This window comes from Sminthopsis crassicaudata, chromosome 6 (genome assembly GCF_048593235.1).
Source record: "Sminthopsis crassicaudata isolate SCR6 chromosome 6, ASM4859323v1, whole genome shotgun sequence".
NCBI lineage: Eukaryota > Metazoa > Chordata > Mammalia > Dasyuromorphia > Dasyuridae > Sminthopsis > Sminthopsis crassicaudata.
This window is the reverse complement of record NC_133622.1, coordinates 232,092,677-232,164,765: the sequence shown is the minus strand read 5'-3', so window position 1 is coordinate 232,164,765 and position 72,089 is coordinate 232,092,677. Positions and strand designations below refer to the sequence as shown.

General features: G+C 38.9%; 2 protein-coding genes across 5 annotated transcripts in view; both read right to left on the bottom strand.

The window, feature by feature from the left end:
- Window positions 1–9,093, bottom strand: part of TTC17 (tetratricopeptide repeat domain 17) — a 105,275-nt gene extending 96,182 nt beyond the window's left edge. Inside the window, exon 1 of one of the 2 annotated variants that reach the window (XM_074276630.1) lies at window positions 8,887–9,093. In XM_074276630.1, coding sequence (XP_074132731.1) covers window positions 8,887–9,063 — 177 coding nt within the window. In that variant the 5' untranslated portion in view covers window positions 9,064–9,093. The remainder of the gene's footprint in view (window positions 1–8,886) is intronic. The other variant, XM_074276628.1, reaches the window with a different exon arrangement.
- An 11,060-nt stretch (window positions 9,094–20,153) lies between these two features.
- Window positions 20,154–49,618, bottom strand: API5 (apoptosis inhibitor 5). Of its 3 annotated transcripts, none has more exons than XM_074276627.1 (14): window positions 49,356–49,618; window positions 40,524–40,685; window positions 38,705–38,798; window positions 36,876–36,941; window positions 35,876–36,027; window positions 34,957–35,163; window positions 32,448–32,552; window positions 29,868–29,957; window positions 28,651–28,832; window positions 27,082–27,175; window positions 25,737–25,793; window positions 23,523–23,599; window positions 22,542–22,678; window positions 20,154–21,038 (listed from the first exon to the last, which is right to left on the bottom strand). In XM_074276627.1, the coding sequence occupies exons 1-14, from the start codon at window positions 49,422–49,424 to the stop codon at window positions 21,016–21,018; spliced, it is 1,515 nt and encodes a 504-aa protein (XP_074132728.1). In that variant the 5' UTR covers window positions 49,425–49,618; the 3' UTR covers window positions 20,154–21,015. The 3 variants fall into 3 exon arrangements, 2 of the variants coding, with proteins under 2 accessions (XP_074132728.1, XP_074132727.1); XM_074276626.1 differs by having other exon boundaries at window positions 20,154–21,043; window positions 49,356–49,604; XR_012483707.1 differs by lacking the exon at window positions 25,737–25,793 and having other exon boundaries at window positions 23,523–23,643; window positions 27,058–27,175; window positions 49,356–49,604.
- Window positions 49,619–72,089: the final 22,471 nt, after the last annotated feature.

Here is a 72,089-nt window from a genome sequence, read left to right as displayed (position 1 = left end):
CAAATCGATGTTTTCCCTTATCATAGATGCACTGATTGTTAAAATGATCTATTTTATCTTTTTTGATCACTTCTATCTTTTCTTTAGTTAAGAATTTTCCCTTCAATCACAAGCAAGAGGTACCAGAATAAGATGGATGGCTTCTATGGTTTTGTTCTTTTCCAAATAATTTATATTCTTGGGTTCCTCAGATGGGTCATCAAATTCAATTGTTTTGGATTCTTCCTTATGTATCTGTTTTATTAATCTATTTTTCTATTTTTAAAAAAAATCAGTACAGAATAACGGTAATGACTTCTGCATGACAATATAACTTGAGGTTCAAGAGGTGCTATTTCCACTTTGTTTTTCATTACTTTCCTTGAAAAGCTAGATCTTTTGTCCCTCTATTAAACAAATTTTCTAATTATGTACTACTTTTAAGGTTACACATTTCTTTTATATAAGAAACCTTCTATCTTGAATGGATTAAAAAATATTTAAATACGTGTATTTCTACTCTAAGTTCCAACCTAATGATTTCTTACTTTATATTTTCAAGGTCACTGGAAAATACCAGTTAACATAAAACTTTACAAGTATATTAATCAATATTTTTTATAAGATTGGTCACTGTTTAAGCAAAACTGATGAATGCTCAGACATGCAAGGTCTGAGGCAACATTTAATCCTAGATCACCAAGCTCTCTATTCACTATGCTATGTCACCTCTTAAGTATATTTACTAAATTGAGAAGTAAATTAACAAATTTACCACCACAACAACAAAAAAGGAAGATTTTTTTTTCTCTCATAAATTTTGGTTACATTTTCTAAATATACTCTACTGGATTGAGATTTAGCCTTTAAAATTATACAAAAAATAGAACTGTTGTAAAAATGGTGGATGACTCAATTTTATCAAGAAATTCTGGCTGGAATGGGTGAATATTTGCTTATAGCACTAAGAAATTTAAAGGCTGGATCAGCACTTAAAAGTGGCTACTTAACTTTGGTCTGTACCTTAAGCCACAGTAGACAATACTCAGCTTCCAATTTATCCTTCTGAAAATAGGCAAAATCAATATAGTTTCTCCAAGGAGAAAGTTTTTGACATATAACTGAAAAATGATTCAGGGATCAGCTATTATTACTAAGTTGATTGAACGAAACTTTTGAAGAGAGGAAACTTCATCATAGTAGGAATATGATGCTAAAATCCCTGTTCATAATTGAAACCCCATGCCTTTAAAAGGATAAAATCAAGCTCACTATTTAGGGAATTCATTTGCTGACTAGTAATGGATGTCATCATTTTAAACAGAAACAATGGGAAAGCACCACTTATTCATCGAAGAATGAAAAAGTTTCTATGTAACCACACACTACTATAGTCTTTATTAAATCTTAGCATATGTGAAATGAGGATTAATAAGAGGAAGCAATGATTATTTTTAATCTGAAAGCGACAAGAACAATTTGCCTTTCCTACTAACAACACTATGATCTATTTAATTATACATTTGATATGGTTGATACAATGTAGAATCTTACTTGGATAAAGTAAGAAAGGATACTGTTTACTGGGATAACAAATGAACTTCTTCCTGCCATCTCAAACCAATCACTCTAGAAATCTTGCTTTCCTTTCCCTCTAAATATTCTGGTGGAAATGACTTGCAGTCATGACCTGTATTGAACTACCTCTGGAACCTAAGGCAAACTCCCAGTGCCTGAACCACTAGCCAAGAAGCCCTAATTGGAATTCTAAGTACTTCGGATTGGAATTGTACCCATCAGATTGGAGTCTAGCTGAAGGCTAATACCTCCCAGTGTTAATTTATTACAAAGGAAATCAGTATGTGTGTGTATACATACATACATACATACACACACACATTTTTTTCTATTTTGACATTGTAACTAATACACACTGTATTTTACTGAGTTCCAGGTTAGCAAGAAGCCAACTAGCATTAGAGGTTAGATCAGAAAGGCATTTTAAAGGCAGCACCCCTTATATATAGATGAGGAAGCTGTGGGGCAGTAAAGTTAAGTGACTTGACCAGGATCACACAACTAGAAAGTGACTAAAGTGGGATTTGGACTAAGCTTTTTCTAATTGGAAGCCTAGTGTTCTATTTACTATGCCACGCCGCCTCTAAAAGGTAACTTCCTTGAAATGGAGATGACACAATTCTTTTTCTCTCTATTTCAACAAGAGGCAGGTTACAAACATTAATGAAATGACTACTGTGAACTGGAAGGATCTATAGAAAGAATCAAGTGGTAGGGTCAATGCGTGATAAGGCATATCACTTCTATCTTTTCTTTAGTTAAGAATTTTCCCTTCAATCACAAGCAAGAGGTACCAGAATAAGATGGATGGTTTCTATGGTTTTGTTCTTTTCCAAATAATTTACATTCTTGGGTTCCTCAGATATTAGGTCATCAAATTCAATTGTTTTGGATTCTTCCTTATGTATCTGTTTTATTAATCTATTTTTCTATTTTTTAAATTAATACAGAATTGCGTTGACTTCTGCATGACAATATAACTTGAGATTGAGGAGGTGCTATTTCCACTTTGTTTTTCATTACTTTCCTTGAAAATCTTAAGTGATAGTAAAACTAACTTGTTCCTGAAGCTCACTCAAAGAAAGAAAGATGGCTTCACTGGAGCTCAAGGTAAGATGCTTTCTCTGGAGCACATGGTAAGAAAGGTGACTTTTTAACCTCAAGATGGGATAATTTCCCTGGAGCTTTAGGTGAGAAATCATTTACAAACCAGACATAAGGAAGTATTGTCAAATTCAAGGAGTATGAGAGGGATCTGTCAACTCAACAGAAATATTCGAGTGAATATGCCTAACAGTAGTTTTTAGAGCAACTGGCCTGTGCACTGAGTTTATGTAAAAGCTTTCAGGTCATCTCTTATTACAGTATACAGTAAATGTTCCATCTTGGAGTTAAACAGCAGATCTAAAGTCTAGGGAAGAGATGGGGTTAGAGATTCCTTCCTTCCTTCCACACACACATACACACACAGATATTGAGTATTGTACATATACACACACACACAGAAGGCATAAGCTGGGTGTGTGTGTGTATCTGTGAATCATCTACAAAGAATTGATCTACAAAGAATTCAAAGAGAATACAGTAAGAGAATAAAAGAGGAATCAGGGTGGAACCCTGGATGGATAGAGCTGAAGCAGTCTGGCTATCAAAATGGTTCAGATAAGAGATACTGAGAGCCTAAACTAGGAAGGATGGTTGCCGCATGAGTGAAAAACATTACCACAGTAAAGAATTATGCATTCAGCCCCTGATTTGGCCTCCCTGCTTCCAGGCTCTCTTGCTATTTCATCCTCCAGCCAAAGGGACTCTCCTAAAACACAAGTTTGACCACATCATACCTATCCTCAATAAAATCTGGAAGCTTCCCATAGGCTCAGGATTATACCCAAACTCAGTTGCCTGGAGTGGCACTGAAAGCAAGTCTCCATTTACCCCTCCTTTCTTCCCCCTCCCTGCTGGCTGCTTCTCACACCCAACATTCCAGCTCCCTCCCCATCTCAACCTCTTGGAATCTCCAGTTTCCTTCAAAATCCAACCCAAGTAATCTTCTATAGAAAGCTTTTCCTGACTACCTTCTCCACATCCTGCTCTGGATTCTTTACATACTCTCGTACTCTACACACACACACACACACACACACACACACACACACACACACACACACAGTCTTCCCATTAAATTCCTTTAAATTTAGTTCATTTAAACACATTAGGAAAATTTCCAAATTTTCATTGTGGCATATAAATGAAAATATTTGAAGAAAATAGACTGGATAATGGTTATTTTGTTATCCATAAGAAGCCACCAAAAAAGTGGGTAGTGTTTCTAACAGCTAGTGAATCATCACTAAGCCCTCTCAACTTCTCTGTAAATCATTGGCAAAGGCAGGTCTTAAAAAGACAACACACAAGCCAGATTATGATACTTTGTACATGTTCCTGTAGTTTCCCTTTAAGAATATAAACTCCTTGGGGGCAGGGTCTGATTTTTTTTTTTTTTCCTTTTCTATTCCAAAGTTTAGTACAAAGGAAATGCTTAAGAAATACTTACAGACTGATCTGAGATAAAATCAAGATAGTTAACCAGACTGTAAAATGTAAATTATTGTTATTATTACTATTATAAAGATCTCAAAGGCAGAGACTTCTTAATAAATTGTACAGCAAATAGCAAAAATTGTTAACTGTAATTTTATATAGTTGATTTTCCCAATTAAAACCAAATCATTTGCAGAGAGACCCAGATTTGCCTACTGAATTATAAAATCCTATAGATTTGGTTTATTTACTAAATCTAAATCATGAAGCTCTTATTTTAGTTACTCTATTGAATGATAGGAAAACCTCAGTTTTTCTCCTTCAGGTTCTATTCACTGTCTTCTGTCTACTCCCAATTACTCTGTCTATATTTCAACATTCATTTATATAAGTGGAGCTCAGATTTAGATCTGGACGGGACCTTGGTATTGATGCTGTTGTTCAGTGGAATCCAACTCTGTTCATCACCCCATATGAGTTTTGGCAAAGACACTGGTTTGCTATTTCCTTCTCCAGATCATTTTACAGATGAAGAACTGAGGCAAGCAGTTAAGTGACTTACCCAGAGTCACACAGCTAGTAGAAGTCAAATTTGAACTCAGAGAAATGAATCTTCCTGACTCCAAAGCCAGCAAGGTGTGCCCAAGGTGCTCATACTAGAATAAGGTAGGTGTTTAACAGATCTTTTCTGATTCAGATATACATACTTACAATTTTAAGTTTCAATGGCCTAAAACTACTAAGATTTTTGGGACAGCCTGTATATGTATTTTAAACTATCTTAAACATTGCAAAGAGTCAAATAAGAAATAATGATCAAGATGGAAAAGCACTTGTGCTAGAAGAAACAAAAAAAAGTAAATTTGGAGGAGCTAGCAGGAGTGACTGCAGAAAAAGGTTTTTCATTACAGAAGAATTTCAGTGGAAAACAGTTAACAGATTATCCTCCATTTGAATTTCCCACTGACTATACAAAAGGAATGTACAATAATGAGCTTGTCAGAGGCAAAGAATTCCTATTAATAAAAATGGAAGTCCCATTAGAAAGAGGTTGAGTCTCAAAAGTTTATCTGTCAGGGGGAAGTGAAACCCATTTCTCCAGAACAAGTTATCAAGTGACATAAGGGGTTGTTGGAGTCCTAGTATATCCCTACAAAGCCAATGAAATAATACATGTTTATAGAGTAAAAAAAGAAAACCAGGCAGATTTTAAAAATTAAGCTCGAAAGTAAAGGACTGCAGTTTTTGCTCATACTCAGGTTTAGCTTCTTATAATTTGATGATCACAGATCTAGAGCTGGAAGGGGTCCTGAAGCCAGCAAGTCCAATTCTCTCATTTTCACAAATAAGAGAAATGAGGCAGAGAGAGAGGCATCCAAAGCAGGATGTGGAATCAGATTTTTCTAGTACTATTGTATGCACTTTGCCACCCGGCTGCCAGTCAATATCATAAATTAGCTAATAGAGAAATGCCTATATTTGCTGTGCTAGGATAAAAACTGACTAGCAAATGCTCTTCTTCTGGGGAGGAGAGTGGGAATTGATTACCTCATTGAATGTCTTCATCATTGAGATTATGGCAGACTAGCTTGTTTAAATCAAGGCTTCTGGCAATCCGGTTTTTTAAAATGATGAGCACTTTAAAAATATATTATAAAAATGGTGACCTACTGCACATTTAAGACATTTAAAATATGAGTATGATGATTTCAAATGTTACTATTTACCTCATTTCCTAAAGACACAGAATATAAGCAGTTATTTCAGGCCTTTTGGTATTATTTAGACTAATTATTTTAAAAGCAAATTCAAATTTCTGCTGTCTAGTATTTTCAAAAACAAACAACTAGAGGCAGATTTGACTACCTAAGGTAGGAATATATTTCATATAAGAACCTATTTAAAAATCGAAATAAGAAATTTATTTTTTTTCTTAAAAACTTTTAAGTAGAGGGAGCTCTAAGGTGCAGCGGTTAGAACACTGGCAATGGAATCAGAAGGAGCTGAATTCAAATCTAATCTCAGACACTTGATACATATAACTGTGTGACCTTGGACAGGTCATTTGGCCCCTCCCAAACTTGAAAGTTCTAGTTTATAACACCTCCTTCACTGAAACTCAGCATGTACCCCACTTCCAATAATCACTAAAGAATAATACCAATATGTTAAGGCTGCTTATTGTAGGCAATCCAAAAATTCAATAGGATCTATAAATGTGGGGGTTTACAGAGACACAACTCTCCTGTGTAACAACTTTCTGAGGCTATTAACACATTTCCAGTGGACAGATTTGGAGAGATGACAGAAAAATTGGGTTTAACTTCTGCTGTGACTGAGCAAGCCACTTGGTTTCAATGAACTTTTTTTAATCTTTAAATTGAAGGGGTTAGCTTCCTTTTTAGCTCCAAAATTCTATGGTGTTTAGACCAGGAATTGATATTGTAAGAGCAATCCTAAAATCAACAGAAAGCCAAGGTGACACAGCCAGAATATAGCAAGGGGACTGGAATAAACCTTCCTCAGAGAGCCCTCACTGAGATGTCTCATGGAGCCAAGAACATGGTCCACCCAAATGTGGTCAATCTAAGAATCTGGCTGCAGCCAGAGACAAGGGATTCCTTGAAGGCAAGACCTGTTTTATGATGTTTTCTCTGTCCATCTATTACCCACCAGACACTTAATACATATTGCTTGAATTTAGCTGAACTGACAGAATGGTGGATGGGAGCAAGGGCCAACAGGGGCCCGAACTGTTTAGTGTCAGGGCCAGGTCACAGCTCCAAGTCCTTGCCTCCACACTGATCTTTTCCCAGCTGAAGCGTATTTACGGTTACATTGTAAACCATTGTATCTGTGTAAAACGTTGTGCCTCCTACAGGAATGCAACAGTGTAATTGTACAGCGCAGGCCTTCCTCCCAAAAGAACTGGAGCTTGATTGCGTCCCCAAAGTCCTGTTGGGAAGGAGTTTGCTTTTTCTCCCAGACACTACTCTGGTCCCCACATTTCATGGGCTGTTGGGAGAAGATCAAGAAAGTCCCCCAGACTGGTCACAGTGGGCAAGGAAAGGGGAAATGCTCTTCTGCCATTGATTAAAAAAAAAAAAAAAGACATATAGGAAAGCATTGTAAATGAAGGCAGGCTCACCCTTTCCTATCCCAAGGATCAGTGGACAGTTTGCATCTTTCTGACAGACACCTTTGTCAGCTCCGCGGCAGGACATGGTCATGAGAGGAACTCCAAGTCACTGAGTATAAACAGCGGCAGCCAAGAGCTAACGGAGAGCTCCCCAAATCACAGAGAGTGTGACAATTCCCTGTCTCATTTCGGCCGGCCTCAGGGAAAACCAAGACCAGGAAACAAGGACGGGGTGGAGCACCAGCTGCAGCCGGCTCTCCCGTTAAATTTCAGGAACCACCAAGAGTGGTTTGTAAAGACTGCTTCCTCAAGTCTTTCACGAGCTTTATCTTTTTAAGTCTTATGTCAGGGGGGCCACTCACAGGAAACAGGGGAACTTTTCCCATCGGAACTGAAGAGATAAGTGTGAAGAAACAATGTGCACACCTTTTCAGCAGTTAGACTGGGGACGCAGACCGTTCTCATCCTAAACCCATCAGTTCAGTCACTCAGATACAATCTGACACCCAACCCAGCTCCAAGTGATTCAATGCTCAGAAGCCGGGATTCATCCCGAGATCCCGACGCAGAGCGATAATTATAAAGCCTCCTTAGGTCTAACGGGGCACATTCACCCTTGCGGAGCGTTTCCTGGATATTTCGTTATCCCATTTTACAGCTCGAGTAGTTCAGAATAATCTGAGAGCAGAACACTAAGTCAAAGTATTAGGTAACTCCTGGGGATCATTCGGTAAGCCAGCCACAGGGAACAAGTTCTGTCTCCAGGAATGCCCGTTTTTATTTCTTGAATGACTTTTGAATCAAGAAAATACATGACGGATAATGAAGAGAGCCAGGAGACCAGGCAGGGCCCCCTTAGGGACTGACTACCGTTACTCAGTCCAATTCTCTCGGATCTATCCACATGCAAGGCGAGGGGGCCGGCAATGGGCCCCTTCCTCAGCAGACTCTGGGTAAGGGGAAGGAAGAGACGGGGACTCCGGTGAGGTAAGTGCCCGTCCAGAGCAGTGGGCACCTTAGCTCTCGGGAGCCTGAGACGTTGGGTCGGGACGGGCACACACAGGCAGAAGTGGTCCGGGAAGGACGCCCAGCCCTCACACCCACCGCGGGGGTTCTCGAGCCTGGCACGGAGTAAGACCCGGTTAGTGGATGATTTGCAGCCGCGGCGCTGGCACCTAGGACGGGATGAGTAAGTGCTCGGGCTGAATGAATGGGCGCCAAGGATGCTCGGCCGCGCCGCCGGCCGCTCCGGGGGCCGGGGGTCTTGGGTTTGAATCCTGTCCTGCCCACCCCAGTCAGACTCTCCTCTTTCCCGGCAGGGCTGGCTCGCCACAGGGGGCCGCCGCCGCCGGCTTTCTAGAGGAGGGAGCCGAGGAAGCCCCGGCACCCCGGGCCTGGGAGCATCTCCGAGCCCGCCCGCCGCTCCTTTACACCTTAGGAAACTGAGGCCCGGCCCACGAGGCGCGGCGGACTCGGCGGAGGCTGGGGGCGCACGCGCATGTGGACGGGCTCGCGGCCCTACGCCAGCGGAGAAAGGGAGGGAAGGAGGGAGGAAAGGAGGGGAGGAGGGAGCTTAGCGGGGAGCCCGGGTCCAGGGGCGCCGGGGTCGGAGCCCGGGGTCCCCCATGAGGGGCCGCCGCCGCCGCTACCTGCTGCTGGATCTTGCCGTCCTCCGTCACGATCCAGTGCGTAGTGGCCGAGGCGCCGCGAGCCGCGACGCCCAGAAAGACGGAGAGGCCGAGGAGCCAGCGGGGCCCCGGGGCAGGCCGCAGCCCCGAGCGGCCGCGGACCCCTGCCGCCACTGCCGCCGCTGCCTCCGCCGCCATTTTTCCCCCCCAGCTCCGCCGCTCGCGCCGGAAGCGGAAGTACGGCCCCGCGGCCCGCCATGTTGATAAGGGAGGCGGTGGCGAAGGCGGGGCCTGCGGGGCGATGCTAGGGGCGGGCGCTGAGGCGGGAGTTCCGACCCTACTCCAACTAGAGATCCCGGGTCCTCGGGACGGCCCGGGACTCCCCTCCCTGCCTCCCTCCCTCTCCGCCCCTCCACCTCTGAAGGTGCCAGGAAACCGTAAGCCTTTCCTCCCCTCAGGAGCGGCTCAGTGGGGCGGGGCTTCCCAGAGAGGGGAGGAGGGGCCGGGCACCTGACCACCTGCTCCAGCGCGCATCCCCTCTCCCCATAGGATTTCATTTATGCATGCATGCATGCGTGCATTCACTCAGTCTTCCTTCTTTCACTCACTCACTCATTAATTCTGCTTTCAGGCATTCATTCCTTCATCCAGGCACTCATTCATTCATTCACACATTCATTCATCCGTCTATGTCTTGTCACTGAACGCAGGCATTTCTGGGAGGTGAGTGAGGCAGGTGACCTTGCCCAGCCCTCCCTCACTTCGATTCACTTTTGTGCTCTGGCATCACCTCGTTGTCTCTGCCCTCTTGGAGAACAAAGGACAAAACAACAATATCGTTGCCCCCTGTATTCATCCATGTACTCATTGATTCACTCATTTACTCTTTTTTCAGGCTCTCATTCATTAATTCCTTCATTCATCCATCTGCCTTGCCATGGGACCCAGGTGGCTTCAGGGGAGAGAGTGAGGCACGTGACCTTACTCAGCCTTCGCTCACTTCGATTCACTTTTGTGTCCCGGCCCTCTTTGTGAACAAAGGAGAAACAATCTCTATGAATGGTGGGAGCTGGACTCGGCTGGAACTCACCAGTTGGACCACATGGCTTCTCTTGCTGTTCCCTCTCCTCGGTCCATGTTGGGTTTCACACCCTCACCTCTGGATGCTCTGCTCAAAGGAATGTCAGTTTTGGTTCGTGGAGCCTTACAAGATCCCTTGGGCTTTGTGGATTTCATTTCTTAAGGACCCTGCTTTAAGCTCAAAGCACTTGGGTCCTTCCAAATTGACCAACCATTGGTCCCAAGCCCAGCCCCACTTGGCCACTGTTTGGGCCCTAATGGACTCAGAGTAAATGTCAGTAGCAATTATTTCTATTTGGGCCTGAAATCTCTTCTCCTCCCAGGTTGATTTTTTTGTTTGTTTGTTTTTCCCTCTATTAAGTAAAAGAGGCTATTCTCTAGTTCTGGTTTACACAGTCTTAATCCCAAAATGGGTGGGGCTCAGTCAAATTGAGCCCTGAAGACCTTATCTTCAGAAAGCCAAGGTCTTCCCCCTGCATCCAGGGCCATCTCCAGTCCTCAAGCAGGATTGTAACTTTATACAGCCCTCTCTCTTGCATATCATGGCATCACTTCCCAGACCTGTGCTCTATGTCCTTCCCTGATTTGTCCTCTAACAAAGGACAAACATGGACATCCAGGCATTCATTCATTTATCTACTCATTTGCTTGCTCATTAATTCTTCATTCATGCATTCATTTATTCTTCATTCACTTTTTTATTCATTCTTCATCCATTTTCTTTATTGACCCATTCATCATACATCATTCACTTCCTCATTGTATACATTCATTTATACATGAACCCATTCAATCATCATCCAAACTCATTCGTTCTTCATTTATTCACCTGGCAATTCACTTGTTCATCCAGGCATTCTTTCATTTATACATTTATTCATTCACTCGTTCATATTGCATTCATTACCTCATTCATTCTTCATATTTTTTCCACATTACAGATTGCCCTGGTGGATATACATCAGCTAATCAACAAGAATTTATTAAGGAAATGGTGGGAAGAGTTCCAAGGCTTTTAATGCCTTGTGCCTAGGTTTCAGGGGATCTGTGAATTTAGGTGGAAAAAAAAATTCAAGCATTAAGCACTTACTTTGTACTAGGCAGGCAGGAGAGACTGTATAGGGTAAGTAGAGAGAGCTGAGGTTCTCAACCCAGCTGGTTAAATGTCAAAGGATCTGTGAATTTGGGCGAGGGAAAACATAATTTCAAATCCTGTCTCAGATATTTCATAGTTGTGTAAACCTGGGCAAATCTTCAATCTCAGTTTCTTCATCTGTAAAATGAGGGGGTTGAGCTTAATGGCCTTATTGATCCTCTATAATTAGAATTGCTCCTACCCAGACAACAGAATAATACCTTCCCCTTTTCCCTTCCCCCCTTTTTACTTAACCATTTAACTTTACTTCTCCCATCTCAACATCACCTCTCAATCATAATTGTGGGCTTGTCTAGCTCCTCCAACAATATAAATTAGTTGATGTTGGAAAATAATCAAAATGATTGATAATTCAAATCATGGTAAAACTGTGTGAATTGCGAAAATGTGTTTGTGATAAGCCAGTCAATAAGCATTAAGTGTCTTAATAAAAACGCTTTTGTTTATTATAAATAATTTATATTTCAAGATCATCCTGTGTTAGGCACTATGTTAAGCACTGGGGATACAAAGATGGGAAAAGGACAGTCTCACACCCTCTTCAGCTACAATCTAATAGAAAAGACAACAGGCAAACAAATATATACCCCAAAAAAGCTATGTACAGGATAAATAGAAATGTCAACAGAAAGAAAAGCATTAGAATTAAGAGAGATTGGGAAAGACATCCTGTAGAAGATGGGATTTTAGCTAGAACTTGAATGTAGAGAAATTAATTAGGAGGCAGAGATGAGGAAAATCATCCTAGGCATATAGAATTGACAGTGAAAACGCCCAGAAAATAAGAAAATGGATACATTTTGGTACAATGTTGCATGTGATTTGAAATGCCAGTATTGTACATCATTTTTGCAGCCAAATATTTAAGTGATTTATCACTCCTGAGTGTCCACAGTTGTTTTTGTATGGCGAGGCTCTCCTCTGGTGAGATCCCATCTTGATTTTGTTCAGTTCTAGTTGCCACATTTTAGGAATAGCTATGGAGCAGCCAGGGTGGTGAGGGCAAGGGATGATGAGGGCAAAGATGATGAAAATATTCAAGATAATGCCATATGGGAACTGTCTGATGGAGCTGGGTGTAAATTCTCTTCTCTAAATTATAATCGTTCTCTGAGAGCAGGTTTCTTGGGGAGCTTCTGGAGGCAGTCTTCCTTTCAGTTCAATGTAATCACCCTGAATGCAACCAGGAGTTTAAAGTCCAGATCCTTTATTTTCTCTTTTCAAGTCTTGAATCTTTTCCTGGGGCCTGGTTAGTTTTCTAAGAGGCCTCTCTCCTTGGTTCCGAGAGCTCTCTCCAAATGTCTCCAGCCAGCACAAAGGTGGAAGTTGGAATGAAACTGACTCCGCCTCCAAGAGTGGGCTTCTGGATCTCCCAGAAGTCCAAGAGTGGGCTTGTCCTTGAGAGCTTCTTGCTTATATTTTTGCCTGACTTGTGAATTTCCTCCTTATATATGCTCTCTAAAGGTGTGAACTCTAATAAGTACTAAGCACATAATCACTTAGCACCTTGTTTCAAGTTCTGGCCCATAACATCTCCCGTTTTCTTTTGATTTACAACGTAAGGTGGTCATGACCTCCCTGACTTCTCAAGGAGGTGAGAACCCCAATAAAGAAGGATGACACCTTCCCTGACTGCTCAAAAGAGAAATGAAAACACCATAAAAAGGAGGTGATCATGCCCTCCCTGACTTCTCAGGAAGGGAGATGAAAAAAGAAATGGGAAATCAAATCAGATCAGTGGGTCTGAAGGGACTCACTCTTAAAACAGGTATACATAAATCCATCAATATGGGAGGTATTACACATAATTACGTAAGCACATAGCAATATCACACAGGCTAAAAATGATATAACAAATAACATGAATCAACATGAGGAATTACACATGTCCATAAGTCCTAGACATAGTCCAAAAGGAATCCATTGTCCACTAGTTCAGGAATCCAATAATTCCTACAAGTTTTCAAATCCTGCCACAGTCTCATCTTGTGTTGGGGAATACAATGATTCCTACAAGTTTTCAAGTCCTGCAACAATCTCATCTTCTGTTAGGGAATCTTATGATTCCTGATGGTTTTCAAGTCCTGCAACAGTCTTGATCAATAATTTTTCATTTCAAAGAATCCAATGATTCTTGAGGGTTTTGAAGTCCTACAATAGTCTTATCATGTCTCAGAGAATCCAATCATTCCTGAGGGTTCTGAAGTCCAACAACAATCTTATCATGTGTCAGAGAATCTAATGATTCCTGAGGGTTTTGAAATCCAACAATCTTTTCATGTCTCAGGGATTCCAATGATTCCTGAGGATTTTGAAGTCCAATAATTCTTACTGTTCATGAGTCAAATGCCATAACTGCCATGCTCCTTCCGTGGTGGACACAGTCAGCAATGGAACCACCCAATGTTTCTTGGGTCTTCTCCTTTGTTTCAAAGGTCTGCTCTGTCTGTCTCTGATGGACAAGGCACATATGGCTCATTGGTGCCCATCTGACTCCTTTTCAATCTGTAGAGATACAAGCAAACCCTCTCCCCCAAGCAGTTAATCTATCTGGTCCCTTCCATTCACTACATTCTAGGTCTCTCCACATCACCTGGTGATTATCTAAAGATAGTAGAGCTGCTGGCACTGGACACTGCCCTTCTCCTGTCTGCCAGAGCCAGTGCATCTTTGTCAAGAATCAAGAAGTTAATAAAGAGCGAGATTTATAAGTTCTCTAGGGTTACCTGTGCCCCCCCCCTTTCATTTGTTTTTGGAGAAGCGTCTTAATGTCTTTCTCTCCTCTCTACTATTGCCTGTCCTTGAGGATTAAAAGGTATGCTAGTGGTATGTAAAATATTATACTGTGCATTAAAAGTGTGCAAAATACTTAGAAGTATATGCAGGTCCACTGTCTGTTTTTATTGCTTGTGGCACACCCATAATTGCAAATGCTTGTGTAAGGAATTCAGTGACCACTTTTCTCTTTTGCTGCTGGTATTGCAAAAATGAATCCTGAAAAAGTGTCTACCACAACATGGATAAAAGACAAGACGACCAAAAGATTTAGATCGGATGAGATTTAGGATACAAAAAAGTGGTTTTCAGGACTGTCAAATGGCAGAATGATTAGATTTCTGCTTGGTTCAAAATAACCCAAGTAGCAACAGGTTAATGGCAGCTTAAGGATTGAAATTAAGGAAAAGCTTTTAAATATTTTTAAATTTAATTTTTAAAAATCTAATATTAATTTTTAAAATTTTCCCCAATTACATATCTAAAAATATTTGTTTTCCCAAATTTTGAGTTCCATATTCTGTCAGCCAGTTTGACATGGGTTATACATGTGTAGTTATGTAAAACACGTTTTCTTCTAAGTCACACTGTGAAAGAAAACAAACAAAAAAATAAAGAAAAAGTATTTTCAGTCGCTATTCCAGCTCCATAATTTTCTCTGAAAATGGACAGCACCTTTAATTATAAATCCTGCAGAAGTGTCTTGGGTCATTGTATTGCTGGGAATAGCTAAGTTAATCACAGAAGATCATTTATACAATCATGCTGTTACTATGTACAAATTTACTGGTTCTGCTCATTTCACTTTGTATCCATTAATGGAAATGTAGGAAAAGCTTCTTTTGACTATTGCAAAGTAGATCATACCTCCCTGGAATTCCTCAGAGAGTGAATAACCAGACTCTTGTTTCATATGTTGTAGAGGGGATTCTTGGAGAACTGTGTGTTGAACTAGATGAGACCTGTTATCCCTTTGAGCTTTGTGATTCTGTGACCCAGGTTCAAATACTGTCTGAGATTTATTACTTGTGTGACTCTGGCTTATTGTCATCTCTGAAATAGAAGTCTGGACCTAATGACCTCCAAGGCTCCTTCTAATCCCAAATATTTGATATAAAGCTAGGGATTAGATAATAGGAAAAATAGAATTTCAGAATTACATCCTTCTCTACCAGGGCCAGCTTTACCTTAAAGTCCAAAGGATTAATAGCTTGAGTCAAAAAACCCCTTTGAAAGAGAGCCCTTTATTGGAGCAATGAACAACAGCTTTCCTGATGGAAGATTCTATAGTGGTGGGAGTGCCAGGGGAACTTTGATGGTGACATAAGCCTGAAAGAGAAAAGTATTTCCTCAAGTCGAGGAAAAGTAGAGACCAACAAATTTGTCTAAAATGTTTTTCTCTTTTTGAATCAGACTTGTGATTTCATTAGTAAAGATCTATGAACATTAAACAGAGACATATCACTTCTACATAATTAGTTTCTTTGTAATCTATGTATTTATGATACAAACAAAAAATCTTGGTTAACGTGAACTCTCAGTATAAAAATTTCCTTTACCTTAACGTGAACTCTCAGTATAAAAATTTCCTTTACCTTATCTCCTCTACACCTCAGAATCTTAGAATTTCTAGGGGGCCAGTTAGTCACGATTTGCCCAAATGTTCTAGACTTACTTGAAAGCTAGCTCTCCATCTACTCCACTTTGCTTATCCAGCTTAGCAGTCTGCTTATCCTGGTTTCATCAAGGAACATTTTGTGGAATACCACGGAAAGGTGACTTATTTCTGTTTAATGACCCTGTATGGACTGATCTACGAATTTATACCTGCTCTTTAAAAATTTTTGAGTATTTTTGCCTTGCTTGGGAAAATGACTTCCATATTTACTAAATACTGTTTTAGTTTCTTTAAACTACCTCCTTGAAACTATGATGGGTACATTTTTGCATTGGGGGCTTCTTGAATACTTAACTATATGCAAAACAATGTGTTTCCATTGATGTGAAGTTCTAGTCAGGCCTGTCTAGTGGGACTCTGGCCCACGATGTCCCTTAAGTTCAAGGCTAAATACCTGCTTCACTTTCTCCTGAAGTTGTAAGGGTTATTATTGAAGCATACATTCTTGGTATATGACCAGTACATCATCTTTGTTGATCATCTGTCTCTTTGTGGTCTCTAATTTAATAGGACTCCTTTCACCTTTTAATCCAAACAATATTATTCTTTTTTTGGATCACACCTTTTTAGTTAGCTGTTTTTTAATCCAAACAATATTACTTTTTTTTTGGATCACACCTTTTTAGTTAGCTGTTCTACTCTATGCTTTGACTAGCATTGTACCTCAAAGGTGCTGCAATCAGAACTGTATGTCATATTCCAAGATCTGATTAAAGTTTGTTCCCAATGTCCTTTTTGAAAGTTCTGTGTTAAACTCTTCAAAATTACTGCCTAGAATTAAAAGCAACCTAAGCAAATAGGAATTCAAAATTCAGTGTAGAAATATACTAAAGATGGGCCAGCATCCGGTTATATAATGCTCACTGCTGATGTTCAAATGCACATCCATCACTTTAGGGAGTAACAATTTCTTCGTAATGTTTCCTGAATCTTCCCTGTCATTAAAAAACATATATATCTTATGGCAAAAATATAACATTCATAGGAAAATAAAGGTAATTGGAGTCAGGATGATTCATTAGCTAGGGAGATAAAGGAAGACTGGGTTGATCCCTAAATTGAACCTTGAAAAAAGACTAGGATTTTCAGCAATGGGAATAAGAATATAATACATTTCACTTGAAGCTCCTTCCCCATCTTGGCCAGGTTTGGGAATAATGTGGATGCAATTTGGATTTTTCCAAATCTTCCCTAAAGGAAGGTTTCCTTTCAGCTGTTTTATAGGTACACTTCTTATATACACTTTTATCTGTACCTTCTCCCACACTAGAATGGAAGCGCCAAGAAGGCAAGGGCTACCTTTTCTTCTTTGTATATCCTGTACTTAAAACAATGGGTGCATTTTATGCCAAGTTCCTCCTTGGTCCTGCCACCATATATATCTAAAAATTCTCCTTCATCTCTCCCCATACATCACTAAACCAATGACCAAAGATGTCTGTAACCTTTTATTTGTTTTTATGCTTACCAATACAATGGCATAGTATTACTCCAGATAGACTTAGTTTTGAGAAGTAACTGTTGTTCTAACTGTGTTGGCCGGCATATCGGATTCCCCTTTTGATGGCTTGACTCTTCGCCTACCATTGCCGAGTTTCTCAGGCCATCTGCCTACTGATGTCCAGCAAAAATGGTTTTTGTCTTGAACACAAGGATTCTTTCTCACAAAGCATCTTCTGATAACATGTGTCAACTTTGCCAATTGTTAAGACACTCTTACCATTGCCAGAAGTTAGCTTTAGCAAGAAAGCTTGTTTCTTCCTATCTAGAGCAAAGGAAAAAAGGCTAGATGTTTTTGTCTTTGCATCCCATGCATAGAGAAATCTCTGACATAGGAGACATCTCGCTTCCTATGGAGAAGTTCCTAATTTGCTTAAAGGTATACACAAAATGGGTTGTCCTCCCATTCCCTGAACCTTTTTCTGAAATCCTTTTGTTACTTCAGGCCTACTGAATACCATAGCTTAACATGCTTTTCAAAATTACTGTTCCCTTTGAAAACCCATGGATTCCCACTTCCATGACTTGCCATTCTTGGTCTTTGACCTGAAGTGCCCTTCCTTATTGCAACTCAAATACTACCTCAGATGTTAACTTTGTGAATGAAGTGCTTCAAGATCTTACTTTAATTCTCCACTCATTTCTCATGACTGCATTACTTGGACTATCTACATCATGGCCATGGGGAAGCCTCATCATCCTGGAAGGTATCAGCCTTGATAGTCACACCTTATCAGTACCTTCTTCCCTGAAATGCCTCTGATTAGAGGATGGAATACCTCCTAAAACCTACATGTAAGGATCAATTCATTTCCCACTTGGCTGTACTTCTTTCGACTACTCCATCATCAAACTTGCCCCTCTCTTCACCCCCAGCTTCATTTGGTATTAGTTTCTCCTTTGAGGGAGGGATTTTGTATTTGTAAGCCCCCAGAACTTAGCATAGTGCTTGGCACAACATAGGTGTTTAATAAATATTTATTAAGGGATTCCAGGCAGCAGTGAACTCTTTTCCTTTTACTCTTGTATTTTGTCTTGAGGGTATTTCTGTATGGCTTGCCTCCCTTCTTAGATTACAGATATAAATTTGCAGATTTTAAGCTGAGTAAAATCTTGGAGTGATCCTCTTTTTCACTCCCCAAATCTTACAAATCGTAAAGTTAAGACCTAGAAAGCTTGTGTCAGATTAAGGAGCAGCTCCATGTGTTCAAATGGATTTCAAATTCAATACTCTTCACTATATTCTAAAAAGAACTAAGATCCCACCCCAAGGGGCAAAATAACTTGCCCAAAGCCACATAGGTAAAACAAAGGGGGGGGGGGGAAAGGGGGAGAAGAAACAGCCCATAGAAACTTAAGTGTTCGTTTTTATAGTACTTGACCCTATTTGTGTGTGCAGGTAATCCTAGGTTCTCCTTCGAAGAAGATCCTATCAGACAAATTCTGACAGGTCATAATCCAAAAGGCTACAAACTACAAACAAGACCAAGGAGAATTCTGGGAAGGCAGTCCCCACTCAACAGCTAAGCCTCTTGGGCTGAGGATGCTGGCTTCCTGGTTTGTGAGTGATACTTCTGGTCTATAAGTGACTGGAGGATTCAGACATAGGCCTCTTCTACCTTCCTAAATTATTTTTTCATTGATCATTTTAGGAAAAATAATTATTACTGATTAAGACAATGCAATTATATTTAGTTTACCCAAATCAGATTTCCACACTGCACTGAGAAGAGGGATGGAATCTGAAACTGACATAAATTACAAAAGAGACACAAACAAAATTACAAAACGAATTTATTCCAAAAGCATAAGGAACATTTACATTTGAACAAGGTGATAAACAGGTGTCTTTATAAAGGGGAAAATAATCACGCATGTGATGTTTTCATTCTCAACTTTGGAGCAAAAATAACCCTCCTATAGTATACACTATTGCCTCTGGAAGGACTAAAGGGTAGGGAAACAGCAGTGGAGTAAAAGAATAGAGAGGAAGATAGTAGTTAAATCAACATCAAACTTCAGTGAGCAAAATTACTTATGCTCACGTCTAAGGATCTAAACATGTACTCCAAATCAAAAGAGGAAAATAAGAATTAAAAATGTCCAAATTTACAAAGATGTAGTCCCAATACAGTTTCTACATTCAAAATGGCCTTTAGGCCACCTGCTGGTCTGAAGTCTAAAAGCCAGACTAGCTGGTTACATCTTTCTCAATGGTAAATATTTATTCCTATGTTTGTCCAGATTCCAAGTGAGTTTAGGTTCAATTCAGAAGCTTATGGAATGTTTGAATATTATTGCCACCACTTCAAACTGGTCAATTACCTCTGCTCACTTGTTATCATTATTCTAGCCTTTAAAAAATACCCCCCCATAAGAATGTGCAGTAGAACCAACAAGGGGGCTTCCTTTTTTTTCCCAATGCAGTGATAACTACTAAAGCACAACAATGAACATTAATGAAGACACCTGCATTGGAATCACAAACTATTCCCCACAAAGACATGAAAATACCTGGAAAATATCATCCAAGCATTTGATTTTGGGGTGAAAACTAGGGGAAGGAAAGACTAACTGTTGAACAAACAAAAAAAAAATTAAAAAAAATATATATATAATATATGAAAAAACCTATGCTCTTAAAAATACCTATTACAATTACAATTGAAAACTCCTCATACTCGTGTCTGGTGATGTCATCTAAGATTTGCTTCATTCACTTATAAGTTATTCTATGTTTAATTTGAATTTTGATTAACCTGAGAAGTTAAAAATTCCAAAAGTGATAAAACAAAACTAAGAGAACATCTTTTCCTTATTATCCACTCTTGAAATATTTTTTCCAGGGAAGCTCTGGTCAACAGAATCCTAGGTTATACCACCCACACTGTAAAGGATGCTACTCAAGTCAGATTTAGTATTTGGTTATATTTTTCCAAAACAGCTCTCCAAAATATGGTTTGTTTTTGTATATATAGTTTTTATTTTTAAATAACAATAATGTTAAGTGCAAGCTGACTCACAACCCCTCACTGTTGGGGAGAAAACTTGACCAACTTACTCCAAAAGAGGACAATCACTGCAGCACAGACTACCCAATCCTGGAGTGTTTCTATTCTTTATTGATTTGTTTTGTATAGTAAAGTTTCACAGCATATATATATGTGTACACACATATTTTTATACTGAACATTAAAATCCCATATTCCAAATAAGTTTGCATCACAACACATGGAGAAGAGTTATGTAAGCAGTGTAAAAGCAACTTACTTTGCCCCATTAATGTCACTCCCAGATATTAACTAAATGTCTGCATTTAAGAAAAAGCTGGTAAAATATTTTCCATTTATTACAAGGAAAGTGGTAGAGCTGCATCAGTGCATGGCAGCTCAATTAAAAAGAAATAAAAGCAAAAAGAATGTGAACATTGACAATTACACTCTTCTCCATATATTGGGTAGGAGGAGGATGGAGGGGAGAGGAAAACCAGTAACATCATAACTGACGTGAGCTTTCATGAATATTTCTTTCTATTCGTTATCAGACTCTTACATTATATTACATGGTTTTAGCACAAACAGCTCTCTGGTTAATATATAAACTGTCAAGATTTTTTTTTTTAAGAGAAACCATAGACAATGTGGTTTCCAAGTTTGAATAAACCCTGAAGACACTGCAAAAAATGCGAATTTGCTGACAAAAGCATCCAAAAATACAGCTGTTAATTTCTCCTTGGACACGTCTGTATTCCGTTAGAAAAGTAGATCAGACATACAAAGGTACAAAGAACACATTGAAGTCTTTACCTGAAGGCAGCAGTCTTTAAAGGGCTATTCCCAGCAACCCAATGAATGGTAGTTTAAGAGTGTTTTTAAGCTTGTGACAGCGCTGAAGAATGTGATGTATTCAGTAGAGTCTTCCCCGACTACGATTTCCTCGTCCTCCCCAACCTCGGCCACCTCTACTTCCCCTGAAGCCCCCTCTCTGCTCTACGAAAAATCGAACAGTGAATTAGCTCTCGTTCAGGAATTTATAGTACAGCAAAACAGGGAAGAAACATTGGGTTCTGAGTGCAGAACTGGATGGTAGATCCTATTGGAATAGTGTATTCCTTGTGTAGAATAGCTGTAGCATGCACTCTGATGCACAAGACTGACCTTATTTTTATTCCTATATAATAATAAAGTTGTAATACACACGATGCCACCTGATTTATGCACAATTGATTGGCCTAACACAATAGGTAATTAGAAATTGAAATACTCTTGGTACTATAAAATTACTTGTATAATGAATGGGCATCAAAAAACCATTATCCTTTCAGAAAAGATAGAGTGGCACATCTTTTAACAGTTTCATGACAGCAAATTAGTAAGAATAGGATTCAATATACACAAAGATCCCCAAGGTAAGAGCAAGAAAATCAGTTGGGAAAAATAAGGGTATACTAAGATGTTATCTATTCACATATATTTTATTAAGAATTGCTTTGAGTGGGAACAAGTGACCTAAAGATATTAGGAAAATGTTCAAACCTCAATGAAAAACTAATTTACAACCTGATACTACTGCAATCTCTTAAATGGAAAATGCTTTAAAGAAAGCCTCACATTCTTGCATTTCAGAGAGGTAGTGGTGTACTGAATAATGGGCTTTGAGTCAGAAAGAACTGGGTTCAAATTCTTTTTCTTATACCTTACTGGTTGAGAGACTAAGGGAAATTTAAGTTTCCAATATTCCTGGTAAATCTCAAATTACAAAAAAATTGCTGATCCAGATCTGTGTTTAAGAATTCTGATAGGGAGGAAGGGAGGGGTGATTCCCTATCTGGATGAAATAATTATTATCCCCTCCTCCTTTCCAATCATGAAATTCAAAAACTGCAAAGGTAACCCACAATAAAACAAAGCTAACTTTGGGTCAGAGAGGAACAAAAATCAAATAACTTAGCTACCTGACTCTTCTAGAAATACCTTAAGGGGAAAATGAAAAGAATCCTGCTCCAAAAAAAAAAAAAATACCAGCTACCCTAGGTCAAATCAGTTCATATAAATTCCACTTAAAAATGCTCACTCCCCAAGAATCCTAGGGAATGGTTGTTAATAATAAACACTCTACTCCCCAGGTGAAAAGGAATATACTACCTTGTATATTGCCAATTCCCCTATACAGTATATTAATGTAGATTCTCTCAATGCCTGAATGACTCCTTGATTTTAAAGTTAGTGCCTCTGGTAACTGCACTTTTATGTGGCAAGTGTCACCAAAAAATCCATAAACCTGGCATAATGAAGTGGTAACTTCCTGAACTATATTTTAGAATATCAAATACTATCCCAACAGGTAGGAAGTTGCCTGTTACAACCGAGGAGTCACTCAGGCACTGAGGGAATCTGGGTCACGATATCTAAATATAACACTTGATTTTAAGAGCTATGTTCTCAGCCTAATTCCACGTGTTACTTGTACCCAAACGCCAACGCTCACCATAATTAAAGTTGCCCAGATTGCTGCTGTATTTTCCACTAGGAGGATTATAAATTTGTCTAGCATCCCGTTTTGGTCCTGCTGCAGCTTTTTTGGGTGGTGAACCTGAAGTTGTATCTTCATTTGTCCTCTTTTGACTAGAAGAAAAGTATTTAAAACAAAAAAGAATAAAAAGGTATGAAAGTTATATTCTTTTGCCTATAATCCTGTGATACCTCTGTGTAGAGTCAAGAAGTCAGCATCAAAAATGACAGACCTATGACAAGACAGGTCCTACTGCTTCCTTTGGAATCTTTTAGCCAATGCATGTTAAGGTACACACAGCACAATGATACTACTTCTTAATTAGGGAATATAATTATCAGCTGCCTCATGGGATTGTTTTGCAAGAAAAATGTGATGAAACGCCTTGTGAAAGATATAGATATATTAGTAATATTAATGAATGGAGAAGAAATAAGAATAAGCCTGTATAGAGTTCCTAGACTCTGTGCCAGGCGCTCTGATCAGGGCTTTATAAATCTGATCTCATTTGATCCTCACAACCACCTTTGGAGATGTCTATTATTATCCTCATTTTAAGATGAGGAAACTGAGGCAAATGGAGTTACGTTATTTGCTAAGGGTCACACAGTTAGTGGCTGGATTTTAATTCAGGTCTTACTGATTCCAGGTCTAATACTCTATTCATCATGCCATTTAGCTGCCTCCAATATAACTGTGCAATATTCCTTCAAGGACATGTACTGATCTGGAAAATGAGTTAAATTATTTCATAATGTAACAGACCAGCCAGGAAAACCTCCTTAAGTCAAAGAAATGTAATTCTGAATAATAAATATTAAGAATTAATTCTACAGAAATTTGGATTATGAATACAATTTAATTAGATATTTTAAACTTATTTTTAAGAATATTTAAGCATCCTAATCACAAGTTCAGAAAGAGTTTTAACAACGTCATCCCAAAGAATTTCCTTACCCCATCTCAGCTTTCTGAACAGGTTTCCAAGACAATGTCACTGTGCTCTTGTAAGAAGGAGGAATGTGAAAGAGATCCTGAAAAGATAAAATGGATGGACAATCTCTTTAGGGAAAGTCAACTTCCAAAATCAAAACCTTCCAAGGAACACAAAGAATTCAGAAATCACCATTTCCCCATGTTTCTTTCTTAAATAGTAACAACAGCATTAACTGACAATTTTACACAGAGTTTAAGTTTATAAGAGGCTTCCTAGAGAGTTAAGGAGAATGACTATTCATTATCTCTTTAAAAAGGGAGAATTCTACATGAGGATATTAAACCATGAAAATCTGTTGAGCTGAGCAAACTGAAATATGGACTCAAAACCAAAGCATTCAAGAGAAAAGTCATATTAAGCCAGCAAGCTAGAAGGGTCCTCACAAGCCTCTCATATTACAGAGATGGAAATGGGTTCAGAGGGAAAAAATGTTTGAGGGAAGATTTGAACCTACATCTTCATGCATCCAAGCCAGACCACCTGGCCTTTCAGAAACTAGACAGTTTTCTCTAAGTTGTGTCTCACAATCACATGGGACTCATGGCTAAAAGCATAAGGAATGGTTTCTAGCTTGTCCCTTAGGCTTCAGAGCCACAAGCAGCCCCAGACCTTCACACACATATGCTACTCTCGTAAACTTGACAGCTCTTGACAAGCACAAGCAGAGATGAGACCAAGAACACATTGGGGCCCAAGGAGAATCCTGCCTGGCTCTTCCGAGGATGATACTTCGAGGTACCAAAGCTAATTATTGACAAAGATTTACTGAAGCCTTTTTCTTCCCTGTCTCTTACTTTCTGAATATTCCCATCTCCAACAGATTGTAAGGCCCTTGGGCAGAGACTGCCTTTGCCTGTTACATCCTTACCACTTAACAAGAGTGCCTGACACATAGTAGGTACTGCAGATATTTACTAATTGATTCTCCCCCCTTATTCAGGGCCCTTCATTGTAACAAAGGGTGAAAAAAAACCAACACACCAAAATAGAGCATTAGAAAAACCCACCAACACAGTGATTCTGTCTTCCAGCACATGCAACGAGACGATTTCATCTCTTCAGGAAGCACGTGCCTGGGGTACATCAAAGGGTCCCTCCCTATATGTCCAAGGTGGATGATGGTACATGAGATCATACTGCCTGGTCAACGTTGTTTTTAATATGTCATTTAACAAAATTTACTGCTAAAAGGCACAGGAGGTCCCCTGATAGGTACCAATTTTATATTGTAATTTTTGCTGAATTAAAGATTAGATGCTAAAACTTTTTTTGGGTGTGCGTGTAAATCTAAAAACAAGACGAGTCATTTTATTGCTAGTGGAAACATATTACACCAGTCATATGATAAAATATAACTGGCATACACTAACTCGTAATTCAGTTAAAAAGAAATTATTAGGCTCTTTTCTCATTTTCTTGTATTGTGGTATGGGTTCATACAGGGTTTTCTTCTACTGAACTAGAAATATGAGCATTGAGGGCTGCCTAGAGAGGAGAGCCCTTCCCTGTAAAAGACAAAGTCCTGCTTGATGGACAACTGAAGTCTTTTACCCATTCTGAAAAAAACAATTAGGAAAGAAAAGTTCATTGTGGTTCAGAATAACAAAGCTGGTCAATAGCTAATAATCAAGGCCTATCCCAACATAAGGGAATGAAGGAAAAGTGGTGAATACAAGACAAACATCCTGTACTCTCTGGTTAGCAAGATTGGCAATAAATATGGTGACAGGCTTCAGAAATGGAAAATTCAGATTTGAGGCCTCCTATTTCCTATTTGACCAAGGTCAAGCCTTTGAACCTGAACTGAATCTCTTCTGTCGTATCTGTAAAATGGGAACAATTATACCCTAAGTAACTGATTTAAAAAATTTGACTACTGAGACTTTGTCCCAGACAGGCAGATTATTCCCTATAAATGACACAAGCCTTTGGTCTCACATAGAATGAGGCTCCATAAAATAAGAATATTATTTTTACATTCACTTAGGTGATGGTTTCTGTGAAGAAAGTGCTTTGTATATTGTAGATATGACATACATAATGTTTTTATGGAACTGTTTTTTCCCCCCCTGTTATTCAAAATGGCATCTAACTTTGGCAGGTATCAACAAAAATTTGGACAACAGACACTCTTTACCTTAACATTCAACAGAAAGAAAAGGGGGAAGAATTACCTTGATTAAAACATTGATGTTGTTCGTTATTTTCAAAGCAACAACTTTAATTTTGTTCTGTAAAAGGAAAACAATGTAAAGAACAATTCTAAAAGATGCCTTCATATATTTAGTTAATAAACAAAATACTAATAATCATATCCATATTTCATAATGATCATTATAATGAGGGTTCTCTAGTTTAAATCTGTGGAGGATTACTTATATTCCTTGGCACTCACTGTAGTCAGTTCTGCCCCACTGAACTTTCATGCAGCATCAGAGATTGGGATTCTTTTTGTTAACTTGACTAACTTGATCAAAAAAGCGTGATGTACAATTTAGATCTAAATTAAGTAGAACAAGTTCATAGGCTCTTAAGAATTAGCAAAAATAAGTGTTTATTACAAAAAAACAAATAACCTCTTCCCCCCAAAAGAGTCTTTTGCCCTATGGCTATGGCAATGAAGTAGTACTGCGTAAAATAAGAGTGCAGAACACAAGTGGCTACAACCACAATCTAATTGAAGAGTCTGCTTTAACAGATTTATCTGATGTGGATTAACAGTGTAATCTCTTTCACATAAAATTTAAACAATAATAAGTACTTATTATGTGCATGGCAAGCAAACAAACAAACAAACAGAACCCAACCAGTCCCCTTTAATGAAAGGAGGCGACAATGTGCCTAACTTTGGATGAGGTGTGGTCCTGGAACAGGTAGCAGCATAAAGACTTTTTCAGTAGGCCCATTTTTAATACTACTTATTCAATTTATTTGAAATTCTAATATATATTATTTTATATAAGTAACTTAACATGTGATTATCAATTTTCAGAGAAACTTAAATATGAGCATATTTTCAAAACAATCACAAAAATATCACTTTATCATAGCATTTATGTACCTTACTATTATTATTCTTCCAAACTAATATTCATGTTGAACAAGATCAGAATAATGATGTAATTAATGTCAGCTTTAATAGTTATATAACAAAATTATCAGCCAACCTAGTATCTCAACAAAATATCCTACTCATTAGAAGTGTCAAAGAGACTATCTGGAAGATATTGCATGAATGACTATTAATTACCTTCTATGCTATTCTGTACATAAGAATGTTATATTTAAACATGAGTTTGTATGAGTATGTTTAAACATACATATGTTTAATTTCATGATATTCTAACAATCTTCTAGCACCATTTCTTGGGATAAGACAAAATGATAGTCTATCTGAAAAAACGTCAATAAAGAACTATAAACACACACACACACTCAGGTATGATCTAAGCTGTATTTTAAGATAGGGTTATAAACACTAGCAACTTCCTTTACAGGAAGGTACCTAGCCATTCTTACCTCTTCTGTTTTTAAGGCTTCACCTGTTTTCCCCTGGAGAGCCAAACGAAGTTGTCTAATATAAACCTGTAAACCTCGGGCAAAGTACTGCAGCCTAATACAAAAAGGTGGTTGTTAATTCTTGAACTTTTGTGGCATCTTACAAAATTTATAAAGCAACAAAATCAGAACAGATAATTTGTACCCATTTGAGTAGTGTGACTGATAATACAACCAAAACCTTTAATTTAGTGCTGGGTCCTAAAGGTAAGTTTCCTTCCCTTGTTACAAAGGGCAAAGTAGTCCAATTCATGAAAGATGTCAAACTAGAAGGCTGAAGTGTGGCCCCAAACAGATTGAAATACAAAAAGGAAATGATTAACAGAGTAAAATTAAAAACCCAATACAGCACATAGTATTAACTTGTGGTTATGAGTTTGATGCCTCTTAAACAGAATAAAGAAAAAAAGGTTTGTAAAGTGGTGGTATGATGCCTTAAATGATTTAAGATGACTTGATGAAATCTGTGTAGATTCCTCAAATACTGCCCTGTTCAAAAGGATTCTACTCTAGTTTGAAGGCCATGCTGCTGTGAAGCAGTGATAAGAACTCATTTATGTTCATTCAGTTAACCCTTGGCTTTTAGAAACAAATGTAAGTATCATTTTCACCCTTTTAAGAAGAAATTTCAATAAACTCTGCTGGAGCAGAAATGCTAAGTCAAAGAATCATAAGATTCTCCAAAGTTAGAAGGAATCCCAAAGATCATTTTGTTTAATCAGGGACAAGGCAATGGTTTTGTAATCTCATTGGAAGAGAGAACTCCTCCATCGTTGCAAGTCTACACCTTTTCTGCAACTTTTAGGCTTTAGAGAGCTGTTTGGGGCCTTGAGCAAATTTAGTGCCTTGCTCAGTTACACAGCCAATGTGTCAAAGGCAGCATTTGAATTCAGGCCCTTTCTGAGTTTAGACAGCATTATTTGATAAACTCCTAAGACTTTCAATTCTTAATATAAATGCAAATAACCCAAAGGTTACCAGGCCAGGAAAGAGGGCAGCAAAACTGATACACTCCTAGTTCCTGACCCTCAGACTTCCTTTAATGCCAAGTCCAACTGCATTTGATTTCTGGCCTGCCTTATCCGCACTATCGTTAGGTAACCTGTAATCCACTCAAACTTTCCTGTCTTTCCCCAAAACACTGCTTTTCTCCAATATAATTATACTACTGCCTAGGGCACATCTCTCTAGCTTGTCCCCATTGGTGTTTCATTGATATCTAGGTAAGCTAGCCTGACCACATCCCCCACTACCCCATTCTCCATCTCAAAGCCTTTTGCCCTGCCCTGCTCTGGAAGTTCTGTTACTTTCTTGAGTCTGTCCAGCTTCTTTTTGGTGCTCACTTTCCCTAGCCCAGCAGGCTCATTGGACTATGCTTAGTGATTCTCCCAGCTTTTGTTCTGGAAACCAGAATAGCAATTAACTGGTCTTGCCATGAAGAATAGGGATCTTCTCTCTTCTCAGAGATTAAGTAAAGCATAATTTTCTTCCTGACCAAGGAGTAGATCCTTTCAGTTCTTTAAATGTCACCTGATTTTGAAGTCTTTCAGTTTTTCTGCATTTAGCTTGGCTGTCAAGAAATCTGGAAGCTTTCGGCCCAGTTGGTGAAAACTGTACAACAAACATTCTACGTAGCTGAACTGTAACTTAGGCTCTTCATTGCCAGCATTCTCCCCATTTTCTGCTTCTTCTGGAGGGAGCGGCATGTATTCCTGATAAACAAGAGTGAGAAGATGGGAATTTTCACATGGTACTGTCTGCTCTTCTTATACTTTTAATAGGAAATACATGGATGAGAAATGTGTAATAAGTACTGTTTGTGAAAAAAATGATCAAGAATGTAAAATCCTGTGTAGTAAGGTTCTTCCAATTAACAAGTCAGCAGCCAATCTCCTTACAGACTGACAATGGCCATATAGCTTTAGGTATTTTCTGCTCTAAAAGGTCCGTCCTTTTCAAGTGACTATTCACAGGTACAAAATTTCTTAATTCATAATTCTGGGATCTATTCAATTTTATGGCTCTCAGGTCAGGTATGCAACTATCATTAAACAAATGTATCACATTATTCTGCTGAAAACAGTTAACACTTCAAGGAAGTCTTTTATGCATAGGAGACAGATCTTTTATGGGAGATTTATAGGAAGAATACCACGAGCTAAGAAAATCCTGATGGGGCACATCACATCAGAAGAGGAAGGACCCTCCATAATTAAGGTTACTGTTCTGTGGAAGTATCAAAAAAGAAGTAAATATGAATCAAGAATTTCTTTTCTGGTTGCTAATTATACTTGGTACAGTGCCAGTGATATCCAAACTGGCATTATCACAATAAGGCAAGGCGGCCCTGAGGGCTCACACTACCAATTTCAAGTCCATAACATTCCCAGAAGGATCTGAATTACTTTTTGAAGCCAATCAATAAACATTATGATAATACTTTCAATAAGAATGAGAATGTGATACCATTCTTGTAAGCCAGTTATAGGAAAAAAATGGCAATGGCATACCATGGGAATTTTAAAAACCTGCATGTATGTGTATATAAAATCAAACAATTTTAAATATCCTAAAAGGAAAGCAAACTGATAAAAAAAAATTTTTGATATTATTGAAAATTGCAGCTTAGGAATAAAGGATTAGCAACTGGCAAATCCTTTGTTTAAACTCCATTCAGTTAGTTTTGAAAACTGATACTAAAACATCAATTTTAGTTGTATATTAGAAGAGTGAAAAAGAATTCTTACCAACAATTTATCAAATAGTTTCTTTAAATTTGTTTCTAATTTCTCCATGTCACCACAAAACGAACTCATTTCTGCAAGTAGTTTCAAAACCTGTTGTTAAAACAAACATTTCACTGTTAGATAAGAATTTAAATACTTGGTTATAATCCACATTCACTAATTTTAAAAATATTATAAATAATATTATCAACAGAACTAATTACACTTGCTTTGCAACTCTGAATTTAAACAAATGGCAAAGTATAACTTCTGGTATATCTTGTCATATTGCTTTATTAAAAAAACTTATTAGTTTGCAATTCTATCTGCAACTAAAAATGTTTCTCTAAAATTCTCCAAACTGAATTTTCTTTATTTTCTAGGACGACTTCCCCTCACCCAATATACATATCCAATTTGTTCATGTCACCGAGTCCTCTCTCTCCTCCCAACCCTTTTAAGTCTTTGTTACAAGTGATAGCTCTCTGGTGAGGGTAAACATATATTCAGAAAAGATGATATAAAACAAAGATGGAAAATGGACTTATGATTTAATCATAGAGGAAATTCCCAGATGAGGCAACTCTCCCAAATGATTACTGCTTTGTAATATGCTTAAAGTCAGAGGGTATAAAACCATATCATGCACTGTTAAATACTATAAATTTCATTATAATTTGGCTTATTTTTTACAAAACAAAAAAGCCCCAAACTCATAACATTTAAATTCATATTATATTAAATATGTAAACCAATTCATAAATATTTTGTCTGGAACATAATAGACAATAAATCTTGTTAACTAAATAGCATAATTTTTATTATAGTAACATAATTCATTCATGATTATTGAATCTTCTTCCAATTCTTCAGGTTTTTAAAAATTTCTGTCTTTAAAGTTTCATTTCTGGTCTTAGACTGGTCACAAATATTTTTAGATAGATTAACATTGTCATTTTAAAAGCTGTTGTTGCTGAACATAATGAGTTAGGAAAAGGATACAGATGGCACAATAGCCAGATGATAGTAGGTTGGTTTGTTTGTTTTTAACTCCCTCTTATTCCTTAAGAAAAATAAAATAAAATTCATTGTGATAAAGTAGAACTCTTTAGGAAGGAGGGAAAGAATTTAAGGAAAATCAAAACCATTTTGAAAAGGTAGTCCATGAAAGTAAGGTATATTTAAGTCTTTAGCTTTAACTAATGACTTTATAGTTAAGTGTAAATGAGCGAATTTACCTAAGTATGTAATGGGACAGGTATTTGTTAATATTATCAATTTAATTATATTCTTTTAACTTGCCTCCAGTCTGTTCTCAGGATTCTATCTCTACAACTATTCATGAGACCAGGACCTTTGCGTCACATGCAGCAAAACTGTGCATTGGATAAAATAAGATGCTAGTTTTTTAATCCTGAAGAATTCACATATCAATTTTGCTGGAATTAATACTTTCAATACTTGAAAACTTTTCATCAGCAAGAGCACCTTCTGTACCTAATATGAGTTGTAGTAGCCACCAAATTCATCAGCTAGGGGACAACCTTTTGGTCTCTAACACACAGTTGTTAAGAAACGCCTGTTTGTTGAAAAGTTTTCTGGATTTTCCCACCCATTGCTGAAACAGTACCTGTAGCACGATTATGAGAGTACAACAGTACTTGTAATTGAAAAATTACTTGTATCACATTTCTAAAAGAAAAATATTTTCCTATCTTGTAGCTAAGATATAGTAATGCAAAAGCTGTGAACAAAGACAGTGTCCAATAAAAACAATGAAAAATAATTTGACAAGCTGATTTTAGAAAGGCCGGGAAAAATCTACAACAAACTGATAACTGAGCAAAACGAGCATAATCAAGAATACATTATACACAATAACAGCAAGACTACGTGATGCTCAATTAAAGACTTGATTCTTTTCAGTGGATCAGTGATCCAAAGCAATACCAATACCATCTGCAGCCAGAAAAAGAACTATGGAAACTGAATGTAAATCAATACATGCTATGTTCACTCCTTTTTTTCTCTCTCTCTTCCTCACGGTTTTTCTCTTTTGTTCTGATTTTTCTCTCTCAACATGATTTATAAAACAATGTGTATTAAAAATTAAAAAAGAAAGAAAGAAAAGTCTGCTTAACACAGTGAGAGGTGTAAACACACTCAGCTCCCACAGCCAGTGTTGTGTTAAAGGTAAGTCTAGAACCCAGACTCTGGTTCTGAAGTCAGCTCTCTACTTATTGAGCCTTACTACTACCTCTCTTAATAATCTAATATGATGGACAGTTATTGTAGTTACCATAACAAAACCTGGAGTGATTTATTATGCATTGCACATTATTACAGAATTAAGTCAGAGGCAGTGCTTTTTCACTAGTAGATGCTAACTGCCTGATAATGTTGTGTGAAGGTTTTCTATATACTAAATTATAGTTCTTTATGACCTAGGAATCTTCTGATTAATTAGGATGTTTAAATCATTCTGGTAAGCATCAGGAACTATATTCTTATATAAATGTAATTATAAATGATAATTTAAAATTTAGAGCCACTAATAAAATGATAATTTATTTCATTATTAAGGAGAGAAATGTAACTTACCTCTAACTGTATATCAAGGCCTTCCACCGGAGTTGTCAAGGAGCTGAGATTTGGCAGAACATGTTCACAGAAATAAGTCACAAACCTCGTGGAATGAACATTTTTCTGTAAAAAATGAAAGATAATTTTAGTTATTTAGTACCAGCACAATTCTGATTTAAACCATGATTTAAAGGAAAAAAAGTAGAAATACAACAGAATATATGTTTGATGATGTAACAATGACAATAAGCAGCCTTACTTACTGCCTACTTACTATGGGCTAGGGTTGGTGCTAAGTGCTTTATAAATGTGTCTCATCCTCACAACAACCCTGGAATGCAGATCCTAATATCATCCACATATTATAGCTGAGGAAACGGAAGTATACAAAGATCAAGTCACTTGTCCAACCAAGGTCATGTGGCAAAAAATTTCTGAACTGAATCTGAACTCAGTTGCTCCCGACTCCCGACCCAGAGGAGTTCTAACTGCTGTGCCACCTAGTGGCCTCAACACTTCATTTATGTTCATTTTCACAAACACATCCCTTCTGAGACAATCTCCTGTATACATGAGAGCTATGTAAGAAGCAGAGGAAGAAAGACATATTTAGACACAACATGTTTCCCATTCTTTCAGATGAGTTTTGGGGGACAGTCTACAGAGATATATGAGGATAAAAAATAACCAAACTGGACTTGGGCTTGGTCTGGGATGAAGAGGTGGCTTGAGCTTCCAAAGGTATATCCTGTGTAAGTTAAGCCCTACATTAAACTGCTACTTGTTAAACCAACAGCTGAATGATTTGGTCATTTTACTTCATACTTTGAGCAGAGCTGTACTTTTGTTCAGATGAACTCTATCTGCCTAGACTTCTTGGTGTTCTTAGGGGAGATCATCTTATGCTGCATCTTGTGTTTTCAGAGGCTTGAAAATTAAATATTTCCTATGTGTCCTGGCTCTAGGAAAGAGGGATTACAAAACAAAGTAGACGAGAAAGATTCAAAGCGGTTTATATTTATTATTGTTCATACTCCATAATAGGCCAAAGGCCACAAGATCATAAGGTTTTAAACTGGAATGGATCAGATGTGTCATTTAAGGCGTCCACCTTTCCATTTCACAGACAAAGAATCAAATCTAAAAAGGTAGATGCACAGGCAAGGAGGAGGAAGTCTCCAAAAGAGATCACAAAAACACAGAATCTTAAGACGTGGAAGGGACAGCAGAGACCATCTAGTCTACAGCAGAACAAAGAACGTTCTCTGTATTATGGGGTCTCTAGGTTTGACTGCCAAAGAAAGAGAATCCATTATTAGCCAAGGCAGCCCATTCCACTATGGGATAGCCTAAATTGTTTTGTTCAGCCTTTTCACTGCCTTGAGACACTGATCAGCTTAGCAACAACATCCTTTCTGAAATGGGGCACCCAAAACTGACCCTGAATCTAGATGGAATCTGATTAGGGCAGAGTAGAGGCTCTTTATTCTTAGTGGAGTTTCATCTCTGAATACAAGACTATATTCATTTCTTGGCCACCATATTATAATGTCAATTAATCAAGGATTTACTGGGTTTACTATAATCTACAGATTCCACGGATTTTCTCTATCTACAATAATGCTTTTTCCCTTTCCAATGAGATTCAATGCTCTGTCTCTACAATATTGTACCTGAGAAGCTGATTTTTGAACCCATGTGTAAGACTTTTTATTTCATTCCTCTGAACTTAACTCTTACTAAAGTTTGGCCCAATACTCTGGCCTGCCCACATCTTTTTTGTTTCTGATTAGGTCTGTGTCATCTGCAGAGTAGATAAGCAGACCAATGTCTTTCTGCCATCTCAAGTTCAGCCAGAGGTTTTTTCCATCTGTGTCCTTCTGAAAGCTGTCCTTTATATCTGGCAAGTACTTTCCTTACTCGATTTTTAACTATCTCCAAGCCCCAGGTTTTAAAACCGCTTTACCTTTTCTTAATTCCCAGTGCTCTATTTTCAGAACCAACCATTTAGCACACTTATCGTGAGGCTCTTCCAATCTCTCAGTGCCAGCACCCTTTCCCACTGTTGATTAGCTCCTATCTATATAAGAACATCACTTCATGATGTCCCCAGTGCCAGGCCCATGGTGGGTGCTGAAGAGTTACTGGACTGGACTCAAACTTCCTGCTATTCACAAAGGAGAGAAGCACAGCCTTTAGGAGAGAGGTGAGTTTTCAGAGTGCCTTTGGTCCAGCCTTTGATAGCATAAACTTCCACTTCTTCAATCCTCTTGACAAGTGAAGATTCAGCCCAGACATGAAGCTCCTAATGACCGAAGATTTCCTGCCCTTCATGAAGCCCAGAGACATTGGGGATTGCGTAGTTTAGGAAATCTCCCTGGATAACTGAGATAAAGTGTACTTCCCTAGAATGCCTGACTTTGGGTCCTCCTTCTGCACTCCAGGACCCAAATTCTTCTACATGCATTTCTGTCCATCTCTGGGTATCACAACTTATTTAAGAAAAAAACCTACAAAAAAGACTTACAGAGAAGAGTGGGACTGCCTGCCTGGTGCACTGTAAAAGTCTGTCCACACAGTCTGGATCAGCTGGGTTGAAAGTCTGCTCCAAATCGGCTTGTTCAGCCACTAACTCCACGAGCTGCTGTCTTCCACTGACTGTCTGTAAGCTTTTTAACCCAGAGAGGATCTTCATGAAGAGAACAAATTCCTCACCTGTCACATCTTCAAGGACCTTTAAGAAACAAATTCAGAACAGCTGCTAAATTTGTTACCAATATCACCTGCCACTGAAAACCCATAGAAGTCCTTTTGGTAGGAGCATGCAATCCCAGCGGGTAAATCTCAGCCCACAGTCAGCTTCCCAGGGCAAGCTCATCAGGCCACAGTAGCCCCTGCCTCACCTGATGGTGATTTTGATGGATTCTCTTGGAGAGAACATTATTCTCCTTTATGGGGCACTACTTCAATGAAATGGAAAACAAAAGGAGAATTCTGATACCAAACAAGACACAAATTCACACATTCTAGGGAAATCGATGGAGTTCAGCAAAGCCAAAGTCAAGTCATTCTGGGAGGTGGCCTCCAAAACCTAAATAATCACAGAATGTTCTTCAAATGCATATAGGCATGTGCTTTCAAATGCAGTCTCTGTGCCAGCATCACTTGATGCTGTTTTTCAGTGTGAAAAGGGTATCTCAGGAATTGGCTGCTGTAAAAAATGAAAGGGATCCTTTGAAGAGAAAATACTCTCAATGTGTCTTAAGAATAACATTCTTAAATGTTCCATTAGAGTATCATCCAATTAAAAAAAAAAAAAATCATCACCGAAATGAGACAGGACATTGACACCCTTTGTGAAGGCTGAAAATTTCATCCCCATCCCTTTGAAAGAATTTGAGTCCTTACAAGTTCATAGGTTACAGCCATAAAGGATTGGCACTCACTTTTTTAGACTCTGTTAATATGAGTTCTTCTACTTCCTTTGTTAATACTTCATCTGGCAAAGTCTTCAGTTTTGTGGAAAGGAATTTGATTGCTCGTTCTCGGACAATGTCTTCCCCTTGAAGAATCTGGCTGAACAAGCCTCCCAAAGTCCCTGAAAACACACACAAAAGGAGAAACAAAGCAACACCAATAATGTTCTAATGTCTGCGATTAAATCAGAGCTAAATGCAATGGAATTCAAAATATCTGCTCCCCAAATAAATGGGTGCCAACTACCCCTAATCCCCAGAGCTATCAATAAAGCCTAGCTCAAAATGAGCTCTGGGATGGGAAAGAAGAACCTCTCTTGTGGATGGTAAAAATAGGAGAATGGTCTTGATGATTTTCAGGTATTCCCTATACTACATGTAAACCAATTTTTTTTTCTAAAAATTTTTAGAAAAAAATGATTTATATGTTATATGTGTTTCTTAAAAGTGGATAAAGTTTCATGACAAACCATTAATAAAATTACAACGAAAATTTTCAATTCTTATCATCTCTTATAATCATTTCTAATGATTTTATCAGGATATAAAACTCAACTATATAACTAAATAGTTTTAAAAAATAAATAACAGGGGGCAGCTAGGTGATGCAGTAGATAGAACATCAGCCCTGAAGTCAGGAGTACCTGAGTTTAAATCTCATCTCAGACATTTAACACTTCTGTAGCTGTGTGACCCTGGGCAAGCTACTTAGCAAAAACCAAACCAAACCAAACCAAACCACCACCACCACCACCAACAACAAAAACCCACCCACACAAGAATAAATTAAAAAAAGGTAGAATTTCCATAAACTTCGAGATAAAATTTTGTTCTGAAGAACAATACTAAATTCTAGATTATGCTCTTAGTTCATATAGGGATTTTTAAGGATCAAACATTAAACATATGCCTCCCCCCCTCTATTAAAAAAAAAAAGAAGGTAATTTTCAACAGAATTTTTATCTATTACCTTTAGCATCCATCTTAAATATACTCAGCAGGGCATTGTTCACCAGGTTAAATTCTGCAGAATCATCTAGAGAAAAAGTGGCACAAAGCAAAATAAATAAATAAAAGATGAAAACCAAGCAAAAGAAAGAACTATAAAGAGAAAATCTATTTCGTTTCTGGATTTTTCAGTAAGCACAATTTAGGAAAGTCTGAATTTATTGTTTCTATGCAGATGTCTTTTGAGACTCTTTACATACCCAGACTCTGCCTTCCTCCTGAGCTACAATCCTTCATTACAACGGGATGTCCCAAATGTATATCAAACTTGTATTCCAAAATGTATCTCCGAGACCCATTCCTTCCCTCCTCCAAACTTCCCAATTAAGTTTAAGGTATCATCTTCTAATCACCCAAGGTTGCAATCTGGGAGTCAGTGGCTCTTCTTCCTCCTCCACCCGCTCAATTCAATTAGGTGCCAAATCCTTTCCCATTCTACTTCTAAAACCTATTCCTCTCAGTAATTTTTTCTCTATTCACAGGACTACCTGCTTATTCAAGGTCTCATTCTTTTTCTCAGACTACTGCCTTTGGTCTTTCCTTCCTCTCAAATGTCTTGCCTCCCCACACTAGTCCCCATACAGCTGTCAAAGTGATAATCCTTAAAGGCAGACCTTACTTATGTTATTTCCTTACTCAATAAACTGCAATGGCTAACAGCCCTCCCTCCCCAATCAAATATGAAATTCTTTTAGTCTGTTAAAAGTCCCTCCTATGCCCCCAAGCCCCTGAGGTGACCTGGTGCCAATTTATCTGTCCAGTCTCATTATATACATTGTTTGCTGTCCAAACTTATTAGCTGATGCAGTTAGAATAAGTATTGGACTAGCTATAAACACTTCCAAATTATTCAGACTGGTCTTGTTCCTCATCTCCAACCCTCCATCTCATGCCTGACTTTGAACAGGCTGTTCCTAGCTCTGGAACCTACTCCCTCTTATGCTCCAACTTTTTGAAGCTCGGCTCAAATTATCCCATTGTACATGAAAGCTGTTCCTGATCCTCCAACCATTTGTGTCTCCACCTCCAGATCATTCTCTACTTTGTACATATTCATTTATGTGCATGTTGTCTTCCTCAATAGAGTGAGGGTTCCTCGAGGGTGGGACTATTTCATTTCTAGTCTGTGTCTCAGGTGCCCAGGAAAGCTCCTGACATAAAGCCAGTACTTAATAAATGCTTGTCAACGGCTATGGGAACAAAGGAAGAGTACTAAATATTCTTAATTTGGACTTTGTATAGTTCAAATCAAAGTGTCCCCACAAGAAACAAATATCTATCTGCTCCCTAAATAACTGGGTGCCAACTACTTCTAATCTCCAAAACTGCCAATAAAGCTTAACTCAAAATGAGCTCTGGAAGAAGAATCTGTCTTGTGGAGCAATTGTGTAAGCAATGTCATAACTGGGCTTCCTCAAAGAACAAAACTATCAGTTGTCTGGGATTTTTAAAGGAACAAATGCAACCAGCTAGGTTGGGCCACCAAGCCTGCGTCTAGAATGAACAAAGGACTTTGTGTCTAACATTGGTAGGGCTTTGGTAATGAATGTTTAATGAATGGTTCTCCAAGAGGGAAAAACATGCACATGAACCACTTTTAAGTTTAATCTGATTAAAATTTTTTCTATCGCTTCCTTAAAGTTTAAAGAATAAACCTTGATTTGTATCATTTGCTAGTTTCCAAACTATAAATGTTTTACACTAAAATCTTCCAGTCTTATTAGTCACAGATATTGCCTTTCTGAAGGCAGACATATAAAGGTAAAAAAAAAAAACAAGCAGATATCCCACCTGTCTGCAAGAGCTGAGTCAGAATGTCAGCCACTCGAGGAAGATTTTCTCCGGTAGCAAATTGGGGCAGTTCTTTAATCGCTTGTCTCCTGATCTTTTGTTAATGAAGGAAAAAAATAACACAAATTCATCAGTTCAAAATTTAATCTTATGAAAAAGGAAATAATTCATTCTAAATATTTTTATTATTATACAAAGATCTTATTTAATCTGGCACAACACAACAGGCAAACAACTGAACAAGAGAGAAAATAGACTTCAATGTTTCAAGCCTCAGAGGTATTCATATTCCTAGCTTCTGCTGCTAAGTGGTCACTGAAAAGCTCTCAAAAAAAGTAACTCAACAAGGCAAGGGGAAAGGGATATGACATGACAACAGCTGCTGACTTCTCTGAATTAACTCCTATTTAGTGACCCTAAGGGCTGGAAGATTATATGAACAATTAATTCGAAATGACTCAACAAGACAAAAGACAAACAAAAACAACCAAACCCAAACTCCTTTAGGTCTAAATCTAAGCTGTATATACTGCGGATGACTCATCAGTTTCATTTGGAGTCTGAGAAACTGATTATTTCCATACGAATCTGTGCAAGGTAAGGCATGTAATTTGTTCTAAGAATTACAAGTTCATAAAAAACACTTCTCCTTTATCTTGACTATTTGTAAGATTAGTAGGTATTTCAAAGACCTATGGTTCAATAAGTGTGACCACTTTTGACTACTGTGAAAAACTGAGACACTTCCTAAAGCAGCCTTTATGAGGTGATGTGGCTAAAAAAGTACTTACTTGGTCAGCCTTCTTGTAAGAAACCTCAATAAGGTAAACTGAGCTGGCCTTCCACAGAAACTAAGACCATTTTTAATGGACCTGCATCCAAAGCCTTTTTAATCTTGAAGGACCTGCCTAAATCCAATGGCAAAGATTTTCAAAGCCAAAGGTCAAATACAGATTCTAATGACCAGAGAATGCAAATGCAGACAATTTTTTTCCTCCTACAAAGCCTTGGGAGGATTTATTAGATTTAAATTTTGACACAAGCCTAATAACCACTTACCTAAAGTCCTCATATAAGAGGACCTTCTAATAAGGAGCATTTTCAGAAAGTTGTCAATAGAGCTGTCAGGCCCAACAAGGGGGTTAAGTTTTTAAGTACAAGTTTAGTGCACTATATTCCTGTCACCTCCAGATCAGATTAGCTAAATTAGGGTACACGAGCCAGGGTAGCCACAGGGAGCTGAATTTATCTGCCATATTAACTTTAATCCTACTTACAAAAGGACTGTGATCTTCATGGGCAGAAGGAAAAACCAGACTGATGAAACCATGGATTTTAAGAATCCATTCAAGTCGAAGAACCAACTCAAGTAGACACACAACATGTGACAATTCTTACGGCAAAACATGTTGCTACCTAATTTTAAGACAACACACCAGTTTTACAGCAATGAGCAGACATACAAAACTCCCAACATCCTACATGTTGTGCATTTATCTATCCAGAGCAGCAGCCTGCTACCATGGGTCAAGCACTGACTAAATAGTTAGAAGACCTTGGATCACAAGTCAGATTTGTTCCTCATTAGTCATGTGCTCACAGGTAATTTCTTAACATCTCTGAATCCTAATTTCCTCATCTATAAAGAAGGGAAAATAATGATATTGAATCACCTACCTCAGAGGGTTCTTTAAGTAAAGCGCTTTGAAACTTAATTTCCCATGTCCATTAAAGTGGCCAACTACAGAAAATCTGTTTGGAGAATATTTTTAAAATGCAATGTTTAGGTTTTCTAAAAAGTTTCTAATAAAATACTCACTGACACATCTTCATCTTCACAGAGATCGAGCTGTGCATTAATAGCAGAATCAGCCAATTCTGGGAAATGCTTGAAGAATTTCGGAATAAACTGTGCTGCTAATCTTTTTTCCTTGGTGCCTCCTTTTACGCCATCTAAGATCACCTGATAGGCATCCTTGTGCTAGGGAAAAAAAAAAAATAGAGAAAAGTGCATTTTCCGATTAGGAGTTGACAAGTATAGAAGAACTGTATCAAGATTGATTGACCTTTTACAATATAGGAATTTTAAAGTGTGAAAAATAGGACTATTCTCTGAATTTTTCCATTAAATGAGCACAATCCACAGGAAACCATGAATTATACCCACTTTAAGTGTTCTTAACTGAAGTTGAAAAAAATAAAATTAATTTATTAACTAGGAGTAGAAACTTTTCCAATTATTTTAAGCAAGATCATCCCAATTATCTCAAGTTGTGTCATGAAATTCACACCTGCAAATGCATAAAAATCAAAATGGATTATGAATGAGGTCATTTTGAAATCAAGCAACTTCAAGGATCTTCAGAAGACTTACTACCACTGGGAACAAGCTTTCCTTTTCTCCAGGCCTGGGGACTTGTGATGCATATGAATCATCTAAGCAAATGTAAGACTATTGGTTGGGGACACCTCTCTTACTTTTCTGAAACAGCTAAACTGACTACTACTTACAAAGTTTGGACAAGATTGGTGTCAATAATTCTATTTCTTCCAAAGAAAAGCTACGAGTACCACTTTTTACCATGTTCCCTGCCACTGTCATCTGTCCTTCATATATAGCCTTAAGGCCCTTGACATCCTTCTTGCCACTTGTACCCTTCTTCCACTTGCCCTGCAACTGATTTCCCTTTTATGTATTAATCTGTGTACTCCTTGCGATCAGGGCCTGTTTTGCATCTATCCTCAGAGTTTGATGTAGTAAGCTGTTGATAAATGCTTTTTCAGTAATTCACTCATTTCAGAATATGGGGGGAAAAACCCGCAGTAACAACCAAAAAACACCCAAGAATCAAATGGTTATATGATACAGTCAATGAATTAACTTAACTATAATATAACATCCCACAAAACTGAGCTCAAATTCATTTCCCTTTAATTTTCCTCCTCGAAAGAAACCCTTGAATCTTACTGCACAGTCTAACCAGTGTTTGATTAAGAATACTTTCCACACTATTCTTGACATGTAGCTGTAAGCCCCTGCTTAAGTTTTTCCTCAGTGGTCAAACCCTAATGTAGAGAACTTATTAATTCCACATGTTGCTCATTTTATTTTTGAATAGCTCTAATTTTTAAAAGTCTTCTCAATTTAAAAAAAATTATTTGTGGTTTATTATGGCAAAACCTGAGATAACTTCCTTTATTAAACTGCCTCATCCAAATGTTCAAGAACCTGAAAGACATTTCTGGATCTTGACTTGGTAATCAAATATGAGGGGTGTCATTGCTTGCTTTGTGTCACCTAAGGTGCCATTTAAAATAGCACAAGGAAATGGGAAAAGGGCTGTATTTGAAATCTGACAAGCCAGGTTCAAGGTCACTTAAAGTTTCTAGTTTTTAGGTTCTTTATCTGTAAAAAACAAAACGAGAACAACATAGCTTTGGTTCATCACAACACAAAATTCTAAGAAACAAATTATCTGCAAATTTGATCACATCATTTTTATATTTATCAATGTTAAACAGCATAAGACTAAGGATAAATTTGTGGGAAACACCACTGGAGATCCTCCAAGTTGATCTGGAACAACTAATGACTCCACTTTGCTCTGGGCATTCAACTAGTTTCAAACTCACAAAACTATACTATCAACTAGTCCAAACTGCTCCATCTTTCCTGAAAGAATGACGTGTGAGATCTTGTCAAATGTTTTACCAAATTCCAGACAAATTCTCTCTATAGTACTGCCAAGACCTATAGTCAGGTAATTATGTCAAAAAAGGAAATGAAGATAGCCTGCTATGAAATGTTGGTGATAAAGTTTGCTGGCTCTTTGTCACCATGCTTCTTTTTCTAGATATTCAATAATTATGCCTTAGATAATATGCCCTGAAATGGTCAAATTGAAAGTCAAATCTGCAGACTCTATTCTCTTTCTTGAAAACTGGGATCTTTTCTCTCATCCTGTGATACCTCTACAATTCTCTACAGTTTTTCAAAGATCAATGACAATGGCTCGGCAATTTTATCTGTCATTTTTTTCAGGGTCCTAGAAGGTAATTACTTTGTTTTTGCTGAGGCAAATGGGGTTAAGTGACTTGCCCAGGGTCACACAGCTAGAAGTGTTAGGTGTCTAAGACCAGATTTGAACTCAGGTCTTCCTAACTTCAGGGCTGATGCTCTATCCACTGCGCTACCTAGCTGCCCTCTAGAATGTAATTCATTAGGGCATGGTGACCTGAACTCCAGCCATTTATATCCTGTACTTTGCAGTTCCACCATCACACTTCTTGGCAGAGAAAGGAAAAGGGAAGAAGACTAGACTAGTTTAAATTCTGTCTTTTTCCCCATTGTTTCATCCTTCCTCCCTAAGAAGTGATCCCATCTTGTCTTTGACTTTCCCAATTGGCTTGAAAACTTTTTATTTCTGGAATTTTTCTGCCAATTTTAAATTTTCCATGTAGAAAAGGAAATCTCACAATCTTCTGTGATGAACTATCAAACTGTGTAACAATCATTATTATTCCTAAGTTTTTTTTTAGGTCTAACCCAAATCCTCTGCACAAAATTTTATTTAAAACATGAAAATCTGAAAATAGCCCAACTGTAGTAAGAGAAAGCAAATATAAACCAACCAAAATTCCAGTTAATAACAAAATGAAGCAGCATTTAACAACAGATTGAGATCTCAGATCATCTGCAGGCTGTTTCTGGAAGGTAAGGGATCTATAAATAATTTCAATGAGCCAAGAGATTAAGTTATTTTGACATCTAATAGTGCGTTACTTCTTTATAAAGAGATTGGAACAAAAGTTCTATTACATCTGAATATAAGGGTAAATTATGAAGATAAACAGAAAATAAAAGTTTAAAATGTCACTAATGAATTTTCTACAGCAGGCAAGACAGTTGTCTTCTTAAATAATCCAGGATATTTGTCAGTCTCTTTCTCTGTACAATTCTCACGTAAAGGTGTATGTACTGTTGATACTGGTATAAATAACCTTTTCATCCAGCTTCTTGTTGAACCAATCCAACCAAATGGTGTTACTGTACTTTCATCTACAGATCTCAAAGGTCTTTAGAGGCGATTTTTCGCAATACCTCCACAAGGTAGATATTATCTGTGCTTGACAAAGCAGGAAGCACACCCAAAGGGATGCTTTCTGAGAACTTCCAAGGAAATCAGTGGCAAAGGAACGATAATAGAAGGAATACACTTACAACCAGGGCACTGCACTGCTTTTTGTTTTATTCAAATTAATTAAGTGCCTCTTTCAGAAACTGCAAATCAGTTTTAGCATTTGAGCAATTAATTATATTTATGCTCTTTCTCCTTGCGAATCAACTGAACAAATGAGCGAATGACCAAAGAAAATCCTTAGGGTATCAGACAAAATGTCTCATCCACAAACTGATTCAGGTCTCTTAGCCTACCCCAATAGAAAGGATACTCCTAGATATCCAGCAATGAAACTACACTGTTCCAGTGATTTCCAAAATGCAACCAGTTTTTAAAAGTGGCTTGCAAATCGTCAGGTATTAGGATGAACAGACTGAATTTAAGGACCAGGAAGAAGCATGATTCCACCCAATGATTTACTTGGATAACACACTAAAATAAACATAAAATAATCCACGTGCTGCTCCCTTACACTGAAAGAAAAATTTACTTTGTAATTCACACACAAGTTATTTTTTAAATAAATTATTCAGGAGTTGAATGCCTTAGAATTTTTGACTCAATTTTACCAAAAAACAAAAACAAAAAACTTACAAAAAAGGTGATCAATGAATAATAATTACTTCATTTCCAAGCTCTTTTATTCTCTAGAACAAGTGCTACTATCCAAGGTTCCCTTTACTCTTCTCACCTATTTATCCTCTCCCCTCTTTACCAACAAACCCTCCTTACATAGTGATTTCAATAATGATTCAATAATGATTTCAATACCTTCTTACCCCCCCCTTTGAAAAAAAAAAATCTGGTGGTATTTGGGGGAATCTCTATTCATTTCCATTAAATTATTTTCCCATGTATTCCCTGATAGAAAATGTTTTATGTTTTAAAATTATAACTGAAAACAAAAACAAACAACAAAAAAAACACCCTTCATATCTTCATACTCAATACCTACAATAATTTTCTCTTTTTGTTCTTTTAATTATAAATTTTGTTCATACAAATTCTATTCATACAAATGTCTAGAATCATTAAAAAAATAAAGAAGATTCAATAGGGACGGAGGGACATTTAGAATGGCATCCATATGGCAGAATCCACTTTTCATAATTTAGACAGCTAACACAGATGGGTCATTCTCAACAGCCACATCTTCTTTCCCTCTTGAGAGAAGCCTTGACTCAGCTGCCAGCTTTGGAACCCCCAGAAGGATGACCACCTGCCTACTTTTCTGCTCTCAGGATGCTCTTTCCCTTGGACAGAGAAGGTCATATACTTACAAGTGGGAAAGCTGCCTACAGTGTGTGAATCATACAATGTACAAATTCTTTGGGGAGGCGACTCCCAGGGATCCCCTCCAACCATCTTCCTCTAACTGTCCTCTTCAGATTCAGATTGGGGGCAAAAAGTAATTTATAAAATTTTCAATGAAATTCATTATAGATCTGGAAACAAAGATGCAGAAAAAGTTATAAGGTTGAAAATGTCTTAAAAAACTTGGTCTGGAATTTGGGGCAAGTTTGATTTTAAGAACAAGGAAAATATTCAAAGATATGAATGGAAAAATGGGGAAGGAACAAGGCAGTTTGCCTGGAGCAAAGATTACATCAAGAGAAGATGTAGATGTCCATTTGAGAAAGGTTTTGAAACCCAGGCTGAGAACTCTACTTAGAAGGTGAGAAAATATGAAGTGGAGCAGAGACATCTTCAGATATGTGCACATAAAATGGGCCAGACTAGGGAGAAAGTAGAAGAGAAAACTTTTCATTTCAGAAGGCTAACACAAGAGAGTACAGGCAGAGAATCCTGAAGGCTTGGGCCTGTTCTAGGAAAAGAATGGAGAAGAGATTGTGGAGAGCACAAAAGTAGGAATTAACAATTGGCTAAGAAAGGTTAAAAAAAGGAAGAATGAAGAATAACCCCAAAATTTCAAACACTGGGAATAGGGTGAATGATTTTACCAAATGCAAAACAAACTTGGTTCCAGACTCAATTTATGTATAAGGAAAATAAAACCTAAAAGGATAAGGACCTGGCTCTGCTCATGCCCCTTTCACATTGCTTCAAGAAGAGTCTGGACCGCCAGGAAGGCCCTCATGAGAAGGGGCAAAGGGCAAGAAAGGTGATTGATGGACACCAGACTTGTAAGTGTCAGGGGTGGGGGGGGACCCAGAAGGATCGAAATGAACTAGAAGGGTCTTGAAGCTGTGGGAGGAGGAGAGGTCATTCTTGATGAGAAGAGAGAAAAAGGCTGTTCCACTGTCAAGAGACAGTCACTGACAACATCTGAGGGAAGAATCTCAGTCATGATGAGAACAAAAGTTGGTATGTAAAAGTCTGAAGAGAAAGAAGAGGTGAAAAAAAGGCGATGATCCCTAGAAGACCAGGTTTTCAGGAAATGTGTGGGTGAGGAGAAGATGGATAGCGAGAGCAAAGGTAAAGGGAACCTTGCCAGTACTGCAGGCAGATTGATCAAAGAGTTTCCAGAGGAGGAACGATGGATAGAATCAAAAGCAGAGTTATTTTCCTCCTTTGGTCAAAAAACTTCCTACAGTTTCAGGATAATGAAATGAAACTCTACAATCACTTCTTCTGTGTGTCCACCTATAATTCCATGAGAATTATTAGAAAAAACTCTATGGTTAAATCTCAGTATCATGCTCTAATATATACTTTCTTAAAATTCAGTTGTGACAGGATCTCTCAGTAACCTGAAACTGTGACTTTATATTTGGAACACCAGGATGGGAATAAGGATACTGAGCATAAAACATTTCCTTATTCAGGATTGAATAATTATATGTGGGAGCTATATTGGACACTATATAAAATAATTTATAGTTTTATAGGTAACGATGCTATAAGAATAGTGATCATTAGTGAATTCACAAGAAATTAATCCTAGGTTAGCTTTTCTTTGCACCTCACATACTTTGAGCTCTTCTTCTTCTGGGTGGTCTGTATTCAAGGTAAAATAAACCTTTTTTTCAGCTGAAGCAAAATCCCAAGAAAATAAAATCTCAGCGTGCAGCATTTCCTCATTAAATCTGCATGGTACCCCTCCATTCACACAAACAATCCAGGGCTGAGTTCCAGTTTCACAGAAGTGAGCTGGACAGGGTCTAAGAGGCCATCAAGTGCAACCCCTTCACTTTAAGGATGGGGAAACTGATGCTGAAAGAAGTTGCCAGTCACACTGCTAGTAACTGTTCAAAAGAGGCTTTGAACTCATCTTCTTGACTCCAACACTATTCCTCCAACTCTCTTGAGTTGTTTCTTCCTGTTATTGAAAGACATCTTAGAAATTCTGTCTCATTGTAAACAAGCACTCAATAGAGATTAATCATTACACTTTTCTGTTTTTGCCTTTCTTTGTGTGCTGAGTTGAGCAGATTTGTTGTTCACTTGCGTCCATTCTTTCTTGATCTCACTTGAGATTTTCTTGACAGAGATACTGGAGTGCTTTGCCATTTCTTTGTCCAGCTCATTTAATGATGAGGAAACCGAGGCAAACAGAGTGAAGTGATCTGCCCAGGATTGTATCTCTAATAAGTGTCTGAAGCCACATTTGAACGCCTGACTTCCCACCTGGATACCCCAAGAGCAAGAGCTACATAAGTGCCCGTTGACCGGATTACAAATGAATTAATTTGGAAGGGAGAATGGCATTTTCAGCTCATACCTGAAATGGGCACGTTTTCACCTAAGGCTTTACCAAAATAAATCTCAAATACATAAAACAAAAAACGATTCTTCCTTTTCAGGAAAGCCCTTCCATGTTGAATTACAACATGTCCTGAGTGAGATGGCAAAAACCGAGTCAGATCCTTCCCAGCCTCAACTCCAACCTGGGGGATGATTTGCAAAAGCACTCCCAGCTGTCCTCAGTAGCCACAATGATGGCACAACACTGAGATTCAAAAAAATGACGCTTAGGATTGCTTGGACAGAGCCGAAAGTCGAATTAATTACATTTAAATTTCCTGGCTCTATTACTACAATCCTGCTCTTTCCTCAGGTCCCCTTAAAATCTAATTCACTTCTAACTCTGGATTTCAGCCACAGCTGAACTGCTGTAGAGAGACCTGTGGTGAAGGTAGCTTCTTACTCACCCAATGGGAAGAAATATTGAAACAACTTATTGTTTGTTGCCTCAGGAGTCTACCCAGCTTGTAAACTGCAGTTTCAAAATGAATAAATTAAGAAAAAACTATTTCTATGCAAAAACAATGTTAAGTCTCAGGAAAGAAACAAAGTATAGACCTCGGCCCCCAGCATCTCCTGCAGCAGGACAGACAGCGGGGCTCAGGGAGGGGGACAGTCCGGCGCTCACATCTCCACAGCTTCCAGACTGGTGGTGCAGAAATCCCTCACTTCCCAAGCAGGGGGATACCGAAACAACCTACTGTTGCCTCATGAATCTCTCCCCTGTAAATGACCGCAAATCTCCAAAAATACCGTTTATTAGGAATCTCCATCCTGGCCAAAAACCAGACCAAAACACAAGCAGGTTTAGCTGCTGAGACCCGGGCCCCCAGCCCCTCCTCCGTCAGCCGGCCCAGCACTCCCGGGCCGACACCTGAAGGCCGATTTGTGCTGAAAGCCCTCGGGAGCAAAGCGGGAAACGCTCTCACGGCCCGCGGCCTCCGAAGTGCGCACCTGCTAAGTGACTGACGTTTCTAGATTAGGAAGGATTTTCTAAGAGATGTTTCTAAGAAAACTACGTTAAGTCCGGCCGGGGAGCGGGGCTTCGTTCCGGGCCGGGCCCGTATCTGCCCCCTCAGCCCCGCACGGCGCAGGCCGGCTGCAGGCTCCTCGGGGCACAGCGCGCAGCCAAGGCCGGATTCAGGACCCGCGGGCAGGCCCGCAGCGGGCTGCCCTTCTTTCCCCAAGGATTTCCGCGTACAAATGACTCCGAGTCAGAGAAAGGTCCCGGGGAGCACAAGGGCGGGGGCCCGGCGCGCCAGAGAAGGGACAGTCGCAGTAGGACTGGAGCCGGGGGTGGGGGGCGCGATCGGTCGGCGCCAGGTCCCGAGCTGTTCCCGCTTTTACAGGGAAGGAAACCAAGGCACGGGGGGGAGGGGGGCATCGGAAGGGAAAGTGTAGCAGAGGAGGAATCGAGGCCCGGCGCGGGCCTGCGTCACGGATGACAGACGAGGGGGCTGAGGCCCGGGGAGAGGAGGTAAGCGGCCCCGGCATGAGGGGCTGGGGACGAAGGTGAAAGCGGGACCCACGGGACCTAACTGACTCCCCGTGGGCTCCAGCAGCGTTTTACAGACGAGGAAGCTGAGGCCCGCGGGGTTGAGTTTGGCCCGTGCACTGGGGGGATTTTACAGACAGGGAGGCGGAGGCCGGGCGGGAAGGGACTCGCGCAAGATGGCACGGGTGCGAGGCGGCACCGGCGGACTTCCGACTCCAGACGCCGCCGCCGCCGAGGCCTGCTCCCGCCGCGGCCCGCCGGGCCCACTCACCTGCCCCACTTGCTCCGTGGCGTCGGCGAGAATGCCGTAGTTACGGTAAAGCTCTTCCACAGTCGGCATGATGGGTGGGTGCCCGCCGAGCTCCGGCGCCGCTTTCGCCGCCGCCGCCGCCGCCGCCGCCGCTGTGCTGGGGCTCCCGCTTCGCCGCCGCAGCCGATCGCTCCCGCCGCTGCTACCCCTGGCGCCGCCGTCGTCGTCGTCGTCGCCGCTGCCGCCGCAGCTGCGCACAAGCTCGCCCGGCGTGCCACGCCCCGCGCTCACGGGCCGACGTGACGACGTGCGACGTGATGCCGTACGGCTGGACGGCGCCGCGAGCGGTCACAGTTCCAAGCCTCCTCTTTAGCGCGCTGGCTACGCCCCCTAGCGGCCGGAGGAGCGAGAGTGGAGCCACACGGCCACGTGTAGTCCTAAGGAGGAAGAGAGGGAGAGAGTCCCTTAAGTCTTCTGGCAGACAGGCTAAACCTAGTCGAGGGTAACAATCAGCCTCAGACCTGTGTATGAGACCCAGGTCTAAAAAGAAGGGGTGGATGAGAACAGTTTGTTCCAATGGCCATGCAGAGAGCGGGGGAGCTCGGAGCTTGGTCAGGATGGGAGATTGGGAGGCCCCGGTCATGCACATGTCTTGTAGTTGTTTTCCGTACCAAAGAGTCCACGTGGTATCAAGGAATAACTAAAAAGATTGGGAAGATGGGGCGGGGCTGGGTTAGGAAGGCTTTGAATGTCAGAGAGCATCCAGAGTGACAGGAAGCCACGGGAGTTTACTGAACTGGGGGATGGGAGGGAGGCGGAGTCAGGGATGACGTGTGAGACCGTGTTTTAGGCTGATCACTTTAGTGTCTGAATGCGGGAAAGGACCCGAGGCTCCCAGTGCCGAAATCCGGGCATTAGGCAATGGGGCCCAGGAGAGATGCTCCCAACGTGAAACTGACGAGCCTGGGCCGCAGCTCCCCTGTGGGGGAGAAATAGTGCGATTTGAAGGCGACTCCGAGGTTTTGAGCCCGAAGGACTGGTGCAGGGAGCCGACCTCTGGCTTTTCCAAGAACGGGACCCTCCGTTTCTGGACTCCGGACATTCCCCCTGCCCATCCCCCACCCAGACTGTTTCCCCTCCCTGGCTCCAACCACCGATTTCCTCGGTGCCTTTAACCTCCCACACTCCGACGCCTCTTAAACCTATTGTATTCCTTTTGCTAATTATTTCCTGTTGTAAATATTAGCTTGGTTGTGTTTGTTTACATGTTCTCTCTTTAGTAGATTGTAATCTCCGGGAGGGCTGGGACTATTCCTTGCTTCTTTGCACAACTTGGGCAAACAGTAGGTAATTAGTAAGTGCTGATTGATTAATGAACCCATAGGAAACTGGGAACAGAAAGTGAGCTGCGCCGAAGATGAACCGGGACCTCCGGGAGCACAGAAAAATTACCACCTGTTGGGAGAGGGCGCCTCCACGAACTTGACCTTTGTTACAACCAGAGAAAGACCGCAGTCAGGAAGTCAAGATCTTAGGGACGGACTTCCGGTAACCGGAAGTTGTGCGTTTACCCTCTGGCTTCGTATGAACCCAGACTTTCGTGAGTTTCTGCAGATTTATGAGAGTTGTGCCTTAGACTTTGGGAAGGGAGATAGTTTCCCATCATAGGAAAAAGTATCCTTTGCTAAAAAATCAGTTGAACTAGCTGATTGAACAGGGAGCCCACCATGGGGCCTTGGAGCCTGGACCCCGCAGTCCCTCCGGACTTCTCTCGATTACCGAGAAACCGCCATCAGATGTCTCGTGGAGACTATCTGTGAGTCCGAGGCTCAGTGGAGGCGCTAGTCCCAAAGAAAATGCTTCAGTGGTATTTGTAGAAGCCTAGATTCAGATTTAAAGATACACTTTGGAGCTCAGTGATTCTAACTCTTGTATTTCTTCTGACTGTTCTTCCTTCTCTATTGTGAGGAAGTAGCTTTTAATTTTTATTAAATAAAATAATAATAGTAGTAATAATAATAATAAATAATAACAGTAACAGCTTTTTATTCTCAAAATAACAGCAAGGAGAGTTTTCAATATTCACTCTTGCAAAACCCCGTGTTCCAAACTTTTCTCCCTCTCTTCCCCCAGACAGCAAGGAATCCAATAAAGGTTAAACATGTGCAGTTCAGGAAGCGGCTTTCTCACCCTGGAAGATCTCTCTGGCCCTCAGGCCCCTTTTCTGATTGGTGAAGTATTCTCAAAATCCTCATTTTTGAGGAAGGGCCCAAGCTAACCATGTTCACTTCTTGGTCAAGGTCCCAGTTCTTCTCACTGTCCTATTATTCTGTCATGATCAGGAGGGTTCTGCTATGCCTGCAACTTTCTCCTTCCATTGGTGAGTTCCGTGAAGAACTTGATGGGAATCTCTGAGTCTCCCAGCTTTTTCACCCCATCCAAGGGAAAGAAAAGGGAAGTTCTATTGGAGAGCCTCTGATAGCCCTGACAGCCAAGAACTCTGTCTACCCCCCTGAGTTGCGCAGCAGGTGCCAATTTGCCTGGACCATCACTGGAGGCTTACCCGATTGAAGGGAAGGGTCTTGTCCCCCAAATAAACAATGTTCAACCTGATTATGAATATGCATACTCAACCAGAGGCTTGGGATAGACGACAAACAGACATTGCGTGCACCTTCCGTCTGACCTGGTGACTTCGGTGAGGAAAAAAGTAACAACAGAGAAACCTCAGTTTTCAGATGGGGAGAAGGCAGACATGTAAACTGAGAGACTGGCAAAAGTGGCAGGGTTATGGAAAAGATCTGAAAGATGGTGAAGGGTAGAGGAAAACGAAGATCTGGAAAGATCTGATAAAATGTTGGTTCTTTCAATTCTCCTGCCTCATCTTGAAAACTGAAAGGACTTGTAGTCTACTAAAGAGTCTAAAAAGAGGAGTGACAAATTCAGAGTAAAAGTCAGGAAGTTCTCTTTAAGAGAAATTTTGCTTGCTTTTGACAAGTCACTAGGAAGAGTATAGCCAAATGTACAGACATTCAGGGGCTTACAATCTTTTCTTAGTTCTTTCTGAGCAAGAGTTAGACAGGCAGTTTTGAATAAGTCAGACAAATCTTTGAGGAGTAATAGGAGAGATCCTACAGGGCTTTATTGTTAATTGTCCCCCACTTCTAAATCAGTCTAATTCAACAAGTATTTATTGTCTATTATACGCAAGGCGCCAAATACTTGGTGTGTGTGTATATGTATACACACATATACACGTGTATACATATACACATACTAGGCATGTATGTTTGTACATATATGTATATTCATGTATATACATATACTTGGTATGTATGCTTGTATATACATGTATACTTGCTATATGTATGGATGTATGTGTGTATATATACACAGACATATACATATACCATTAAAAACAAACAAGTTAATCCCTGTCCTAAAGGACTTATCTTGTATTAAACAGATCAACTTAATAATTATAATAATAGTTAAACCTTTAAGGTTTACAGGGCACTTTGCTCAAGTTGCCTTATTTGATTCTCACCAGAACCCAAAGAGATTGGTGCTATTGTCGCTCCATTTTACAGATCCTGGAGCTAAGAAAAGTGAAAGGATTTATTTCTGTTAAGTAACTACTTACAGCTAGTAAACAACTACTTATAGCTAGCAAGCACTACTTACAGCTAGTAAATGCATGATAGCAATATTTGAAATTCGGTCTTTCTGTTTCCAGCACTTTCTCTATCCATTACAACACCTGGTCACTTCTACACAATATAGTTATATAATATACTATATAAAAATTCAGAAGATAAAGAGCCATAACAGGTAAGGATATCAGGAAAGGTTTTCTGAGAGAGAATTTCTGAATTAAAGGTGAAGGGAAGTTTGGGAAGGAATGGAAATGTGTTGGAAGAACATTCTGAATATGCTCTAGCATGTTCTGTGGCAAGGAGACAGCAAATGTAGGGAGATGGGCATTAGAATGCTGAATTTAGGGAATTGCAAGAAGGTCAGTTTCACTGGATTATTTCATTAACTCATGAAGGGAAGTAACAGGAAACAAATCTGAAGATATGAATTGGAATCATACTGTGAAAGGCTCTGAATGACAAATTGAATTGTCTGTTTTAATTTGGTAACAATAGGTAGCCACTAAAGATTCTAGAGCAGAGGAGACACTTTAGACTTGAGCCTAAGAAGATTGTTTTGGCAGCTATTTGGATGATAGATTGCATTTAAGACGGTGGAAGTCAGCAGATAAATATATATAGATATATTATAGATATAGATATATATAATAGATATATTATAGATAAAGATATAATAAAGTCTATTATAACAGTCCAAGTGAGAAGTCATTAAACTCACTATTAGTGAGACCCAATGTTGCCCTTCTTTTATCCTCCCAGAGAATGGGCGTGTAAGGACTCAGGGGCGTGGAGAAATACTTCCACCAATGAACTTGCTCCTCTTAGAATTCCTAAGGTGTAAATTCCCTTTAAAGGCCCGAACCAAAGGTCTGAGCCAGAGAGCTGTCAAGTCAACCTGAATTCTCACCTTGTCACTGTCCAGACAACCTGAGTTCTCACCTGGTAATCCTAACACATCTCGTGCTTCTTTTGAGCGGCTACAATTCTGCATTGCTCATAGAGCACAGTACCCTCTTTGAAATGGGCACAGCATGCTGGGCAGTCCTGTGCCAGTGTTTCCCATGGCAGTTGATTCCAAAGGATTTCAGAGAGATCCTGAGAGTGTCTTTGTATTGCTTCTTCTGACTGCCATGTGAGCGTTTGCCCTGTTATCTGCAAAATAGTCTTTCAGGCAAACACACATTTGGCATTTGAACAATATGGACAGCCCATTGGAATTGTACTCTCTGAGTTTCAGCTAGAAATGACCTCAGTGTCTAGCACTTTATCCTGCCAGATGATCTTTAGAATCTTTCCAAGACAATTCAAATGGAAATGATCCAGTTTCCTGGCTTAGCACTGGTAGATTGTCCAGGTTTTACAGCCATACAAAAATGAGATCAGCACACAGCGCTGTAGACCTTCAGTTGGGGAGGCAGCTTAATTCCTTTCTCTCTCCAAATTTTCCTTAGGAATTTCCCAAACACTGAGCTAGCTCTGGCAATGCTTTCATCAACCTCATCATCTATGTGTACATCCCTGGAAAGGTGCACTGCCAAGGAAAGTGAACTTTTCCAAAGCATTCAAAATTTCTCCATTTGCTGAAACCAGTGGTTCCTCTTGGGGAATGGTTCCATCTTTCTGATGCTGGCTGGTAGAGAACTTCTGTTTTCTTGGTGTTGACAGGGCAAAATAAGCACAAATAGCAGAGAATGGATTCATACTCTTGTATCTCAGCTTCAGCGTACAATGATGTTTAGCTTGCAGCCTTTTCCAGTTAAATACATTTCCATCAGTGCAGACCTTGATGCTTTTTTCATCCTCGCTGAGAACATTATACTAAGAAGCACTGGAGCAAGCACAAAGCTCCGTTTCACTCTGTTGGTTATTAGGAAAATACAAGAACATAATCTATTATCCAGAACCTGTATAAGCATGGCATCATGGAACTGACAAACAATGCCGATGAACTTCTCTGGATAACCGATTTCTTCTCTGGTTTTCTATGAGATCTTCAGTGTCAAAGACCTCGGTCAGATCGAGCATTGTTGTATACAGACCTCTGTTCTGCTCCTGACATTTCTTCTGGAGTTTTCGGGCAGCAAACACTGAATCAATCATTCCTTGGCCCTTCCCTTGGTAGATGACCATCTTCCAGGTGAAAGATCAGTCTATTAAGGAGGATTATGGGCAAGAATCTTGCCTGCAATGACTAAGAAAAAGACATCCCCTTAGTAATTGTCACATTTATCCCAATGGGTGGAGATACTACCCTTCCTTATTGACAGGTTTGAGCCCATTGGTTACTATCACCCTGATTTAGCTCATCTCCTACAGAGATTTACTGGGGGTGTGGCTGCTGTATGTGCTACAGCTTCTTGGAGTCCACAGTTGGGTGGCAGGTGGACATCAAAGATGACAAGCAGACCTGAACAAAGGCTTGATAGTCCCTCACACCAGAGGTCTTTCCTGGAGACTTGTATATTTCATAAAAATTAAATAGATTGAGTTAAACAGGCTTAATTTTAGTTATATATTAAAAGCTAGGTGGAGCAGTGGATAGAATACCAAATTTGGAGTCAGGAAGAGTTGAGTTCAAATCTGGCCTCAGACACTTGCTGTACCTGGACAAATCACTTAATGCCTCAGTTTCTTCATCTGTCAAATGAGCTGGAGAAGGGAATGACAAACTATTTCAGTATCTTTGTCAAGAAACCCCCAAATTGGATCACAAAGAGTTGGAGACAACTGAACAACAACAGAATTCCAAGAGTTAGCGTTTCCAATGGGCTAGTTGGGAGAGGAGATCTAGTGCCATAGATTTGGAGCCAGTTGTGATCCTTCCAAAAATCATGCAAGTTCAATTAGTTTGAAAAGCCTTGACTCTTCCCCCACTCAAAAATATGGCACCCATGGGACAAGTCTCAGCCAGCTAAATAATCTAATCAGGAGAAATGGCCTGAACCCCAAATAATAAAAACTAACAAAAGGAAATCAAAATTTTCTTATGACATTCTTAATAGATTAAATATGGATGGTGGGAGAAGTTAAAGAATCTAGGATGAGTCTAATGGTACCATAGCAGGGTGACTGGAAGGATAGTAGCACCCTCACTGAAATAGAAGGGAAAGGGATGGATAGAGGGGAAAACATTGAGTTTTATTTCAAATATGCTGAGTTTGAAATGCTTATGGGAAATTCAGCCCAAAGTTGGTGATGGGTAATTGGAGCTCAGGAGACTAGGTCTGGGGCTGTAGATCTGGGAGTCAACTCTAAAGTGCTAATTGATCCCATAGGAGCAGTGGATTACCAAGGGAGAGGATGGAGAGAGAAGTGTGTGTATGCACATGTAATTTCCACATCTAATTTCCAGGCTATATTCTTCTTCTTCTTTTTCTTCTTCTTCTTCTTCTTCTTCTTCTTCTTCTTCTTCTTCTTCTTCTTCTTCTTCTTCTTCTTCTTCTTCTTCTTCTTCTTCTTCTTCTTCTTCTTCTTCTTCTTCTTCTTCTTCTTCTTCTTCTTCTTCTTCTTCTTCTTCTTCTTCTTTCTTTCTTCTTCTTTCTTCTTCTTTCTTCCTTCTTCTTCTTCTTCTCTTCTTCTTCTTCTCTTCTTCTTCTTCTCTTCTTCTTCTTCTTCTCTTCTTCCTCTTCTTCTTCCTCTTCTTCTTTCTTCCTTCTTCTTCTTCCTTCTTCTTCTTCTTCTTCCTTCTTCTTCCTTCTTCTTCTTCCTTCTTCTTCTTCTTCTTCCTTCTTCTTCTTCTTCCTTTTTCTTCTTCTTCTTCTTCTTCTTCTTCCTTCTTTCTTCTTCTTCTTCTTCCTTCTTTTTCCTTCTTCTTCTTCCTTCTTTTTCCTTCTTCTTCCTTCTTCTTCTTCTTCTTCTTGTTCTTCTTCTTCTTCTTCTTCTTCTTCTTCTTCTTCTTCTTCTTCTTCTTCTTCTTCTTCTTCTTCTCTCTCTTTCTCTCCTTTCTCTCTCCCTCCATCTCTCTCACTTTCTCTCTTCCTCTCCCTCTTCTTCTCTCTCTCTCTTTCTCTCTCTCTCTCTCCCCCTTTCTTCCCCTCTCTCCCCTCTCTCTTTCTCTGTCTCTCTATCTCTCCTTTCTGTCTGTTTTTGTCTCTCTCTCTGTTTCTCCTGTCTCTGTCTCTCTGTGCTTTTGTCTCTCTCCCCTCTCCACTCCCTTCCAGATCTTAGCCTGCCGGTGTTCTTATTCTAACGCCCTTGCCATCTTGCTTACAATGATTCTTCTCAGTCTGGCTTTGGAATAGAACTTTCATGTCTACTTTTTTCTAAACCTGCAAGGTAGCAAGGTAGTACTTCATGACAGTAGCACTGACATTCATTACACACTATAGAATTCTTACCTCTATGCTCAATGCTCAAGGGGAGCTAAGTTTAGATTAGATAATATCTGGGTCTCCAAGGAGCCCACTGAAAAATAGGGGAATGATATATGCACAAGACTACATGATAAGTACAATAGACAAGTTAAAAATACATTATAATGTCAGTGGGTATGCTTGTAAATGTTTAACAGCTGAATTACTGGGAGGGAAATTGGTGCAAGATACACTTTTAAGTTTTGTATGTGTTAACATTTTCTTCATCACTTTCTTAAGTCTAGAAGCAGACAGAACAATAAATCAGACATTGATTTGTAGTATTTGCCAATTTCTGAGGTACAAATACTCTCATTGCAGCCTAGTTAGTGACTCCTGTTTACCTTTGGGAACCTAGTGTCTTCCACCAGGAGAAGAAAGGGGAAGAAGGAAAATGAATGTCTACTTTTTGCCTATTCACAATTTGTGGTTAGTGATAATTCATAGACTTGGGATAGATGTCTTCATTTTTCTTTGTTCCATACCCATCCCTCCACTTTGCAAATGATTCCACGCTCAGGTCCAGTTAGCCATATATGCTAACCAAATATTTCTTCTTTCCAATGGTGGGAATTTTCTCTCTTTTATCGTTTATTTGTAAGCATTAAATAAAACCAACATTCAGCTTAGCATTTCTGATAACCAATAGGGTTTTGTGGAAGGCAAATAAAGTCTAAATTGAAAGTAACTGAAAAAGAACAAATAGGCTTGTCCACCAATCTAACTTGAAAAAAGACAAATGGCTTCTCTAGAAGGTGACAGGGATATCTCTATATCCCTAGAAACATTAGTCTAATGCTCTCTTCCCCGTCCCACTCCTTATCCCTATATACGTTAGGGAATTTTTCCTTTAAACATATTGGGAGATTTCTGGAGAATTGGTGGGCTTTGAATCCTTGATGTTATTTTCTCATTGCCTGAGTACAAGGAGGACCTGAAGAGAAGGTTTCTGATGCTTGGCTAGCTGATCACTTGGCTCAGCTGAATCAAACTCAAGGCGTCCTTTTTGAGTGTTTTCCAGCTGTGGTTACATAAATCTCCTTTAGTTAACTGTTGAATGGTCTAGAAATGTCCCATTTTGTTCCATTATTAAAGGATATTGGCTTCTGTTGGGCCCAATTACAGAATACCTGGTTCCCAGGCTTTTGCTGCCTTGGGGTGATGGACTCCTTCCCCCAATGTTCCTCTCCTCAATGGTACCTAAATCAGTAAAGCTCTCAGAGGGGATCTTTTAGCCATTGGTCCTGGTAATGGCTAGCAATGACTGCTTCTTCCATCTTGCTCACTTGCCCTTTTCCATATTTCTATTTGGTCTGGGTTCCACATTCTCCTACCCACAAGCCTCTTCCTGTCACTTTGTATGATCAAGTCTGATGCTCCCTTTGCTGTATTATCAGTTTTTTTCTAAAGTTAGCTGGCCTATATATGCCTTTTTAAAAGGGAACCTTATTGTTCCAGATTTTGAATCCTCCCTGATGTTCTGCTGGGCACATGCCAATTTAAAAAAGAAATTCTTTTTCTGTCTTTTCTTTTTCCATTTTGCTTTTTCTTACTTTATATTTAGTTTTAAATAAACATTAAAGGGGGGCAGCTAGGGGGCGCAGTGGATAGAGCACCAGCCCTGAATTCAGGAGGACCAGAATTCAAATCCAATCTCAGACACTTAAGACTTCCTAGCTGTGTGACCCTGGGCAAGTCACTTAAACCCAGCCTCAGGAAACAAACAAACAAACAAACAAACAAAACCATTAAAGAGAGAAAAAAGAAAATAAACAAGCAAACAAAATACAGTTAGCTGGCCTTTCTCTTTCCAAGGGTCTTACTTTGTCAAACCACCACTGTCTTCATGTACATCTACATGTGCTTCCTCTGTCACTGGCTGCTTCTTCTACCTTCATTGGATGGGGGTATTGACTCTGGTTATAAATTTAAATTGTTGAGGTTTCATAAATCCAAACTGGATTTGCTAGTACAATCTGAATGGGGGAGGGTTCAAATCACATATTTAGCAATACCAAGAAATAATAAGAATAATTATCATTTGTGTAGTGCATTAAGGGTTGTAGATCATTTTACAAATACTATCTCATTTTATTCTCACAATAGCCTTGGGAAATGTGTGTTATTACTATTATATTATATAAATATTATTATTATTATTATTATCTCCATTTTATAGATAAGGAAGCTGAGATAGACAAAGGGAAAACAAATGGTTTGCTAACGTCACAAAGCTACTAAGGAGGATCTGAACCAATCTTGCTGATTATAGGCCCAAAGCTCTATCTACCTTGACACTTAACTTCCTATGACAATACATTAAAGGGAGGATAAGAATAATGTTTGAAGCCGTATTCATTTTGAGATAAGAACATAAGGAAAATCATTTGATTTTCAATTTCCAACTGTTGGTGGCTTTTGTTTTAGGTACAGGAGGTCTTGTATATTTCTTTTAAAATTATTTATTTTCTTTTATTTTTGAGACTATGAGTTCCTATCTCATCCAGGATAGAAGTGCTTTATCCCAATACTAATTGACAAGAAAGCTTGTTTTTTTTTTTTTTTTTTTTTTTTTTTTTTAACCTGGGCCAGAGGAAGAAACTGAGGCTTGTAACTTGCCCATGCTCATCTAACTCAAAAGGATCGGAGATAGATTTGAACTCAGGTCCTTTCCTCTCCCTGACACTCCCTCCCCATTTCAGCTGGAATGTCATTTTATGGCCTTTCCTAAGAGACCATTTTAAAGACACCTATGAAATCTGTTTGCCCAACATTGGCAGTTAGTTGATCTCTGAACAGAAATGATAAAACCCTTAATGGAGAGTGTCTTTCTTCTGCTTGAAATTACTTTGCCATCTTTATTCCCACTGACGTGCCCTGCTCTTCACAGTGTACAACAGATGGCAATGGAAGATTTTCCTGATGAGGGTGGACTAAAAATATGAACATGTGAATGAATAACGAACACGTCATATTTATATAGAGTTTGGAGGTTTGTAAAATCCTCCACAATAGGTTCACTTTACACATGACAAAATTGGACATTCGGAGACAGGTGCCTCCTGTCCTACTAGTTACAGTCTCCAGACAGAATTGGACTCCCCTCCTTATAGGTCCAGAGACCTTTCTTCTACCCAATGCTGTGTCTACAACAACTCTTCTTATTCATGATATAGATTTCATAGTAATGAAAACCACTCTTGTCATGACAGAAAATAGCAGACCTGGTACTTAGGGACAGGTGCAATTCCAATATTTTAATCCCCACTCCCGAGGTTAAAACGCAAGGAATGACTACTGATTCTAAAAAAGAAACAGGCTATGTTGGAGTCCCAGAGTGTGCTTGGCATTTGGGTTGGGTTGACTTGGAGGGGACGGTGTAAGAACATTACTCAGAATCAAAGAATGTTAAAGAAGAGACTTAGAGATCATCTAATCTACCCCTTTCATTTCACAAATGAAGAAATTGAGAACTTGCTATAGGAGTCCATAGAAGTAATTCTGGGAGGGTCATGCTATCCATATATCATAGTTTTAAAATTGTAAAGGACTTGAAAGATCATTTATTCTAATTTTTCCTCCCCCTCTCTGCTTGTCTCTGTCTTTCTCCTTATCTCACCATCTTTTTGAATTCTTATTTTCTCTTTTCCCTCAAAATACATTCCTTAAAAATAAAAAGCAATCCACCAAACTAGCCAAACTAACCAATAAATCAAATTGTTCTGACAGTTCATGCAAGGTTCTGCATCCTCTTCAAAGAAGAAAAGGTTGTGAATTTTCTTATCTCTTCAATGGGAACAAGATTAACCATTCTAAGTACAAATGTTCTTTTTATTTACAATGTCGCCATCATTGTGACTATAATTTTCCTGGTTCTTCTTACTTCCTCATCAGTTTATGTAAATCCTCCCAGGTTTCTCTGATTTCACATTCATCATTTTTTTATGGCACAATAACAATACAAGAAAGATGTGGATATTGATATCTTTGATACATTCAAAAGATATCAGTTTGTTTAGCCCTTCCCTAATCAATGGGCATTTATCTAGGTCTCTACTATCACAAAAAGCTTCCATAGATATTGTAGTGAATATAGGACTTATCTTTCTGTCTGTTACCTCCTTAGTGTACATATTTAGTCGTGGGATTCTGGGTCAACATGGATTAGGCATTTTAATAATTTTTAAAACGTATTCCCAAATTGTTTTATAGTATAGTCAGACCAATTTACAGCTCCACTAACAATGGATCATTGTGCCTGATTTTCCATTTGGCTGCTTTCATCTCTTGCCAATTTGCTGGATTTGGGGTAAAACCTCAGAATTGTTTTGATTTGCATTTTTGTCATTATTAGTGATTTAGGACAATCTTTCATATGATTGTTAACATTTACAATTCTTTTGAGAACTGGCTGCTTACATACTTTAACCATTTGTTCACTGGAGAATGTCTTAGTCAAATGTTTTTCTTATCTCCCTACATATCTTTTATATTAGGCTCTTGTAAAAAATAATGTATACCAGATTTTTCCCTCCCTCATTTGGCAACTTTCTTATTTTGGTTACATTGAGTCTGTAGGTGTAAAAGCCTTTTAATTTCATGCAATTGAAATGAAATTTCTTTTATCACCTTGTTTCAGGCATAGCCCCTCTAAGATTCCTTGTCTGATCTACCTTTGATACAAGATCTGGTCAAACTAGTTTGGGCTTGTACCCAGCCCCCCCCACTGGATCTGAGTTGGCTTGGATAACCCAACCCCCGTCTATCTGAAAAGCCCTCCAAAAATCAGGAATCCGCCCATTACTTCTTCAAGCAGATAAAAAGAGCAAAGCTAGAATCCTCTTTGGTCAGAGATTTGAAAGATGCCAGCCAAGATGCTTACATCAGAGATTTTCTGTCCTCCCGCCTCTTTCAGCGTATATCTTCCTCTATCTAATGCCTTTTACTAACCAGAGCTTAACCTTGCTTCCAAACCTGGCAATAAACATCTTTTTACCCATCTAGGTTTAGACCTGTAAATTTATTTACAGGGGACTCTCGCCGCCACTAGACCTGATTTAACTTTGTATCCTTGCACCGAATCCTAAGGGGTTGCAGGGGAGCTCCATGTGACTCCCTGTACCCTGAATCCTGCCACTAGGCCTCACTTAATCCTATTGAGTGATATACCTCATTATTAGGTATTTATCTCATGATTTGGGTTCATAGTTATCTCATCATGGTACCTCATGATTTGGTTCATAGTTACCTCATCAACCTCTATCCTTTATTTGGTTAGTAATTCTCTCCGTAGCCTTAAGCTATGAAGGTGGCTTCCAATGTCCTCATTTTCATAAAGGGTAAGTTGAGGCTTAGGGAGGTTAAATACCCAAGTTCATATTCCTAATTGATGATAGATCTGGAAGTTGAGCACGTGTCTTCTGTTTGAAACTCACAATATCAGCATTGGTATTACTGAAAGGCATTGGACCTCAGAGTTCTGTTTAATGGGTCAGAGACCCATTTAATTTTTTATAATATTTTAAAAGTATTATTGATGGCTTTTTAAATGCATCCCACAATTGCTTCCCAATATACTCTTGCTCGCTAAATCCTGTGTCTGTAGCAAAGAGTTAAAATGAATGATTGGTGCAGTGAATGCATCTGATAGCGAGAAACTGTTGCATCCCACCACTTTATGGAGAGGAGGAAAGTGTGTTTCATCTATTCTCCAGAACCAAGAATGATCATCATATTTAATCCAAGTTAGGTGGTACAGTGGATAAAGTGCTGGATTTAGCTTTGAAGTCAAATCCTTTGATCTCCTTGAGGTTTAGGTTCAATGGTGATTCATTGAGTCAAAAGATATACAATTCTATACAATTCTCTTATTTTACAGAGTCGAAAAATTGAGGGTTAGAATGCCTCTTGCCCCTGGTCATGCAACTAGCTTGTCATAGAGGAGGATGCAAATTTAGGTCTCTTGACTCTTGGTCAAACAGATGTAGAAAGTCAGATTTCAAAAAATGCTGGGATTTGTCCAGTAGTGTGAGAAACCAAACTGGGAGTAGAACCCAAGTCTCTATCCTAGATCTAGTACTTTCTCTTCTATATTTCAAAGGATTCAGCCTTCCCTGTGTTGGGATTCATAATTTAGAGCTCAAAGGGATTGTGGAGGAAAGTGATACTCACAGCATTTAAGTAATTCACCCAAAGTCTTACTAGTGTTAAATAGCATCACTGGGATTTGAACCATTCTTATTCCTTTGTGTAGGACTTTCATTGGGCCTTGAAGTGATGAACAATAGAGTTTAGGAAGTGGCCACAGCTTGGAATGGAGAGATCATGCACAACTCTTGCAGGAACAAGGATCTATGTTTCTTGGGAAGATGCTCTAGCTTTGGGAAATGGGGAGGAAGTGGTGGAAACAGAGTAGAGAATAAATAAGAAAATATACAAGGTGGGACTTGATGTGTATCTTTGCCTTGGGAACGATATTCTTCTCTTCCCTATGATGTTAAAAGTTTATATGTCTCCTTAGTGGGACTCTGCCCTCAATATTCATGACCATATGGATCTTGGAAGAGCAGAAAGGACACTGAAGAGAGAAACAACTTGAGTGGTTCATATTGAAAGGATTAAACTAAACGATGAGTAAAGTGATTGTACTCATAATATCATAGGATTTAGAATTGGAAGGAAATGGAGATTGCCTTCATTGTACAGAGGAAGAAAGTGAGACTCAGAGAAAAAGAACTTGAGGTTCAGACAGATTGAAGGATGGTCCTAGTCACCTAGGGTTGGGACTTGAATTCAGGTCTCCTGATTCCAAGCTGAATTTTTTTTTCCATCTGTGATTTTATTTCTCAAGGCTAGAGTTATCACCAGCAATTCTGGTGCCTGGGAAGATTAAAACAAAATGTACCTGAGAACAATTAGAATGAATAATATCTTCACATCAACTTTTTAAGACAAATTAAATTGTGTGGGAGTTATTGAGGGAGTGAGACTTAGGAAAAGAATTTGGATCTATGTGAGATCATCGTTGAAGAAACTACTTCTATTTGGGGAGGGAGCAGGGCAAGATTGAGTTGGGCTGGAGAACAACTCACCTGGGGTGCAGTTGCGGTAGAAGATGATTCTGGCATTGATATTGGGCTATTGGCTGAGATGACAAATGGAAGGGACAAATATACCAAGTGATAGTTTCCTGTTTGAATTATTTTTCCTAAATAAGGGCAAGATCTGTTTTTTTTTTTTTTTTTTAATTCTTGCTGGGGTTAAGTGACTTGTCCAGGGTCACACAACTAGGAAGTGTTAAGTTCTGAGACCAGATTTGAACTCGGGTCTTCCTGAATTCAGGGCTGGTGCTCTCTCCACTGTGCCCCCTAGCTGCCCCTGAAGTACAAGTCTTAACATAATCTTCTAAACTTTTACACCCTAGTTCAAAACACCAGTAGCTCCACCCTAGATATGACTGATCAAAATTCCTTTCAGGTATAAAATTTTGATTTTCTAATATATTTTTTTGTGTGTGACATCTTAACATATTGATGCTAATAGAAACAGCTCCTATTTGTTTAGTGCTTTACAATTTAGAAAGGACTTTCTTTACTGAGCAAAGACTGTATTTGGACAGGACCATTGCCAGGAATTTGGTCCTTCCCTTTTTAAGGTATTGTTAGAAATAACCCCTGCTTAATGGATTCACTTGTCTCGTTTTCCAAGAGAAAGATAGGGGAATGGAAAGACAAGGCACAAGGGGACAGACCATTTATCACTGAATTCCAGGTCTCCCTAGTTTAGCACTGCTGTCATTGGGAAATATTGACTTGAGTAAGGGAGAAACACATTGGAAACTGAGGTCAAGAGTGAGCAAATAGGACTGATTCCCCCTAAACTGGCTAGGCACTTGTCAGGATAGTGCAAGTAGGTGATTTTCCTCTATACAATTCCATGATAAATCTTTGGTCAAAGGTTAGAGACTGTGAGATATAAGTGCACAAAATCAGATTTCCAAAGAATGGAGGTATGTTTGGTCAAAGGACAGAGATGATGAGATATAAGTACAAAAATTCAAAAGAATGGAGACTTTGTGGTTTACAGGTGAGTTGAAATCCAAACATAGGTAGTTGACACTGGGTGTTCCAGAGAGCTGTTTTCTGAAGTAAGGTGATGATCACCATCTGCTGGAGAGAAGGAAAACTACAGAAGTCAGCAAAGGAGCTAAGAAGATGGCTCCAGAACCCATCAATTAACAGGGATTAAGGCCCTATGTGCCAGCCTCAGTACTAAGTGCTACAGATACAAAATGAGGCAAAACATAGTTCCTGTCCTCCAGGAACTTACAATCTAGTGGGGGAGACCTCTTTGTGAACAAATATATACAGAGCCAATTATGTAAAGGATACAGTTTTGCTTGTCCTTCATTTCCAAAGAGGAGCATCCTGGGTGATATTTTGACTAGTGAGGGAAATGGATGAAAGTGAGGTAGATTTGTGTAGAATTGTCAGCCTTATGCTTTCTTCCATTGAAGTACACTAGCAAGACAAAAGTCAAATGACTAGTGACGGCCCAGGAAGCAGTGGATGACCTTGATGTGTTCAATGTCTGACTGGGCTCTAAGCAATGCACAGTACCTCCTTCAGCCACTTTCTTGCTGGAACAAATTATTCTCATATTCTCATTCCACTAGGGGAAGTCTTTACCTGCTGGGGGGTGGTGTAGACATCCTCCTCAATCATTATTGGATTTGAGGCTTGTCAGTTAGTTACCTTCACTTTCTGCTATTTCCACCTTCGCAAGATCTTTTTTGTCCCCTTCTTTCCACTCACCTTAGTTCAGGTCTTTACTTAGATTCTTGCAATAGCTTCCTATTCATTTTCCTGACTCATATCCTCCTACTCCATCTCATCCTACACACTACTGCCAAAATAGTTTTCCTTGAGAACAGATATGATCATGTGACTCCCATATTCCAACTCTGATGGTCCCTTATTGCCTCTAGGATAAAAAAATAAACTCCTCCGGTTAGCTTTTAGAGTCAAACATGCATCTCCAACCTATGTTTTCAGCCTTATTGATCTTGATATCTTATGCTCTGAGATCCAGTTTTTTCTCTCCTTTCTTCATATGTGATATTTCATCCATGTCTTTATGTCTTTGCATCTCTCTCTCTCTTTCTTTCTTTCTCTCTCTCTCTCTCTCTCTCTTTCTCTCTCTCTTTCTCTCTCTTTCTCTCTCTCTTTCTTTCTCTCTCTCTCTCTCTGTATACACACACACATATATATACACACACATATATATTTACATATATATATGTGTGTGTGTGTGTGTGTATGTATTATGCCTTTGAAATAGAGAAGTTTGGTTTGATTGGATCTCAAGGATATCATGATTAATGAGGCTGGAAACATAAGTTGGAAGTGCATGTATGGCTTTAAAAGCTAGCTGGAGGAGTTTATTTTTTATCCTAGAGAGATTTTTTTATATCCTTTGTACCTGATATCCCATTCCAGGCCAGGGCCTGATATAAAGTAGGTGCTTAATTGGTGCTGCATATTTTGAACCTAATAAACTGGTGACTATATTTGGCGAAGGGCCAAATGGTGATATTTCCGGGCTCGGTCTAGATGAAGGCAACAAACTAAGGATGTGAAAGATTCTCAGACAGTACCTGGGTCATTTATATTAGGAGGTAGCTTCTAAGGGTAGGGAAGTTTTACATTTTGTCTTTGTCTCCCTAGGGCCTGGCATAGTACTTGGCACATAGTAGGTGATGTGATCTGTGAGGTGTTTATCACCAAATGATGGCAGGGTAAAAGTTGTGGTTTGATCATGTGAAGAATTCACATTGGCCATTCATAGGTCACACAAGTAGGTACTTATCCATGCTTATCGGATTGGACAGATTCAAAAGTGAGTTCAGAACAAAAGTGTGAAGCAATTGGCCCCTTAGTTTCCCCCAACACATCACTGCTTCCAGGCATGGAAAAATCTCCATAAAAATCATATTAAGTGAAGTAAACAGACAAAAAACCAATATGTCAATGGAAAGAATAGCTACACATACATCAAAAGTGAATGTTGCAAAATTATAAGGGACAAATGTAATAGCGAAAATAAGGTAAACTAAAAAGAACCCACAAGATTCACAAGATTCAAAGCATGATTAATTTATTAGTAAAATGTAAACTTAACGCTGAATAGGATCTCAACTTCCCTGGTAAGCTAAGACCCTGAATGAAGGGGAGTTTTCTTTTATAGATTTTGGGGAGTTCAGAACAATGAACAGAACAGGTAGGAACCTCAAGGGGTAGAGGACAAAATGTTTGGTTACATACTTGAAGGATGAGAACAATATGATTGATTGGAATTTGGGAATCAAGGAGGTAACAATAACTCCTTCCCTCCTCTGATTTAAGAAATGTTTGTTAAAGGATAGTGGACTGGACCTCTCTGAATAGTAAATGGGACATCCTTGAAAGATAGTTGATGGGAGAAATACTGGATCAGACTCCTTGTATCTACCCACATCCCTAAGGATTGCAGAATTCCTTGAGGTAGGAACAGAATAATGTTTAGCAGGAGAACTGTTTTTTTAAAATTATTATTTTTTAATTTTATAATTATAACTTTTTTGACAGTACATGTGCATAGATATTTTTTTACAACATTATCCCTTGCACTCCCTTCTGTTCCGAATTTCCCCCTCCTTCCCTCCCTCCCCTCCCCTAGATGACAGGCAGTCTTATACATGTTAAATATGTTATAGTATATCCTAGGTACAATATATGTGTGCAGAATAGAATTTCTTGTTGCACAGGAAGAATTGGATTCAGAAGGTAAAAATAACCTGGGAAGAAAAACAAAAATGCAAACAGTTTACACTCATTTCCAGAATTCCTTCTCTGGGTGTAACTGATTCTGTCCATCATTGATCAATTGGAACTGAATTAGATCTTCTCTTTGTCAAAGATATCCACTTCCTTCATAATACATCCTCATACAAGTATTGTTGAAGTGTATAGTGATCTCCTGGTCAAAATCAGGTCTTTTTGATTCCAGGCTTAGTATTCTATCCAATGAACTATATAGCTGGCCCAATAAAATAACTATGAAATAACTGTGTCCCATAAAATTTTGTTGTTGGGCTCATGACAAAGCCAATAAGACCAACTCCTTTTTTTCTTTTCTAAAAACCACCTGCAACCTTTCCTCCCATGTGGGTGCCATATCTTAATGTCTTTTAATTTTAATTTAATTTTATTTTTATTTTTAAAATTTTATAATTATAAATTTTTTTGACAGTATAAATGCATGAGTAATTTTTTTTTTATAACATTATCCCTTCCCCTCCAATAATTATCATTTTCCTTTTCTGTCATTTTAGCCAATCTAACAGATATGGGGTGGTACCTCAGAGTTGTTTTGATTTGCATATCTTTAATCAATAATGATGTAAAACATTTTTTCATATGAATATAAATAGCTTTTGTTATGTTGGGTGACAACGGCCTTTTCATATCATTTGACCTTCAATATATCCTTATTTTTGTTAATTTGATGCAATTGTGTATATATTTGAGAAATGAGAACTTGCTATAAATTTTTTTCAGTTATGATTACTGTATATTTACCTCATCCTCTTTTCTCCCATTAATCCTTCTCTACCTTTCTCTTTCTCTCTCTCTCTTCTTCTTCTTCCTCCTCCTCTTCCTCTTCTCTCCCTCCCTCCCTCCCTCCTTTCCTCTCTTTTTGTCTCTGTCTGCCTCTCTCTCCCTCTATCACCCCCCTCTCTTTCATGCTGTCCATTTTAAAATGTTTTTTGCTTTTGACTACTATATTCCCTCATTTGTTCTCCATTCTATCACCCACTTGCTTTTCATTTATTCCCTTCCCCTCCTTTCCTATAGAGTAAGATAGATTTATGTACCTAATTGAGTATATTGTTGTTCCTTCTTTAAGCCAAATCTAATGAGTAAGATTCAAGTACTCCCCCACCATCTTGCCCTCCACTGTAAAAACTCTTTCACACATATTTTATGCAGTAAAATTTACCCCAAATATTTTTATATTTGGTGTAAAATATGGGGGGATTTGGGGAAAATATTTTTAAAATAATTGTTTTCATAAAAAATCTGTTATTTATGTTAGCATTTACCAACCTATTTGATTATCATTGCTATTTTAATTAATTTTAAATTATTTATCAGCTTTTATTTCTAATAAAATTGATAAATAGAACACACATAAAAAAGGACATTATCCCTTGTATTCATTTTTCCAAATTTTCCCCTCCCTCCCTCTACTCCCTCCCCCCGATGACAGGCAATCCCATACATTTTACATGTATCACAATATAACCTAGATACAATATATGTGTGTAAATACCATTTTCTTATTGCACGGTAAGTATTAGATTCCGAAGGTATAAGTAACCTGGGTAGATAGACAGTAGTGCTGACAGTTTACATTCACTTCCCAGTGTTCCTTCTCTGGGTGTAGTTGTTTCTGTCCATCATTGATCAGCTGGAAGTGAGTTGGTTTTTCTTTATGTTGAAGATTTCCACTTCCATCAGAATTGATCATCATACAGTATTGTTGTTGAAGTGTACAGCGATCTTCTGGTTCTGTTCATTTCACTCAGCATCAGTTCATGCAAGTCAGGAGAACTGGTTTTAACTCATTTCTGAATTTCTGAATTAAGTTCAGAGAGTAAAAAACCATTGACTAATAAGCACTAACAGGACAAAATCAATTATAAATAGGATCAATAAAAAAGATACAGAATCATTTGATGAGGCAATTGGGATTAAGTGACTTGTTCAGGGTCACACACATACTAAGTATTAGGTGTCTGAAACCACATTTGAATTCAGGTCCTCCTGCCTCCAGGGCTGGTGCTCTATCCACTGTACCGTCAAGCAGCTCCTGGAATCAGCCTTGATCATTTCACGAGAGTGGTTTGCAAGAAGAAATATACAGAGGTGGGAGGTACCACAAATCTTAGAAGTGTTGCAAATTGCTAGTCTTATTTTGATGTATTGATCAGTTAAAGTGATTTCCTCCTCTCCTTTCCTTTTTTTTTTTTTTTTTTTTGGTTTTAAATATTATTTATTATAGGGGATGGCCTTCTGGGAGAAGAGAAGGGAAGACACTGGGGGAAACTATAATGATGAAAAACTAAAAACATCAATAAAACTTTTAAAAAATATATATTTTTCATATCTAAGATATGGAATCTATGAAGCAGGTATTTTTTAGATTACCATAAGGAACTGCTCTCTTTAACCAGCAGGTGGAGGTAAAGATTCATCATTCCTCTTTGTGAACCAAAACTCTTCAAATCAGAATAAAATCCCCAAATTCAAACCACAGGAAAAAAAAAACAACAACAACAACAACAACAATAAAGAACTCCCCCTACCTTCCATCCTATTGTTTTCAAATAATTTTGGGGAGGGAAGTGTAAATGGGATGCATTGAACTTCAAGTGAAATCATTGGGAACTACTCAAATCTTTTCCTTTGCATCTGTGTTGGTGGAAGGGAATTTGAGGACAGTTGCTTAGAAAGCATTGTCAGAAACATTATGAACAATGGAACATTCCCTGGATTTGAAGTGAGAAGATTTGATTTCAAATTCTCTTCTAATTAATGTTTATCCCTATGACATTCAGTAAAGTTCTCACCACTGGTCCAGACTTCATTCAGTACCTTCATCTATAAAATGGAAGGATTGGATTAGGTGATCTCTGAAGTCTTTTCCAGATTAAACTTTGGGATCTTAAGGTAAAAATCATAGAATTTTAGCGTTTGGAGGGACCTTAGCAAACATCTGGCCCAACAAAAACCTCTCCTCCCATAATATCATTTTTAATAAGTATTGATCTTGCTTTTGATCAAAGGACCTCCATTGAGGGGCAATTGGTAGCCCATTCTCCTTTGGATGGGTGGATGGAATGAGTGGATAGAGTAACACATCTGGAGTCAGGAAGTATTTGGATCCTACTTCAGACACTGTTGAGGAAGGCACTTAATATATCTGGATCTCAGTTTCCTTTTCTGTTAAATTAGGGGCTTGATTTCTAACATGTCTTCTCCAAAATTTTAGAAATTATAGTTTTTCTCGATTCTATCCACTGCTCTTGGTTCAACCCTCGCTGAATACATCTAATCACTCTTCTATAAAGCAGTTCTTCAATCACTTGAAGATGGCTGTTATGTATAGCCTGTCATTTTTCCCGCTCTAGGCTAAATATTTCAACGAAGTTGTATTCAATTCAGTTCAATAAATATTTATCAAGGGAATATTTGTCGGGCCCCTAAGTGATACAGTGGAGACGTAGAGTCAGGATAAATGTGAGTTCAAATCTGCTCTCAGACTCTTACTAGCTGTGTGACCCTTAACTATTTGCCTCAGTTTCCTCATCTATCAAATGAGCTGGAAAAGGAAAACTTCAGTTTCGTTGCCAAATGGGATTAAAAAGAGTCGAACATGACTGAAACAACTGAACAACAACAATAAGAGGTAGTAGTCAGAATAGACTGAATTCAAAATTCTCCCTCTCACACTGAACAAATCACTTAGCCTGAACTGGCCTTATTTATAAATTGGGGTCAATAACAGTATCTATCTCAGAAGGTTGTTGTGAGGACCGAAAGACACTTTCCAAACTTTAAAAGAGACATCTAGATGGAACAGTGGATAGAATCCTGGCACAGGGGTCAGGAATTCCTGAGTTCAAATGTAATCTTGGATACTAA

Coding starts and splice junctions, on each gene's coding strand:
- API5 (XM_074276626.1), bottom strand. CDS start 49,424: ATGCCGACTGTGGAAGAGCTTTACCGTAACTACGGCATTCTCGCCGAC. Junction 23,600..25,736: donor ACATCAATGTTTTAATCAAG/GTAATTCTTCCC, acceptor TTATCTTTTCAG/GATCTCTTTCACATTCCTCC. Junction 21,044..22,541: donor TCTGGGCAACTTTAATTATG/GTGAGCGTTGGC, acceptor GATTTTTCGTAG/AGCAGAGAGGGGGCTTCAGG.